We start from the raw sequence: 72,089 nt of genomic DNA on the forward strand, positions 1-72,089 counted from the left end.
CAGGTAAGAAGCAATGTTAGGTTGTGACATTACGCAATGGGAAGACTGTGGAGGGAGAAAAGAAGAAGCATAGTAGAACAAATTCCATCGCAACTGAGCCTGAGATTGCGGTAACGCAATAAGAAGAAAGAGAAAATAAAGCAGTAGAACCTGAGGTTCTTCGACCTCGAAGCTTAATGAAATGAGAATCGTGAAAGTCCAGTTACCACCCTTCCCATAGAGACTAAGGAAGGAGAAAAACGAAGAGGACAGTACCAGCGCTTCTTATTTATGTTAAAGCAATTACATGTTAACATTCCTTTAAGTGAAACGATTGAGGAAATGCCTGCCTATGCCAAGTTTCTGAAGAACATGGTAACTAAGAAAAAGGGCGCTGGGAAATTTTCCACGGTGGCATTAACGCAAAGTTCCAAATCCCTAATTCCACCGAAGATGAGCGATCCTGGGAGCTTTACTATTCCCTGCTCCTTAGGAGGACTCTATATTGAGCAAGCCTTGTGTGACTTTGGGGCCAGCATGAATTTGATGTCGTTGTCAATTTTTAGACAATTAAATGTGGGGCAACTAGTGCCCATATCAGTGACTCTCCAATTGGCTGACAGATCTCTGGTTCATCCAGAAGGTAGGGTTAAGGATGTGTTGATCACGATTGATAAATTTATTTTTCCAGCTGACTTCATCATTTTAGACTACAAGGCCGAAAAAGATGTGGCCATCATTTTGGGGTGACCCTTTCTATCAACAGGTCGTGCTCAAATTGATGTGCACAAGGGAGAAATCACTTTGAGTATAAACGAATAGAAGCTCAAATTTAATATAATTCGTGCCATGAAATTCCCAGATGAAGAAGACTTGCAAGATTCTGATGATGACCTGAATTTGATTGAAGAAGAAAAGTCTGATGAAGAGTGTGAAGAAGAGGATGCCAAAGCATCCACTGCTGCCTACAATGCGATCGTAGCAAAAACAAACAAAGAAGAAGAAATGATCGCAACATAAGAAGTAGAGCCAAAAGAAGAAGGAAAAACAACGCAACCTTCCCTGGTGGAACCACCAACACTTAAATTGAAGACCCTAACAACCCATTTGAAGTATACATTTCTGGGGTAGAATGAGAAGCTGCCAGTGATCATTTCCTCTGTGCTTAACAAAGAACAGAAGAATGCGTTGATGAACATTCTCAAGAAACATGTGCGAGCAATTGGCTGGACGCTCGCTGACATCAGAGGAATTAGCCCCATGTCCTGCATGCACTACATTCGTCTTGAAGACGACCATAAAGCAACAATTGAACATCAACGCAGACGCAACCTACGATGAAAAAGGTCGTCAATAAGAAGATTATCAAATGGCTAGATGCGGGCATTATCTATCCCATAGCAGATAACACGTGGGTCAGGCCTGTGCAATATGTGCCGAAGAAGGGCAGAATGACGGTAGTCTCAAATGAGAACAACGAATTAATACTGCAAAGGACCATCACTGGATGGCGCATATGTATGGACTACCGTAAGTTGAACGCGGCCACAAAGAAAGATCATTTCCCTCTGCCATTCATCTCTTAAATGCTATACAGACTAGTCGGGAATGATTTTTACTACTTGCTGGATGGGTATGCCGGATACAATCAAATCATGATAGCTTCTGAAGATTAAGACAAAACCACATTCGCTTTTCGCCCTATGTCGTTTGGCCTCCGCAATGCGCCAATCATGTTCCAAAGGTGCATAATGGCAATCTTTTCAGATTATCTCGAGGACTCAGTGGAAATATTTATGGATGACTTCTCCGTTTATGGGAACACTAATGAAGTCTGCCTAGCCAACTTAGAGAAAATTCTAAAGAGAGGTGAAGAGACGAATTTGGTGCTCAAGTGGGAAAAATGTCATTTCATGGTCAAGGAGAATATAGTGTTGGGACATAAAGTCTCCCGAGATGGCTTGGAGGTGGACAATGCAATGATCGACGCAATCGAAAAACTTCCACCTCCAACCAGCGTGAAGGCTGTGCGAAGCTTCTTGGGGCACTCCGGATTTTACAGACGATTCGTCAAGAAGTTTTCTAAGATAGCACAACCACTGAATGCGTTGCTAAAGGCTGACATAAAATTTGAGTTCGACAACAACTGCCTCAACGCATTCAGAGTTTTAAAAGATGCGCTGATTACCACACCGGTACTGATTGTGTCGGACTAGATATTGACATTTGAAATCATGTGCAACGCAAGCGGGTATGCGATGGGGGCAGCTTTAGCGCAAAAGAGAAAAATAATTTGGCATCCCATCGCATATACGAGTAAAACTTTAAACCCTGCTCAAACAAATTATACCACAAAAGAGAAAGTACTTCTGGTAGTGATTTTTGTGTTGGAGAAATTTCGTGCATATCTGTTGGGAACCAAGGTACTCATCCACACCAATCACTCGGCAATCAAATACTTAATGACAAAGAAGGACGCAAATCTGAGGTTGATCAGATGGGTTATCCTCCTTCAAGAATTTGATATCGAAATAATTGATCGGAAGGGGACAGAGAATCAGGATGTGAATCATTTGTCTAGACTAGAAAATCCTAAAGTTGACCGAAATGAGATTGAGGTGAGTGTCGTGTTCCTGAATGAGCAGCTGTTCCACATAGAATTGCCCTGATATGCGGACATCGTCAATTATTTGGTTTGCGAATAATTCCCTGAAGATTACACTTATCACAAACAGAAGAAGCTCAAGCATGAATGCAAATATTATTATTAGGATGAGCCAAATCTGTATAAAAGAGGTGCAGACCAGATTATTCGATTATGCATACCAAATGCTTCTTAACAACGCATATTGTCACAATGCCACGACTCATCATATGGTGGACACTTCGAAGGGTAGTGCACTGTAGCCAAAGTTTTGCAAAGTGGATTCTTTTGGCCTACATTATACAAGGATGCTGTTGACTACGCAATGAAATGTGATCGATGTCAACGCACAGACAATATTTCATGGAAAAGCGCAATACCAATGAACATTATCTTGGAGCTGGAATTATTCAATGTATAGGGGATTGATTTCATGGGGTCATTCTCTCCCTCGAATGGTAAGCACTATATTTTATTAGCCATCGATTATGTTTCCAAGTGGATAGAGGCAATAGCATGCACTGCAAGTGATGCGACGGTAGTCTCCCAATTCTTGAAGAAATATATTTTCACTTGTTTTGGCACTCCTCGTGCCATCATAAGTGATGAAGGATCCCACTTTATTAATCACAATATCAAGGAGTTGCTACGCAAGTACAATATCCTCCACAAAGTGGCCACCGCATACCATCCGCAAACGAATGGTCAAGCTGAAGTGTCTAATCGAGAAATTAAGTTGATACTTGAGAAGGTAGTAAAGCCTTCACAAAAAGAGTGGGCGACAAAGCTTGATGATGCGTTGTGGGCATATCAGACCGCATTCAAAACATCAATAGGTATGTCCCCCTATGCGTTGGTATTTGGCAAGGCATGTCATTTGCCTTTGAAGTTGGAGTATAAAGCATTGTGGGCGGTCAAGAAGCTGAATTTGGATTTCAAGAAGGCAGGGGAAGTGCAAAAAATGCAACTGGTCGAGCTGGAAGAATGGAGGAACAACGCATATGAAAATTCGAAGATTTATAAAGAGCGCACCAAGCGCTGGCATGATCAATGCATATGCGATAAGAACCTTCAAGTCGGGCAAAAGGTTTTACTCTTCAATTCAAGATTGCGGCTCTTCCCGGGAAAATTAAAATCACACTGGTTCGGTCCCTTCATCATTAAAGAAATATTTCTGCATGGTGCGGTGGAGCTGAACATCGAGGATGGTAGCCGGACATTTAAGAGTAATGGACAGCACGTTAAGGCATATTGCGGAGGTGATTTCCCAGAAACAGCCTCCACAAAGTTGAAAAACCCGGACTACTCACCTACATGATTCTTAAACTCTTATCCCTTCGTTATTTTACTTTTATTTTAGCTATCTGAATCTTACTTAATTTCTTTCTATAAAAAAAATTGTTTTAAAATAATTTGACCCTCTCTTTGTCTATTTACAATGATTAAGGCACAAGATTACATGAAGAAGCAAATGATCCAACTCCATCACTGCAATCTACAAAAGATAATTTGCCGCAAGGATGGATGCGTCAATACACAATGCGGGTGACAGTGCAAAATTTGGGGGTGTACTCTTTCTTATCTTTATCTCAAATTTTGCACTATCACATCGCATCTTAGTTTAACAAGTTTTATCACCGCATCCTCTTTAATCACTGCAATCATTTGACATAGATAAATTTAGTAGTTTATCGCATTCTGTTTCTTTGCCAAGTATGATTTCAATGATGAAAAATATGCTTCTATTTCTTTCGTATACACTAAGGTCAACTTAGTCTTAAGATAGTCACCTTATGAAATATTTCTAGAAGTTAGGGGTTTGCTAGCTTTCTTTCAAACTCTCTTTACAACGCATTCTAGAACATCGCATGACTTATTTTAATTTTTTGGCAATGAGGACATTGTCGCATTTTAAATTTGGGGGTGAGGTATTTATTTTTGACCTTGCTATTTTCTTTAAAAAAAAAATTGAGAATAACAACTCCACAGTCAACGCAATGGGAAACCCATGTTGATAAGAGTTAAATTGTGAAAGGCACTTACCCATAGTTGGATGTCCGCATGACACACGTGGGGGCATGCCAAAATGAAAGTAAGTTACTAGGATCAACGCATAAATAAATGACCGCAACTCCACTGCCAAATAGGTATGAGTTTAGTCTGAGAAAGAGTGCATTGCTCGTAGTTGGATGTCCACATGACACACATAGGAGCAAGCCAAAACGAAGGCAAGACACTTTGATCAACGCAAGGTCAGAGAATATATATATATCAATGAAGAAAATTTTTTGTGCAAGGATAAAATCATTTGACACCCCGGTAGAAAAATTTTCTTTTTTTTGAAATAAATCATGCAATGTTCTGAAATTTAGTAAAATTCTTTTGAAAGTTAAACTTGTAGTTCTTAGGTCTTAGAAATATTTTTAGAAGAGACTTGAATAAGACTTAAGAAAATTCTGGTATGTAGGATTTGAATGAGGTATCCTTGAGAAGTCTAGGAAAAGAACTTTGCGGTGGAATTTCTAATGGAATCTTTAGCTTATGCTTGAGGACAAACATTGTTTAAATTTAAAGGTGTGATAACGGGCGGAAATGCACGTTATCATAGTGCTATGTTCTTAAACAATGTTGGATTGCGTTGATGAAATATGTTAAATTGCGTCCATTAAGCATAAATTCTATAATATTGCGGTCGTATGCGTTCAGCGTATTAGAACTATTGATTTTTGTATTTTTGTGCAGAATATGCGTTAACGCAATGCAAAGATTGCGATCATAGGAATTCATTGGTCGAACGCGATTTCACCGCAAGTCTTTGCGTTGATTATGCTCACAAACATCTGCCCAAGAAGGATCGTCGCAATATGGTCAGCGTAACATGGTGGGCACATTCGGGTGAATGGATAATTAAGAGCGATGGGACAGCAAGCTGATGACAGTCGAATACAAATTAAGTTGACAGCCGATAACGGTCACAAAGTACATTCAGCTTTATCAGTGATAATTATTCGGTGCGTCAATCAGGAATTAAAGTTGTCCCATCTGTACAACCGGGAGAGAGAAGCCGCCTTAAACCATTGATGCTTTATAAATACCAAGTGCATTCTTCAGAAAAGGGGTTCACTGTTTTTACAATAAGTTGTCCAGTTCGCAGGTCTTGTTCTTAGTTTTCTTTCATTTTAAAGCGGACGTGAGGGAGCAAGTTGTGCCAGTAGATCATTCCGGTAAGCTTGGGAGAGCGTTGGAAACTCTAAAGACAGAGAGAGGGCCGATGCCTGCGAAAACGAGAATATCTTTAGATCAGAATAGAGATTTCAGTGTAAAAAGCCTCGGTCAGCAAGGAATTGCCACCAGGCTCTCTACCTTTAACTTCCATTGTCATTTTTGTACTCAACTCATTTATAAGAATGAAATTTCTTTCTCTATATCTGTTCACTCTCTGTGATTCACGCATGAGTAGCTAAATCAGTTCAATGGGTTGAGAAGCATTTAGCTAGCATAACTAGGGAATCTTCATTCATTGTGATTATCTTGTTTATGTATGCTTAATTCGTCCATTAGGGATACTCGGGAGGGTAGTCTAAGGACAAGATCTAGACTTGGGAAGGTCAGGTTAGAATCTAGGCTTGGGAGAGTCAGATTAGAATGCATAATACAAGAGATAGGCACTTAGGAATGAGCACTATTTGTTATCAACGCATCGCATACATCCTAGAGATAGGATACGATTGTATGCGGTCCCCTTGCTTTCATGCATTTTGCATCATCGCATAGGACAGGAGTAGAGACCTAGGAATAAGCTCTATGGACACTTTTCATTCAACACATGCGTCCTAGATTTAGGAGCATCACATTTACATTGGAAAATGACTTGCTGTGCATGGTAGTAACATGATCGCATAGTCTGACGCATTTTCGAGTAACGCTAGCTAAAGATCTTTTCAACCGTTCATCGCATACTCATTGCATCTATCAACGCAACTGTCTTTTCTCAAATCCACTGCATTTATTTTTTTCTTTTTCATCAATGTAAACAACAAACCAAACACTTTATTTATTTACCCGGTTACCGCAAAGTTTTCATCAAAATTACCAACGCAATCTATTTTCACAAGTCTTTGTGTTCGACCTTGGACTTACCAGGAAACTCAAAAGAATTTACACTTGAATTCCGCTGGGGAAATTTGAGTGCACAACGCAATTCCATCAACGCATATCATCCATATTTCCACTTCATAAATACGAGCATCACTTTCCGAGAATGGAAACTCTTTTAAATTTAGGAAAACATTTTTCCTTTTATATCACGGTTACCATAAAACCACCAATAACCTCCCATTCAACTGGTTATTAGAGAAAAAGAGATAATTATCAAATAATTATATTAATATAAATATATATGATAACCAACTTACCATATTATATTTATAACCTATAGTTTTAATATTTCATCTCATGAAACATATAAACCATATCTCTTTTTCTATTTTATGGTACCTAATGTAAATCTCATTTACATTAATCCTTCACTTGATGTATCTCATACATCATACCAATCATATCATATATAATCGAATTTTCTCTTGTCAATTTGAACATTTCAAATCAACACCAAGAACTGATTCTCATCTTGAATCAGCTACCAATGGGACCTTATGAACTTGTCGCTTGAAGCTCTAATGGTATGTGAATAACTAACTAAACTCTTTAGTCACGGGATCCACCATCCTTTAACTGCAAGACACTTTACTAAAGACCGATAACTACTCTCCTTACTACAGATATATTTTGTGTCCATATCAACCAATCAATAGTGCGATAACCCTTCATAGATCGCTCGTAAGTACAGTTTGGCCAATAACCATTATGCTTCTGTAGTTACATCTAACTCTTTAGGTACCACTGATCCCTCTAATAAACTTGTCATAGTCATACTATGACTGAGTTCTCTCTTCCAAAGAAAAGTTGTGGCCACTATGTTGAAGACCCGGAATCAGCCCTTAAGGGAGCAATCTATCTACTTACCCTTACTACGGAGAAGGAGTGAATTCCATCTCACGTAACTGAGTTCCCAACTCCCAAATCAGACAAATCCCCAAAAAGGTAGGCATGTTGAGTTGGCAATCTAACCACTCTCACCCATACTAATCAAAGGACCACCCTCAAAGACAGGAGTTCCAAAAACACTCAGGATTGAGGTCATGTCACCTATGGTCGTTTAAGTGAGATTTAAGTCTCAAGTATCAACGGCGTTATATAAAGAGACTATTCATCTCGTGATCCAGTCTTACACAAACTCTTTGTATAGGACTCTCCTACTCGCATGTCTCTATATGAATGGTCAGGATCTACCATCTGTAGTAGTTCACAACACTTGTAAACCTCTACAAAGTGGGTCGTATCCGTAGTGTCACCAGGATCACATATCCCTCATTAATCCTTATACTATAGACCTATTTTGGTTATCACTTAAGGCATGATCCACTTGTATATCTCATATACATGCTTAAGTTTACATACAATAACCATGAAGCTTTGTTTATTGGATATGAGTAAATGCTAAATAAAATTACTCTTATTTTATTCATAAAAATGTGTATAGTTTACAAACTATGAGACTCCGGGAGAATTAGGACACCAATCTCAATGTGTCGTTTACTCGATCGTCTTCTTCCTCCACTCTAAATCTTCTCTCTAACCAAAATAAGCTAGAGCCCACCACTTCTGGATTCTCGCACCGAGAATACCAAGATAATCTTGTGGTAGTATCCGATTTGTTCGAGGATCGAGTTGTTGCTCGTTGCTGTTCGAGGGAGATCGAGTTGTTCGCTGTGTTCGTGTTGTTTGACGCATTGGTGAAAGATCGAAGGATTATATTGGAAGAAGCATTCTTCAAAGGTATAGTCTCTTAATCTTTTATTTTTAGTTTCAAAGCATGCTGTAATTTAGTTTATAATGCATAATTTGTTCTGTATGACTGTTAACGCATGAGTTCATTCACAATAGGATTTGGATGATCCGCTTCCACTCAAAGGTCCTCTATAATTAGAGTTCCCTCAGTTTTATGTCTAATCTAGGAAAACAACATTGGGAGGTAGTCAAGTGCATCATGAGATATTTGTGATGTACTTCTAGTTTGAAGCTCACTTTTGGAATTGAAAAACTAGTACTTGTTGGTTACACTGATTCAGATATGGCAAGAGATCTAAACAACTAAAAGTCTACTTTTGATTACTTAATGACATTTGCAGGTGGCGCAATGTCTTGGCAGTCAAGGTTGCAAAAATGTGTTGCACTTTCTACAATTGAAACAGAGTATGTTGCAGTAGCAGAGGCTTGCAAAGAGATGTTGGAATGAAGTACCTTATACAGGAGCTTGGCTTCAAGCAACAAAGATATGTGATATATTGTAATAATCAGAATGCTATTCATCTTGGTAAAATGTTACATTTTATTCTAGAATAAGACATATGAATGTGAGGAATTATTGAATGAGAGATGCTTTGAATTATAAATTGTTTAAGCTTAGATACATACTGGTGATAATGGATCTGATATGTTAACGAAGAATCTACCAAGAAAAAAGCTTGATTTTTATCATTCCTCTGCGGGGACGACAAGTTCTTTCACAAGGTGAAATAGAAGGAGATTTGATGGGTTGATTTCACTCTTGTGAATGGCCTATTAAGAACCATTAGGCCTTTTAGCTTATTTTTTTTATTATTTAAAAACCTTTTGAGAAACCACCCATTTTTAAGACTACAAATAGACCGAGATACTAAAAATGATAGAGAAGAAAACTCAAGAAAGCTTCATCCGAATAGAAAAGTTTTTGAACCATTTGAGGATAGATCTATCGTCTGATCGAGCTGAAATTTTGACAGTGTGTTCTTGACACGAGGATCTTCAAAAGTGGATATTTTCTCTAAACCTATAGTCAGATATAGTGAGTAATTGTTTACTATACCAGGTGAGATCTTTATAATTTATTTCTTCCCTATTGTTGTCACTTGCCCGAGATTCTTAATCTTGAGATATTTACTATGCATGCCTCTAGTTATGACCAAGAAGAACTTGTTGTACCCATTATTGATTATAGTGGAGATCTTCATTTCGGTTCGTGGTTTTTTACTCATTGTTTAAGGAGATTTTTTCATATTAAAATTGTCTGTGTCCTCATTTGATCATTTTTATTGTTTCTAGTTGACTAAATTCCTATTAAATTCACACAAAAGGAGATAATTGATCCAAAATGTATAGTGTTTATCCCAACAATAAGGGTGAACACTAAACTAAATGGTGTCTTTTCAATATTTAGTTATATAATATGTGAATACTTTAAGTATGACTACTATTTTTGAGTATATATACCCTATATGGCCGCTAGTGTTCTATACCCCGACCCTATATGGTTGTTTTATCTATGTATGTGTGCTTTTTGGTTGTATATATTATGATAACAATATGTGGTCGGTTAGCCAGTTGTATTAATGTCTTCATATATACCTATAGTTCGTATATTTATGTCATTGTGTATACCCATAGATTGTATACTTTAGTGCATAACTAATTAAAATGGTATATACTCATGACTACTTGTCGTTTGTGTTTGTTGGCTCGAGAAACTTGCATGCTCCTTGCCCTCATTGGGAGTCTCTCTTGGGTTGCTTGTTAACTCACTTTCCTGCCTGGTCTCGTACACCGTGCCACCTCCATAAGAGTTACTTGCACTGGTGTAGGTGTTGAGTCGACCAAACTTTAATGCATAAGTTAGTATAGGGAGTTTATAATTTAGTTAAGCATAGATAGGAAAGTCAAAGTTCTCCTTTGAATATTACTTACTTCTTTCCCTTGGGAATGAATGGGATTATATTTATAATACTCTTCCTTTGATGCTAGACTGTGGTTACGTGTAACGTCGTCGATATCAAAACTGTTGCAGCTCTCGAGGTTATAGAGTGTCAAGTCCAAGCCCGGCTCGATTATTTTTCCCTTATTATATTTTTTGCAACTCCATTGGTCTATTGAAATCTAAGACTCTAACTTTTCCTTTTTGTTACATGTGTTTCCCCATGTCCCCTCCAAGTTTTCATTGGGCTTGGCCCGCCAATGAGTTTTAGGCCTTGCCTGCAACAACTCTCAACAAGCATAAATATAAAGTTAATGTGGTACATATTGAAAAAAATAAAGTTTATCTCTAACATAGATAACAAATGTCAAGCATGATGCTATAATATGATTATTGACAAACAAAATAGCTTAATATCAAACAAGAACAATAAAGATAGTGAGACCGAGAGATTGGTAACCTAGTTTAATACAAAATCACCTACGTGTGGGGGGTTGAGTACTCAATCAAAAGAACCTTTACTATATAAATAGTTTAGTAATTATTGTGAAGTACTTAACTGATAGACTCCATCTTCAGTTGCTTACATATAGCTTGATTTTTAATTTCAACTTAGTCTCTCCATAAGTTTGAGCTACCCTCATTTCAACAATAACGCTTCTCCAAACTTTGTATAAGATCCCTTCAATACAATGTATTTAGGCTCCCTCTGAATGTGAGATTCCCTCACCTTCAACGTACTTAAGCTCTCCCTAAGTGTGAGATCCTCTCACTTTCAACATACTTAGGCTATCCTAAGTATGAGATCCTCTCACCTTCATAAGTAAGCTTTTCCTAAGCTTTGATTGAGGACCTTTCAATACAACATATAAAACTCATCCTGAGTTCTTTATATGAATTTTTATACTCACAAAAATTTAACTAAACCTCATTGATGGTCAGAACAAAGCCACAATCGGAAAAGACCAAGCTTTCTAATCAAAATACATGAAGGTTTAGGCTTAGACAACATATATGATCAAAACTCATAATACACACACTTTTTCTTTTTCTTTTTTTAAATAAGGAGGCTAACCCTAAAAAAATAAAATTGCCACTTAAATATGCACGATTGAAACAGAAAGTCAGACCATTTCCAAATCCTGTCGAGCCTACAAAAGGAAAAAATCATAAGAGTAAACACAAAAAATTTTCCAAATAAGGAAAAAATTACTATATAAAGTCTGCATTTTAAGAGACATTTGGTACGCTATTACAAGGGACATGATGACAAACATCTCATGGGACTAGATGAAAAAAATGTTACCAATAGTCATGAAACACACTAAAGAATATAGATAGCACCGAACCTCTATTATATACACATGTTCGTTGGATCAGGATGTTGGGTATTTGTGTATCTTTGATTTTGTAACCAACATCCCTATATATGTTTTCCTCATTTAATTATGGAAATATTTCACTCATAGAAAAAAGTCAAACTATTTACAGAAATAGTAAAAAAATACTAATAGATACTGATAGCTATGAGCATCTATCAGGAATAGATTTCTGTTAGACTGATAGACTTTTATCGACTTTCTCAAAAAGGATTAAAATTTCACTATTTTGTGTAAATAGTTTCCCTTATTTTCCTATTTTTGAAAATCTTCCTTTAATTATTATGATTTATTGTAACTAACATCTCTAGATATGTTCTTAACCTCTATAACTACATTCTATCCAATCGGGATTTTAAAGGTAACAAATCGGTTATAGATAGAGGGATAATGTAAGCTAACCAAAATTGGTTGAGATATTTTGTTTTTTCTTTTATTATTTTTTTTATTATTAATAATAATAATAATAATAATTTGTAACGAACTTTCTAGCAAAAGGGAACTTTTGATTGTTTGGTTTAATAATTTTGTTTTTATTATGAATATTATAATAACAAATAGATGCCTATTGTTTAGTGTCCCAAAGTCATGTGTCACCCTTCATGTTGTTCATCTGCCTTGTAATTATTCATGTTTGATATCCATGTAGATTCACATCCTACTTGCCTCTTTACCTATAAATAGTAGCATTTGATGGATCTTAAAATTATATATACATTGGTGAGAATTTCACTTCAAAATTCCACTAATTTACATATTATCCAATTTTATAATTTTAGTTATTTTATTTTATATTTTATATATTTAATATTATTATATAAATATATTATTATATTATATTTTCTCCCTATTCGTGTTCTCGTTGTGCTTTTCAATTTCACAACAGTTTGTTGAAAGATTTGGTAGTTTGATTTATTTATTTTTCCTAAACATGCTAGCAAAATGCATTGGTATATTTGAAGACATACTAAGGACATATCTGTCCATAATTTTTTAGAATTCGCCTCCTAGAACACTGGGTGACATAATCCTAAATATCTAAACATTTGTTATATTTATCATTTGGATCTCTTGGTTTTAGTCACCACTCACAGTCAACGTTTTGGGATGCATATTAATGATTTGAGCTGAGTGGTTGATATGTAGCGTAAGTGCATGTGACGAGTAATAGTATAGTAAAACGGTCAAGAGACCAAGTATTGTTCTTTTGAGATCAAATGCTCGAATTATGCTTAGCTATTTTAGAATCATGTTGATATTATCTAAGGATCAGTCTTAATGATGATCTTCAATTTTGAAAGTAAATAAAACAAAAGTAAAGACAATGATTGAAATTCAAGAGACGAAGATAATCAAGGGCGTTGATTTCTTAGATTATTTTATTAAGTCATGCAAAGATTCCTATGGCTTATTGTGTTAAAAGATATGTTTAAGTCTAGAAACTATTTCCTGGATTATTATCTTCCAATAACAATCTTTTCTCATGCAAACATAATTGATTACTAATTTCTTGAAGCCAAATTAAGAACCATGACATTAAGAATAGTCATGATCAAATTTCATTAATAATCTAACTATTCACACGATAGATTAGCTGATGATCCAATATTATAGGTTTGATTAAACATGCAATCATTCCAATTGAATATATAATCTAACCTAACATATATATATGATCAATCGATGTAATAAGCACGATAATAATGAAAAAAAAATCAACAACAAAACATCCATAGAAAATGCTTAGGAAATTAACTTAAATCCATAAAGAAGTTCATCAACACCCTAGAATTACAACGTTCAGCCACTCATTGATGCTAGAAACTCATTTTCATACATTGCAACAATCATGAAAAGTAAAGAGAATAAAGAGAAGAGAAAAAATTACCCTCATGACGAATCTCCACCATTGACTACCGTCAATCTCACCTCAATTCGCACACAAGACCTCGACTGACCTTCTAATAAACTTCTCAATCTCTCCCTTTAGACTATGGACTAACAAATTATAAGCTAGTAAGAAGACCTTATGGACTAACGAATTATAAGCTTCAATCATACAAAATTAGTTAGTTCAACTTTGTATTCAATTAATTTTCATTCATTCCCTTTAGAACTCTACTATAGATCTAAAGTTGCACTCTCACACATTGTAGGGCAAGTTGTGTCTATGGATATAATCACTATATGTAAATCAATTCTTCATGAGATGTTCGTAATTTTAACTCGGTCAAAAAGTCTATTATATCCATTTAGTTACATTTTACACCTTACATATCACTGATCCTCAAAATGGACATTTTGTTTATGATTTAACCATAAAGTAAGTTCTTCTTGGGCTAGTAATAGGGTGGGACTCCATTGTCCATGTTCTGAAATCAGCACTTAAGGGAACTACTCATTTACTAACTACCCAATATGAGAAGAAGTAAACTCTATCTTGTGAGGTCATAACCTCCTTCTTCGGTTAAGTCCCCAAGATTAGATAGAGTTACTAAATTGAGGTCTCTCTCACTCATGCAAATTAAATGATCAGATCTTATAGACATGAGTTCATAAGGTTGATTCATTTAAGATTAAGATTGAGAATCATATATGATCATCTTGTGAAATGTTAATCTTTGTTAGAGGATATAATATTAGAGATGTCTATTTACCCTACAGGACTAGGGCCTCGCTGGGAGCTGCCCCCGATGGTGGGGGGTATTTATGCTGAATGATTGAATTTATTAAAGAGTTTAATAAATGAAAACACTGTTGGGTTTTATGTCCTAAAACTTATGGTATGTAAACAATGGAACTTATTATGATAATTCAATAAAGGTGTTATTGAATAGATCTATTACTTGAATAGAAATCCAATAAACCTAAAAGTTCCTTGACTATTGGATGAGTACTTGAACTTTATGTGGAGACATAAAGGTGGATCAGATTCGAGTAAATAGTCAAAATGATCTATAGTACATGGATAAGGTTGGGTACCTTATTTTGGTAACACTATTGGATACGGTCTGCTCTGTAGTTGTTACAAGGAGTTGTAAAGTGCTACAAACAAAGTGATCCTAAGTCGTTCATGTTGGACATGAGATGTGGGGGTGTCCTTGTGCAAAAGAGTTTGTACAAGATCGGACCACGAAATGAGAGTTTGTACAAGATCGGACCACGAAATGAGTCATTCTTACTTTATAACGTTGTTTACTATTTAAGACTGACTATTTCAAAGAGATGACCTAGGTAACTCGACCTTAATCCTGAGCTAACTATGGACTCCTATTTATCTGGGATTGCCCTTAGATTTTCATAGGTGAGGGTTGACTCAACAGCACCGGCCCAATATGACTTCAATTTCAGGGGTAAGACTGGATAGATAGCTGGGGACATAGGGTGCAAGAGGGAATTCACTCCTACCCGCTTTAGGGATAGTAGAGAGGTTGTTCCCTAAAGTGCTGATTTTGAGGCTTGAACAAGGGATCCTGCCTTCTCATTTGATATGAGAGGGACTCAGTTTTGTGATTTGATCACAAAACAATTGTTCATTAGAGGATCAGTTGGACATAAGGAACAAGAGGTAATTTCGGGGGTAAAAAAGAGATTTGACCCAACCGTTATTACGAACAACTTGTGAAGGGTTAACTTACTAGTCATGGTTATATCGAGTGGACATAATATATCTACAGTGAGGGGAGTTCAACTATGGGCTTTAGTGGAATGACTCATTAGTTAACAAATGGGGGTTAGATCGGTCTAATGAGTTTAGCCGATTAATCTCGGATCGTTGGAGTCCATGATCTGTAGGTCCATGAGTTCCCCCTACTAGCTCGGAAATGGTTAGCTCTAGAGTAGCGTGATAAGTTAATTTGAAACGTTCAAATTAGAATCAAACGGAATTGGAGAAAATGTATTTAAATATGATTTAAATATATGAAGATGAATTTGTGTAAAAATTAATTTAACATTAGATATTAAATTAATTAGAATTATTTAAATTGTTTAAATAATTATTTATTAATTTTATTAGAAAATTAATTTTTGAAATTAATTTGTAAAATTAATAAATATTGCTTTTAGAAATAAAATATTATTTTAAAATCAAATTTTGGATTTTTGGAAAATGGAAAATCACACAAATTTGAGAAAATGGGTTTTTCATCTTCAAAGTAGCTTACAAGGAACCCACTTTCTCCTTTGCTTTACTCCAAGCATGAGCTGCATCCCATAAAGGACTTCTCTTTGCATGTTAGTCTGCAATATATTGAAGAGATTGGAGTGAAGAAAGAGAAGAGAACTGACTGAATTTTTGCTGAAAAATTCGGATGAAGAAGGAGTTCTTCAATGGGTTCTGTCCAGAAAGGAGTTCTTCAATGGGTTCTTTCCAGTGAGTTTTCTCCATATTCCTTTTGATTCCATCTTATTTTGAGTCCCACAACTCAATCTAGAGCACCAAGAGGATAGCAGGGAAGATCTTGTCGTGGTCTACACAAGAATTCGGAGGATTTTGCAGTTGAAAATGGAGATTTCGTTGGTTCGGCCAAGGTATGTTCTTGAAACCCTTTATACTCTATTTTTAGCATGTTTCTTTTCAACCAAAATTAATGAACTAGAGTACTTATGGATCCTTATTTCTTCCGCTGCGTGATGGTGTCCATCCAACAATTGGTATCAGAGCATCTTATAAGCATTCAATTCAGATTAATTCTGTTTTGGAGTAGTTCGAGCGGTGTTGAAGCAGTTTTTGTAATAGTTAGGCTTTTGTTTGCTTGTTTTTGCCAAAACTAAAACCATATCAGTACATGTTTAATTATTTATTCATTGGATGTTAAATAAATCTTGTATGTGCATATAGTATGCCATTTAGATTTAAAATCCCACCATAGGAAGCATGCAACATGCATTGAAAGTATGTTATAATTTGTTATAATATATAGTATGCATGTTAGAGTTTCTTGTATTTAATATAAGTGTTATATTAGATAGTGAATGCCTAGATGTTGTGGATGTTTTAGCATGTCTAAAGTTTTATAAGCTGTTATAAAATTGGGTTAGACATTTAAAATCCATAACAAAGAACAGATGCATGCTCACGTAGGTTAACCACTTATTTTAATTAGTTAAAATAGGTCGTTAAACTTGTAAAACTAGGGTAACAAACTTAACCGGTATATAATCCTATCAAAGGTTGGGGGTATTTAAGTTGACGGTCTACAGAACACCTCCTACCTGGGGATTATGGCTGAATAATTGAGCGTTGGTAACCAGTTTTATGAGTATCCGTGGGTGATGTGAGGTAATAAAAGGGTTTATCACCTACACATCGTAGGTTTAAGTCCATTTGTAAGAGTTATACATAGATAAACTATATAGACTTAGGGTTATTTTTATTTAGCCGGAAAAGAACCTAAGTATGTAGTTACCCAAACATTAGAAAACTTCAGTGGTAATGAATAACTTCTATATGATAGAGTTATTAGAAAGCTTTAGCGGGAGATTAATAATATACACGGTATGTTATTCTTAGCTCTCGCGTCCCTAAGAGTTCACAGTCTGGATTTAAGCGGTACTTCATGTCACTCTAGAAGTGACCTCCCTATGGAGAGTATTTTTTTTGCTTAAATTTAGACTCGGGTGAATAAGAGGAAGTTGTTCGAACAGAAATCAAGTTATGATTTCAACTGCCACGTCTCCACATAGTTCACACCGTGAGATTCATATGACGCTTCGTGTCACCCTGGGAGTGACCTCCCTATGGAGAGCGGATGTATGCATCAATACCAAGGTAAGCGGAGGAAGTAGTTCATAGTAAATGGGTGAAGGAAATGTGTCAATATATCATACGGTCTCCTCCATTAGTCTGGACCGTGAGATTCTTATGTTGCGCTTGCTGGTTAGCTTTAAGCGGCCCTTTGCTAGTCGTTTAACGACAGCTATCCCCACGGAGGATTGTAACATAGGATTCAGAACAACCTAGGCTTCAGTAAAATGAATAGGGTTTTATAGTTCCATTTTGGATATTGTTTTCCATTTCGGAGCGATACTCATTCATTCTATAAGGTCCGAAAATGGCGGGTCTACACTTACAAAATTATTAAGTGTTAATAATGTCTGACCAAAAGCGGTACCTAAATAACTATTGGAATATGAGTTATTCTGGAGGTAGTATTTAGTCAAGAATGTCTTGATGTAGTATCGTTGCAAAAGAATAATCTTGGGTAAATTATTAAAATTGCAAAAACTTGATTGGATATTTAATTTCAGAATGACAAGTTCATTAATACAAGTGTTGGCATCAGATAAATTTATTGGGGATAATTATGTGAATTAGAAATCAAATTTAAACACGATACTTCTGATAGACAATCTGCGGTTTGTCTTAACTGAGGACTGTCCTCCCATTCCTAGCTCTAACACAAACCGAAATGTTCGGGATGTATATGACCGATGAGTCAAGGCTAATGATATAGCCTGTATTTATATCCTCGTTAGCTTATCTGATGTGTTGACAAAAGAAGCATGAGGATATAAGTACGGCCAAAGAGATTATGGAATCTCTGTGAGGGATGCCATTAAGCACGTTTACAATAGTCGCATCAAAGTGGGAACTAATGTTTGTGAACATGTCCTAGACATGATGGTCCACTTTCATATGGTAGAAGTAAATGGTGTTTTCATGAACGAGAGAAGTCAAGTTGGTTTTATTCTAGAATCTCTTCTGAAGAGTTTTCTGCAAATTTTGAATGCATTAATGAATAAAATTTGACTACTCTATTGAATGAGCTACGAGCTTACTAGATAATATTGAGAACAAAGGGTCTGATGCCAGAAGTAAATGTTACTACTGTCGAGAAGTGAGGAATGTCCTCCAAAGCCTGAAGTTACTTCCTGTTCAAAGAGTAAGAGTATTCTTTTGAAGAAAGGGAAAGGGAAGGAAAAACCCTACTGGATTGAAAGGTAAGGATAACGCTACAAAAGGAAATGTTTCCACTGCAATGATGAAGGGTACTAGAAGAGACACTGCCCTTAATATCTTTTCGAGAAGAAAGTAGAGAAAAAGTAACCAGGCTAACTTGACCCTGGGGCCATTTGCTCAGCTCATCCAGTGGGAGAAGTTGCTACTTGGTTTTAACTATTAAATCTTGTAAAAAAAAATTGTATATATTTGTGTTAAATGAAATGTTCATTTTCAAAAATTATGTTTGTTCTACCAACCTCTATTAAGAAACAAATTGTTAAGAGCCATTTAGCCATTTGTAGATATTCAGATATCTAAATGGCTAGATCAAAGTACATAAAGTTTAAAGATTTCTAGATTTGACTGTTAAAAAAGAGTTGTTGAGACAGGTCAGATGCATCTTGCTCAAAGAGTTGAGAGTACCTCAATGTAGTGGGAAGAAAATGTGTTTCCTGGCCATTATTGAGATTAAGATGCAATCCCCTTATAGTTTTATCTAAAACCTATTGTATACTAAAATGTTTACAATAATTCTCTTGGCTAAAGTATTTGAGAATTACCTAGTAGGACTAGGAATACCAGATAATCTAGGGCAAGTGGGAGAAATATCGAGTATAGAGATACCAAATGGTGAAAGATGGGTATGGGATGCTGTAGTTTATTGTATTTCTCTATAAAACTCAGAAACTCAATCTTATATATCAAATATATAAGTTACCACTAGAGTTTTAGTCCAAGTGGGAGTTTGTTGGGTTTTATGTCCTAAAACTTGTGGTATGTAAATAACTTATTCTGATAATTCAATAAAGGTGTTATTGAATAGATCTTTACTTGAATAGAAATCCAACAAACCTAAAAGTCCCTTAACTATTGGATGAGTACTTGAACTTTATGTGGAGACATAAAGGTGGATCAGGTTCGAGTAAATAGTCAAAATGATCTATAGTAACTTTACGTGGAGACATAAAAGTGGATCAGGTTGGGTACCTTATTCTGGTAACACTATTGGATATGGTCTACTCTGTAGTTGTTACAAGGAGTTGTAAAGTGCTACAAACAAGGTGATCCTAATTCGTTCATGTTGGACATGAGGAGTGGGGGTGTCCTTGTGCAAAAGAGTTTGTACAAGATCGGACCACGAAATGAGTAACTCTTACTTTATAACGCTGTTTACTATTTAAGACTGACTATTTCAAAGAGATGACCTAGGTAACTTGACCTTAATCCTGAGCTAACTATGAACTCCTATTTATCTGGGATTGCCCTTAGATTTGCATATGTGAGGGTTAACTCAACAACGTCGGCCCAATATGACTGCCATTTCAGGTGTAGGACTGGATAAATAGCTGGGGACATAGGGTACAAGAGGAAATTCACTCCTACCCGCTTTAGAGATAATAGAGAGGTTGTTCCCTTAAGTGCTGATTCTAGGGCTTGAATAAGGGATCCCGCCCTCTCATTTGGTATGAGAGGGACTCAGTTTTGTGATTTGATCACAAAACAATTGTTCATTAGGGGATCAGTGGCACTTAAGGAACAAGAGGTAGTTTCGAGGGTAAAATAGAGATTTGACCTAGCCGTTATTACGAACAACCTGTAAAGGGTTAACTTACTAATCATGGTTATATCGAGTGGACATAATATATCTACAGTGAAGGGAGTTCAACTATGAGCTTTAGTAGAGTTACCCAGTAGTTAACAAATGAGGGTTAGATCAGTCTAATGAGTTTAGCTGATTAATCTCGGATCATTGGAGCCCATGATCTGTAGGTCCATGAGGTCCCCTTACTAGCTCGAAAATGGATAGTTCTAGAGTAGCGTGATAAGTTAATTTGAAACATTCAAATTAGAATCAAACAGAATTGGAGAAAATATATTTAAATATGATTTAAATATATGAAGATGAATTTGTGTAAAAATTAATTTAACATTAGATATTAAATTAATTAGAATTATTTAAATTGTTTAAATAATTATTTATTAATTTTATTAGAAAATTAATTTTTGAAATTAATTTGTAAAATTAATAAATATTGCTTTTAGAAATAAAATATTATTTTAAAATCAAATTTTGGATTTTTGGAAAATGAAAAATCACACAAATTTGAGAAAATGGGGTTTTCATCTTTAAAGTAACTTACAAGGAACCCACTTTGTCCTTTGTTTTACTCCAAGCATGAGCTGCATCCCATTCAAGACTTTTCTTTGCATTATAGTCTGCAATATATTGAAGAGATTGGAGTGAAGAAAGAGAAGAGAACCGACTGAATTTTTGCTGAAAAATTCGGATGAAGAAGGAGTTCTTCAATGGGTTCTGTCCAGTGAGTTTTCTCTATATCCCATTTGATTCCAGCTTATTTTGAGTCCCACAACTCAATCTAAAGCACCAAGAGGATAGTAGGAAAGATCTTGTGATGGTCTACACAAGAATTCAGAGGATTTTGTAGAATCTCCATTGGCTCGGTGAAGGTATGTTCTTGAAACCCTTTATACTCTGTTTTTAGCATGTTTCTTTTCAACCAAAATTAATGAACTAGGGTGCTTATGGATCCTGATTTCTTCTGCTGTATGATGGTGTCCATCCAACAAACACATATTGTTAAAATATTTAATATAAATTTATTAAAGAGTTTAATTAATATTATATAAGGACTTAGTTAAAAATTAATTAGTTAGATTTTTCTAAGTTAATAAACCCATTTTTGCAAAACACTTAGTGGAAGAAAAAAGATATATGTGATATGTCGTTTTTTCACCCATGCTCTCCCTAAAAGTTTAGAAGGTGAGATTCATGCTCGGCCTTATAGTGCCCTGAGCGCATCCTTCCTTAGGAAGATATTTGCATGGGTCAATATCAAGGTGAATGGAGAAAGTATTTATAGTAAGTAGAGAAGGATGTGTGTCAACACATCATGTGGTCTCCTTCATCGGTTTGGAACGTCATTTCCATGCTCGAGCTTGTGGTGGCCTGGGAGCGTCCCCCTTAGGAAGGTGTTTTCATGGTAAAGGGACATAACAAACTCCATAAATGGATAAGATCACATAATCAATTGCATCAGTTACATTTTTCTCTGAGACAGTCTAATTGGGGTGGGGTTTTGAGGTTGAAAATGAAGGTTACACTTATAAGACAATATTAAGGTAGTTATAGTTTCTAGACCAAATCAATGATAATTAAATATTATAGGAATAAGAGTTATTTTGGTGTAATATTTGATTGAGAATGTCTCAATTCAGTAAAAAAGTATGTTTATCCGAAGGTGGCATTTATTCTAAATCATTGAAGTATCATTGCAAAATAAAATGACGTTGGGTTCATTATTGTTTTGCTAAACTGATATGATCAAAATGAGTTTTTGCATAAGTGTCTAAAATAAGTTATTTGTTTTGTATCGGCAAAATGACTAGCATAGTAATCTCTATGCTTGGCGCCGATAAACTAAATGACGATAATTACGCAACATGGAATAATGCGATTAATACGGTTTTAGTAATAGACGATCTAAAATTCGTCTTGATGGAAGAGTTTCCTCCAATTCCTGGGCCCAATGCTTCATGAAATATTCATGAAGCCTATGACAAGTGGACCAAGGCCAACGACAAGGCCAAAGACTACACTTTGGCAAGCTTATCTGAAGTTTTAGCCAAAAAACATGAGCCCATGGTCTCAGCCCAAAAGATCATGGAGTCATTGCATGGGATGTTTAACCAATTGGCCATGCATCTCAGGCATGAGGCTCTAAAGAACATCTTTAACGCCTACATGAATGAGGGATCATCTGTTAGAGAGCATATCCTTAATATGATGGTCCAATTTAACGTGACCGAGATGAATGAGACTGTCACAGACGAGGCCAGCCAAATTAGCTTTATTCTGAAAACTCTTCCAAAAAGTTACGTCCAATTCCGCAGCAATGCGGTGATGAAAAAGATTCAATACAATCTTACCACACATCTTACCACATTTCTAAATAAGCTGCAGACTTACAAGTCCTTGATGAAAGTCAAAGGACAAATCGGAGAAGCAAACGTTGTCAGTTCCTCAAAAAACTTCCACAGGGGTTTTACCTTTAGGGCTAGGTCTGCACCTTCTTCCTCAAACCCCAATAAGTGCAAGAAGCAGAAAGGTGGTAAAGAAAAGAATAAAACTAATCCACTTACTGCTACCTAGAAGGGTTGAAGGTTAAAGCTGCAAAGGGAACCTGTTTCCAATTGCAATAAAGATTGGCACTGGCAACGAAATTGCCTAACTTACTTGGCCAAAAAGAAGAAGAAAAAGGAAGGTAAATATGATTTACTTATTCTAGAAACGTGTTTAGTGGAGCATGATAACAATGCTAGGATACTTGATTCAAGAGTCATTAATCATGTTTGTACCTTTTCGCAAAAAAATAGTTTCTGGAAGCAACTTGAGGCTGAGGAGTTGACTCTTCGGGTAAGAACAGGTGAAGTCGTCTTAACAGTTGCAGTAGGGAGCATTAAGTTATTTTTTTATTCTAAGTTCATATTTTTAGACCATGTTTACTTTGTTCCTAATTTCAATTTCTTGTTTGTTGGAACATTGTTATACTATACCATTTATTCGTGATAAAGCGTTTGTCTCGAAAAATAGTGTTGTTATATGTTCTACAATAAATGTAAATAACTTGTATGTACTAAGGTCGTTAGTATCTAAAATGCTCCACGATATTGAAATGTTCAACACTGCAACTACACAAAACAAAATAAGAAAATTTTCTCCAAAAGAAAACACTCAAATTTGGCATCTAAAATTAGGTCACATTAATCTTAATAGGATTGAGAGATTGGTTAAGAATGGACTTTTAAATGAGTTGGAGGAAGATCACATTAGAAAACAGAAATCAATAAGCAAAATCATATTAAATGAACTCACCAAAGAAACTACTGAAACTTCAAGAAAAGTTGTTGAAGAAGGCAACATTTCAACAAGAGTTATTGATATTGCTTCATCGAGTCAAGTACATCCTATTTAAGAATTGAGGGAGTCTCGACATAGTGGGAGGGTTAAAACCCAACCCATTTGCTATTTGGGTTTAATTGAAACTCAAAGTATCATACAAGATGATAACGTTGAGGATCCATTGACCTAGAAGCAGACAATGGTTGATGTAGACAATGATGAATGGATTAAAGCCATGAATCAATAAATGGAGTCCATGTCCAACAAGGTTTGTTTTCTCCTTTCTACAACACCATTCTGTTGTGGTATTCCAAGTGTTGTGGGTTAGGATTGAATTCCATGATTTACTAGACAGTTCATAAATTGTAAATCTATATACTCGCCACTTCAATCTGATCGAAGTATTTTGATTCTTTTACCTAATAAGTTTTCAACTTCTGTCTTAAATTCTTTAAACTTTTCAAGAGTTTCAGACTTGTGACTCATTAAGTAAATATAGTCATATCTCGAATAATCATCAACAAAGTTGACAAAATATTCATATCCTCCTCGAGCTTTCACATTCATTGGACCACAAAGGTCTGAAAGGATGAGTTCTAGAGGTTTTTTGGCTCTAAGAAATTTTCCTATAAAAAATATTTTAGTCATTTTACCCTCGAGATATGATTCACATAGAGGTAATGAGCTATCTTCTAACTGATTTAGATGACTGTTTTTTTTTAAGAATCTCTCAATTCTGTTGAGATTTATGTGGCCAAGTCTTAAGTGCCAAAGATAGCCCTTGGGAGAAATATTTCGATTTTTATTTTGAGTTTCCGCCATTTTAAACATCTCTATATTTAAAATTTGTTTTGCGTCAATCGGTTTTAACACATACAAGTTATTTTCAAGTTTAGCAGAACAAATACGAACACCTCTTCAACTAATGACCCTTCATTGATATCAAAAGTTACTTTGTACATATTTTCTAGTAAACAAGAAACGGAGATTATGTTCCTTTTCATTTTTGGTACATAATAAAAATTTTCAAGAAAAATTTAAGAATCTCTAAAATATAAGTTGATGTCTCCCACTGCATCTGCTGAAATGACTTCACCCGTTCACACCTTGAATGTCATTTCATTCTCTAAAAGCTGAGTCCAAGATCTAGTTTCTTGAAGAAAAGAGCAAATATGGTTAGCGGCGTCTGAATCTAATATCCAGGTTAAGTGAGAACTTTCCACTAAACATGTTTCAATTACATGTAAATCTGATTTATCTTATTTTTCCTTTTCAACAAGATACTGTGGGAAATTACGTTTCTAATGCCCATTTTCATTACAATGGAAACATTTTCCTTTTGGTGCTTTATTTTTGCTTTTCTTAGCAGGGTTTTCTTCTTCCCTTTTCCTTTATTCTTCTTCTGGATACTCTTATCCTTTGAAGAAGAAACATTTTTTTTTCTCTGAAGGTTTTGTTCCAGAGGAAGAACCTTTCAGAGATTTCTTTTGAAGCAACATTTGCTTCAGTTTACTTGTTTTTCATCAAGGTTTGATAAGTCTGTAGTTCATTCAGAAGAGTGGTCAAATTGTAATCAATCTTATTCATTACAACATTAGTACGAAATATCTGAAAGCTCTTTGGAAGAGATTCCATTATCATAATAACTTGGCTTCTTTCATCTATGACAGTGCCATGAGCTTCCGCAATGTTGAAATGAACCATCATGTTGAGGACATGTTCTCTAACAGAGGTCCCTTCTTTCATGCTAGAATTATATATGTATTTAATAGCTTTATGTCATACCGAGGAAGACGGTTGCCCGAACATCTCTTGCAATGACGCCATGATCTCACGTTTAGTGACCATAACTTCATGCTTTTTATTGAGCACATCAGATATGCTCACTAAGATATACACTCTTGCATTCTCATTAGTTCAAACCCATTTGTCATAGATTTTCCAAACATTTCGGTTACCGTTTGAATTGGGAAGAGGATGACATTCCTCCGTTAAAACAAACCTCAAATCATCAACGAGCAGTATTGTATTTATATTTGACTTCCACTTTGAGTACATTTCTCCGTTGAATTTATCGGAAGCTAGTAGTGTATAATCGAGTTCGACATTGCTGAAATTTAAACAAATTCTATTTGACTTATTGCATTAAACCCAATTTTAGCAAAAGTAATGAAGTACCCATATTTCTTTATTCATTTGCGACGATACTTTAGTGAGTCAGAATAGATGCTACCGAAGGGCAGTCAAAAAATTCCTTCACTGAAGAAAGACAATCTTGACCAAATACTATATCCAGAATAACTCTTATTCCTATAGTCATTTAGTTTCCATTTACGGTCAAGAACTTACTAATACTTTAGTAACTCTTGTAAGTGTGACCCTCCATTTTCATATTTCATAGAATGGTATGAATATCCCCTCGAAAAGGTAGACAATGTTCAAAACGAAACTATGAAACCCTATTCATTTATGAAGTTTGGGTTGTTTCGAATCTTACGTTACAACCCTCTGATGGTATGAATATCCTCACAAGCAAGACTTTATTTTAAAATTGTGTTTTGTGAGCCCAATTGGGACTAATTTTTTGGGTTGTCCCATCTTGAAAGCCCTATATTTTCTTTTATGTGATATGAGGATGACCTAAGGGAAAAGAGAGAGAAAAAAAGAGGTAAAAAATCAGAGAGAAAGACAACAGTTCGGTTTTTTAGTGGTAACTTTCACAAAGTTATTGATTGCTTAGCTTAAACCGTTAGATTGTTTTGAAATTTGGTCTGCCTGTTCGAGACACATAAAATCTTGTTTTGAACGGTTGGATCGTTGTTTGGAGCTCTGGTTTGTCCGTAATTACTACCGAATAGAACCTGTAAAACTGAGTGATTTTCATTCTTTTTATCTCTCAAGTGTAAAAAGGTATTGGTGGGTAGTGAACCTTTATATGACTGTTTTGGGTTCTTTCTCCTTCATTTTTATCATAATAAGAGAATTTGACTAGGGTGGACTCCTCACAAGTTCCGTGATTTTTACTCTTCACATCGAAGGGGTTTTCCACGTATAATTCGTGTGTGCTATTTGCTTTTAGTCTTCCAGAATTTTGTGGTTTATTGCTGTCTATTGTTAGTTAATTGCTTGGTGATTATTTTTTTATTTATTTGTGGTGTTTTGGAGAACAATCATTTGATTGATTGTTTCAGAGAAGATCCTAATGGGTTGTTTTATTGTTTAGTTCAATCACAGCTAACTCTAAGACCTCCTATGAAGCAACTGTGAGGAGGCATTAACACAAAGTTTGGACCGAATGGAGATAAAAGCAGCAGAAGGAAGTGGTTTTGTAAAAATTTCTGCTATCTATGCTGAGGCAGGAAGATATCTAACATGAAGCTTGTTCTAGAGAACTAATCTCCAATGAAAGATATATCCACTGTAACATTTTTTGTTGCGTGAATGGTGGACAGGATTGGCACTAAGGTGTACTGCTCAGAGATTGTCAAACCATAGAATAAGGAGATTGGATAAATGTATTTGTAGTTGAGCAAGGAGTGATTGAACCCACAGAAGTTCAGTAGCAGCTTGAGCAATAAATCGAAATTCAGCCTTTGTGCTTGATCAGGATACAATATTTTGTTTCTCCAAGTTCCAGGTTATTAGATTTCCGCCAAGCATAACACACTGGCCTGAGGTTGATTTATGATCATTTGGATTCAAAGCCCAATCACCATTTGCAAACCCCTGCAACAGATCATCATTAGGTCTAGAAAAACGAAAACTAAGATGGATTTTTATCTTTTGAGTATCTAAGAATCCATTTAATAGACATCAAGTGAATTCTCGTAGGAGAGTCCATAAATTAGCCAACCTTGTTAACCGAATAAGCAATGAAGAGCACCCACAATACTTCGATAGAGATATGGATAATGGATGATGAAAATTGGAACCTCCCCTGGCTGACAAAATCCTAGAAGAAATCATAGGAGTTGCTATTGAGTTAGCTTCTAATAAGTTTACCTTGGCCAATAACTTCCTAATATATTTATGTTGATACAAAATTAATGCACCAGTTGATGTTTTATTAACATCTATTCCTAGAAAGTAATGAAGTTGTCCTAAATCTTTTATTGAAAAAGGAGACATAGATGTCACTTATAAGTTAATTAACAACAACATTAGAATTCCCAAAAACTATTATATCATCAACATAAACAAACTAATAATTGTAGAAGGATATCATTAAGTGAATACATGGCATACCATGCTCAAGGAGTTTGTTTGTGTTGGGTGAAAATTTAACTTTTAAAATTACAGGGAACCAACCTTTTGGTTGGAGAATCCCATATTGAAAAATTTGGTATTGGAAGCCTCCCTTATGTACTCCAATCTTGAGTTTTGGGTTTCGACCCCAAGGGGTACCCATGTTTTGGAGGGAATGAGGAGATAGACCAATGTAGGTTTTGCTCTTTATTTGACCACCATGTCTTGATCGTTTAATAGTGAGGGGCAACGTGACCAAATTTGCCACATAATGGGCACTGAGGTCTAAGAGGACTTGTTAATGTGATATTAGACCATGAATTTGGTTTTGTGCCTAATAGGTATGATTAAATATCTTTTTAAACTTACTAGATTTTTTTTTAAATAATGTTTTTTTAATAAATAATGACAAAAATAAGGTTGGAGGGAAAGTATTCCATAAATAGGTGTTTTGGGAAAGTATTGACAAAACTAGGTAGTGGAATCATGTACCGGGTACACGATTTCCATGTGGCATACTCGTGTATGAGTACACGAGTACCATTTAATCCAATCAGCTGACCAAGTCAACTGACTGGTTGACCGGTCAAGCGAACTTGTGTACCCAGTACATGATTCGCTTATAATTTTTTTTCTTTTTTTTTAAAGTTAATTGTTAAACTTAATTATATAACTTAATTCCTTCATTATTGCTTATAATTGTTTTTTTAATTGTTAAACGTAATTATTAAACTTAATTCTTTCATTATTAAACTTAATTATATATTTAATCTACAATGAAAACATCTTGCACTCATATTAAAAAAAAAATCATGATATTAAAGAATATTTACAATTAGTTCTTTAATTTACAATTTCAAAATGATACAATGTGGGATTTAAAAACGACCCCCCTAGCTTTTACTTCTCATGGGGTTGTCTTCGTGTCCCTCTAAATTAGGTTCATCCTGTTGTCGCTGTCGTCTACGACGAATACGTCTTCGATCGGTGTCAGCAACATTGAGTCGCCTTGTTTGTTGAATAATATTTTCTACGTTGACCAATGTTTGCTAACACATTGAACCCAATTCTGGTAAGTTGTTCTGCACTGAATATTGTTGAACATCGCCGATAAAATTATTCTATAGAATAAAAAAAATATTAAACAATATTCATATTATATATATAGAAAATGTCTGATTTTAAATCTCTTACCATGTAGTAATAGTAAGCGCCGTCATGTGAGATAAATCGCCTCGTGATCGAATTGTCCTAAGGAAAGTAATCGTCTGATACAGCTGGCCCATTTTTCAATTCTCCCTATGCACAACGATCACGTTGTCCATGCCAATAGGGTAAATATTCCGCATGGATTCGACGCCAGTCTTGGTCATGCTTACCTCTTAAATCGATCTGGTATAGTGCTGGAAGTGTATAGGACAACGAAGGTATCATTTGTCGCATACCGAACTGTCTCAGCACACGATCTACCACTCTACTATATGGAAGCATATAAGAGAACTGACAGTCAACCAGATGTCTTCACCATCACGACAATAATCAGGTAAGGATGACCAAATCTGTATGTATGGCGTCCAAATAACATGACAAAAAAAATATATTATAATATACATATAAATTTTTTTAAATATTCATTTATATACATATTTACTACCTGATTGGGCATCAGCATGTCGAATATTTTTCTATACACGAGCAACATATTTGCTGACTACCCCACTCCATCTAAAATTATAAAAAATACAATTAATGTATGCTTGTGCGTACCTACGTACGCTGATGTCGTCGGTATCGAGAAGTAATTTGGGAAACTGGGACGTAAACCAAGGGATACTCAATCTTGATCCCTTCAGATCCTCTGGTAGAACGCCTAAGAGCTCTTCACAAACGTTCTTCCAGTCATACTGTAGTGAGCCTGTCAGTGGTTGCCCATCCACTTGTAACCCAAACTGTACGGCAACATCCTGTAATCGTACATTCCCCACAGGGCAGGTGAAATGTGTGGGTCTCTGATCTCCAGCGCTCAACTAGAGCAGTAATCAGGTGCCAATCAAGCTGGATGAAACCAATCTGTGCAACCCCAAGAAAACCTGCCTCCTGAACATATGGAATAATGCGGTGATCAAATGGGATCGTATGTTGTGCAGTCGCCTCCCTCCTCCGACAACTCAACACTATAGTTGAAGAACTATCCCATACTGTCTGTGAACGATACGTGTTTTGTTGGTACAATTATTCAGGATTAGAAGGACAGACTCCATTACCTAAACAGTTCAAATTATATTTCATAATTGAATCCATGATATAAAGGATACATAAAAAGTACATAAAAAATACAATTACATGAAGTAAGTTTATTACATAAATTCATTATAAATACATAAAGAATACAAATACATGAAATATACAATTACATGAAAAATATAAATACATAAAAAATACAAATATATGAAATATACAATTACATGAAAAATATAAATACATGAAGAATACAAATACATGAAATATACAAGTAAAAAAAAAATACACCTAATAACTCGAAGACAACGAAGCACCCAGTGTACGGTGTGAACAAGTGTGTCTGTTATATCCTTCTCTTTTATAAATTGTACATCGCACTTTTTGGCTTGCTTCTCTCTAATCCATTTCATTATGAATGCGCGTACTTTTTGGCCGACCTTATTCTCTGAGTAAGTCCGCATTTGGACAAACTTCTGTAAATGATAATTCTGGCCAATAATCTGAGTGTTGAATTTGATGGAAGTGGCCTTCATAACAACGCTTGAAATTGGACAATTCGTATCATTCATCAATAAGTGGTAGGTATGTCATATGCATGTAATTACAAACTACAATTACATAAGAGCATGGAATCTTGAATGATTGCCACTTATTGCAAGAACATGTCCCTTCTTTCAAGTTTAAAACTTGGGTGTGTTGTCTTTTGTAGGGAGAAATCATACTTATGCCAGTTTGTACTTCGAAAATTTGACTTTCCCTGTCAATGGATGTCACCGTATGTGTCGATGCTCGTTTTTCCCACCTCTTCAATTTCTTTAGGGCATATTCTGTATATATGTCCCCACGATCGAGTGCTTCACTGATTTCTTGTCTCCGACATTCAAAATACAATATTGTGCGATAGAATGTTAGCCTAACCAAAGAAGTAATGGGTAACATTCTAGCACCTTTGAAAATGTCGTTCATGCATTCAGCTGCATTGCTCGTCATCCACCCATAGCGGTACCCACCGTCATGTGATAGTGTCCATTTTTCTAAGTCAATGTCTGAAAAAAATTCAAGACATTCAGAGTGCAATTGTTTTAATTCTTTCATGCATCGAATGAACTTACGCCTTTGGTATTGATTTCCGGCCTTAAACACCAAATTTTTTAGTTGCTTCGATTTTTATTTTGTATTGAAATTATTGGCAACATGGCGAAGACAATATCGGTGGTATGCTCTGGGTTCACTTCAACCAATTTCTTCATTACTAATTGCAGCAAGAATGCCCTTATGTCTGTTAGAAATCAAGCAAATACCCTCTCTTTGGGTAACATGTTCACGCAATGCCCACAAAAACCATGAGCAACTGGACAAATTCTCACCTTCCACGATAGCAAAAGCAAGGAAAAATATATGTCCGTTTGCATCAGGCTGTCAATAGATAAGAGGAAATATATGTCCGTTTGCATCAATATTACATAAACTAAATCATACATAAACTATACATAAACTAAATAATACATAAACTAAATCATACATAAACTATACAATACATAAACTAAATCATACATAAACTATACATAAACTAAATAATACATAAATTAAATCATACATAAACTATACATAAACTAAATAATACATAAACTAAATACTACATAAACTAAATCATACATAAACTATACATAAATTAAATAATACATAAACTATACATAAACTAAATCATACATAAACTATACATAAACTAAATAATATATAAACTAAATCATACATAAACTATACATAAACTAAATAATACATAACTAAATCATACATAAACTATACATAAACTAAATCATACATAAACTATACATAAACTAAGTTTAAAATAAACTCAGCCCAAAAACATACAAAAACATACATATAAATACATATCAGCTCAACTAGAGAAAGAAATATACCACAGAAACGAGCAAAAATCGGTAGCAAAAAATGTATGAAAATGAGCAACACGACCGCTACAATGGAGGATTTGGTGATGATCAAATGGAGGACTAAAAATCGAGCAAAATCAAAATTTTGGAAGACTTCGGTGAAATAGAGGTCTCGGTAAGGAAAATCAACGAGATTTTGGTAAGTAGAAAGCAAAATAGAAGAAGAAATCGAAAGCAAAAATCGGTGAGAGGAAGGAATCGGTGGTCTCGATGAGGAAATCGATTATAAGCGGCAGTGAGGAAGAAGAATGGGCGTTTCGGTGAGGAAGAAGAAGGATTCAGGCAGAGGTTTTAATGCGTGGAAGTCGTCTACCCGATACACGATTCCCTCAGTCAAACCTGCATGACTGCCACGCCAGACTGGGTGTGCCAGGTGGCCAGGTACTCGTGTACCCGATACACGATTTAGGCCTTATCGTGTATCCGGTACACGATTTAAACACCTATTTTTGGGAATACTTTCCCCCCAACCCTATTTTTGTCATTATTTATTAAAAAAAAAACATTATTTAAAAAAAATAAAATTATTGTATCAATTAACTCTCAGATTTAAAATTTAAGGTGCAAATAGATACAAAACTATTTTATAAATTGAGATTTTCAAAAACAAAAAAAGAGAAACTATTTACACAAAATAGCAAAATTTTAATCTTCTATGATGGAGGCTAATAAAAGGTGATAGAAGTATATCAGTGTCTATTAGTGATAGAAACTGATAGAAGTCCATCATTAATAGTCGCTGATAGATATTTATCAGTGTCTATCAGTATTTTTTTTGTTGTTATTTCTGTAAATAGTTTAACATTTTTTTCCTTTTTAAAACTTTAAAAATGGTTACTTTTTAAATATTTTTTTGTATTAATAACATCTATCAGTTATAAAATTGAAGTAGTTTATATATAAATTTAGTAGACATTTTCTATGGACAAGTGTTTATGCATATCACATCAGCTAATATTGAGAAGGGAAGGAAAAAAAGGGGGAAAGCTAATTATAAAAAAGGAGATTTTCAATAGAAAAATAAGAAAAATAATTTTTTTTTTAAAAAAAGCAAAATTTTAATCTTCTTTATAGAGGTTGATAGAGGCCGATAGAAGTCTATTAGTGTCTATCAGTAATAGAAACTGATAGTAAATCTATCAGTGTCGGGAGGAATCGGTCTATCAAAATGTTGCTGATCAATTAGAGTAATAGAAAGAAAATGATAAAAATGTGCCCAGCTAAATATCATCTTTGCATTACTAAAAAAAAGTATATGCTCTTCATAAACTGAAGAAGAAAATTATAAAAGAATAATATCAACTTTATTTTATTCACTCAATAGTAGACCAACAACCGCTAATCAAAAATTGAAAAGCTTATTGTGAAATTATGTTATAAATGTACAAGATTAAATAATAACACAACTCTAATCTCTAAAAATATTACAATAATTTAGGTATGCCCACTTATTAAGAAACAAATTCTCAATCTTATAATGGTCCCTAAATTTGAGCATTTTCTTCCTCTCCCCTTCTTTCTCCCCTTCTTTCTAAAGAGTTCCTCTTTGGTAATCTTTATTGTCTACCATAATCTGAAAAAAAAAAAATGGCCATTGCATAAAATATGAAGCATAAATTGAGAAAAAAAAAAAACAAAAATCACTTTTAATCTCTAGACATTCATAAAAGTAACAACTTAGTCTCTAAACTTTAGTTTGTAACGATTTAATCCATGGACTTTTAATTTTATAACAATTTAGTCCATGAACATTACTATGTAACAATTTAGTTCTTATACTTAAAAATCGGTAACAATTTAGTTCCTAGTGTAGAAATTCGTGTTAAGATTTAATGAGATTTTTTGCATAAATAAACCGATAAACTAATTAGAGATTCGATATTTTTATGAAATACAAGGTCTACATCATAAAATAATATAAAATGACATCTAATTTTGATAAATTTGTTTGTGTTAGAGACTAAATTGTTATGAAATTTAGAATTACAAGGATTAAATTGTTACATATAAATTTTAGAGAATAAATTGTTACAAGATTGAAAGTAAAAGGACTACAATCGTTACAAATCGAAGTTCAGGGACTAAATTGTTACTTATATGAAAGTTTAGGGATCAAAAGTGTTCTTTAACATAAAAAAATGCACTTGAGAATTTGTGAAAACTAAACCATAGAACTATTATGTTTAGTTTAGGTTAAAAAGCAATTTGGGGCCCTAAATTTTCATGGAAGTAACAAATTTAGTCCCTCAATTTTAGTTTGTAATAATTTAGACATTGTACTTTCAGGTTCGTATCAATTAGTTCATAAACATTATTATGTAACAACTTAGTAGTATTTAAGTAACAATTTAACCCTGTATTAATTATTTATAATGATTTTTTTCCTAACGTGAAAAATTTTGTAGGTTTTCATAAAATTTTTTGTTTATTTTGGTCCTTGTATTTTTAGTATTTGTTCATTTTTGGTCCCTATGCTTTCAAAATGTTCATTTTAATTCATATACTTTCGAATTTAGTTCATTTTGGTCTTCTATACTTTCAAAATGTTTATTTTGATCTTAACTTTAAAAAAGTGACCATTTTGGTCCTTACATTTCTATTTTTACTTCATTTTTAAGGGATCAAAATACTTTTTTAAAGTTCAAGGGTTGTAATGAACACAAGTTAGTATAAGGATCAAAGTAAATATTTTGAAAGTACAAGAACCAAAATAAACAAAATTGAAAATATAGGAACCAAAATGAAAATTTTAAAAGTACGAGGACCAAAATAAATAAAAATCAAAAGTATAGAGACCAAAGTAATATTTAAACCAAATTTTTTTTATACGTATAGATTGATGAACTAATAAGTGATCAAATGTTTATTTAAAACAAAAGTTATTACGTAATAAAGGGTGATGTAATTTTGATGAGATTTTTCACGATAATAATTTAATTGTTACTACATTATTACTTATAATAGCTATTATAAACTAAATTCTTGCAAATCTAAATGAACATGGACTAAACCATTATGAAAGATAGTTCAAGAATTAAATTGTAAAAGCATTTTGTAGAGGGAAAAGAAAAGGCAAAGGAAATAGGAATTAAAACCAATAGATAATTACCATTCTCCAACCATCTGGGTCACTAAATCCAGTCATTTTGACATTAATGGTAGGCACCAAAACTGGCTCCATGATTATGTTCCCACCAAGCTCTTTGATTACCAATTTAGCAGCTTCAGCACTCTTCTTTACATTGTCAGTACTAATATATAGCTGAAAAATACATTATAATATTTTCATCTTATTATCATATTTTTCAAAATAAATAAATAAATAGGAGATTTTTTAAAAATATAAAAATAAAGAAACTATTTATACGAATTAACAAAATTTTAATCTTCTTTGATAGAGGTTGATAGAATCTATCAGTATCTATTGGTGATAAAAACGGATAGAAGTCTACTACTGATCGATGTGGAAAGAAATCTATCAATGTCTATTAGAATTTTTCTTTTTTTTTTTATTATTTTTATGACATTTTTTCTTTCTGCGAAAGTTACCATTGCATAGCCATCTCGTCCATCATCACGAGAGAGGTTATTTCTTGTTTCCAATTTCAGCAGTGTTGTTTCACTTTCATTTGTTCCATAACCCATAGTTCCCATTATAAACTGCCAAAAAAAAAAACAATAACAAAAACCATTTCAAGAAGTCTTAATTTAACAAAATATAAATTATATATATATTCTAACAATTTAGCATTGATAATAATGCATTATACTCGAGCAATATAAGAAGATCAAAGTCGACTGATTAGTTAAAAAATACTTTTCATCGATAAACTCTCGTGAAATGATTTAGTTCTTAAACTTTAATCGATAATAATTTAATTTTTATAGAGTCATTAGACATTTTCCAATAAAAGTTGACAGTTCATTTTGAATGTAATCTTTTCATGGAATGGACTAAATTATTACATTTTCGAAGTATAAAGATCAAATTGTTACTTATTAAAGTTTATGGACTAAATTTTTATAAATTTGAAAGTATAGAGACTAAATCCTTATTTATTAAAATTCAATAAGTAAGGTCCCACGTGGTAATTATTTGGTCATTAGCTTTTTGTTTTTGATAATTAAACTTATTTCCTCATCTCAATTTTTACCATGGTTTTGTATCTTTCTCAAGTAAAATATATAATTGAATTCTTAGCCAAATTCCAAAAACAATAACAAGTTATTAAAAACTATTTAATTTTAATTTTCAAAATTTGACTTGATTTCCGAAACATTGCATAAATAACAAGTAAGAAGTTTAATTTATAGGTAGAAGGAGTTTTGTAGGCTTAATTTTTAAAAAGTAAAAACTAAAAAAATAAAATGATTATCGAACATGATGTAAATTATTACTTCTATAAAAATTTAGGGACTAAAAATATTTTTAAACTAAGATATTTTATATCATCGACTAAAAAGTTAAAGATTTGAGTTTTCATCTCGACACGTTAAATACTAGAAGTTAATAAATAAATAATAAACTTAATTTACCTGTCCTTGTGAATTGTTTTGGCTCTCGAACAGTTTCATCCCCAATGCCTGCAAATCAAGTTTAGCCGATTAAACTTTTATATTATGTTTGGACTCAGATGAATATTAATTAAACTCCAAAATTTTCGAAATAAAATATATTAAAACTCTTTAATAAAAATGCCTTAAAAAATCCCATCCATCCACCAATTCTTACACGTCTATTGAGTACTTCTTCAAATGCATGAACGTTTTTCAAAGAAATTTTTAACTGAAAGTCTAAATTACTTCGCTTATAAAAGTTTAGAAATTTAATTGATAAAGTAAATCAAATCTGCTACGATATTTATTCAAACAGAATGTAATAGAAATTAATACATATATGAAAATTTAAAGTTTAAATTGATACATAATTATTAGTTCAAATTTTAATTGATATAATCCAAAAATTTGAGTATAAATTCATATTTTCTTCAAGTTTTATCATTATCTTTTTTTAAAAAAATCACCATTTTAGGGGAATGAAAATTTTAATTTTACCAATTTCTATGTCGAGATGCCGAAATTTAAGTCCCTTAAATCTATTTTATAATTTTCTTTTTAGAGTAATTATTTTAAATGAAAAAATTGTTTAAAATATTTTTAAATATAATAAAATGTTAATGTCTAAATATCTATCAGTGTCAGTGATAGTCATCGATATACACTGATAGATGTCTATAATAGATCAGTAACATATTGCTATATTTATAAATAAGTTGACTCATTTTACTATATCTAAAAACGATCCTATAAATAGTGTACCTTTGAATAGAAAGTGGTAGAGAGATTCAAATCTTGTACACGAAGCATTATTTGGGAGAGAGGATCAACGGCAGCTGAAAGGCATTGGATGAACTTAAATTGATAACCATCTTGATCTTGAACCATTGCAATTATAGTTTCGTTAACTTTTACAGGTTCTTGAATTACAACTACTCCATTTGATCGAGCTTGCTCCACAGATTTGTAGACCTTCAAGTTACAGCCAATATGTTGATTATTAATTACACTAATTAGTTTGAGATATTTTTTTAATGCTAACATATTAATCTATTTTTAAACTATACCCACATCTTGTGTAGAAATTCCAAAGTAACCGAACTCTGTGCCAATAAATACATTGTTCGATTCATCCCCTGCAAGAAATGAAAATTAATTCAATATTGTTTTTGGAGAATAGGTATATAATAACGTTGATCAGTGTTGACATATTTTGGAGTGATTTTGAGATGATTTTAAAAAATTCATTAATCATTCCAAATTTGTTTAATTTTGATTTTATACTTTTTAGTGCCACGACTTTCATAAATCAAAAATTGATTTTGAAAAGTTTTAAAATGGTTAAGGATATGTTTGAGGGTGATTTTGGAACTGTGATCATGTCATTTTAAAAATCTTGTATTTTCTTTCAAATATAGATGTTTGAAGAATATTAAAATTGATTTTAAAAAATCGAAAATCATTTTAAATTGATTTTTCAATCATTAGTTGGGAGGTAATTTTGGTGGAGTGTTTTGACTGAAAATTATATATCTCATTTTATTTATTTATCAAAATACTTAATTTCCCCTTGTATTTAAGGTTAATTTTCATATAGAAAATGTTACTTTTGAATAAAAGGTTAATTTTCAAACATAAATATGATTAACTAAAATCACTCTAAAATCTCTAACATGCATTAAAAATATATTTTTTAGAAATTCATTAACTATTTCAAATCACTCTCTAACATGTATTAACGGTTTACTTACGTTGTCTCAGTTCTAACAAAAAGTGAGTATTTTCAGGCCCAAATCCAACTAGAGCATCTTCATACCCTCGATCCGTAAACATTCTTCTCTTTAAAAGCTTCAATCCAAAGCCTTCAGTGTAAGTTCTACATATTTGCAAAATTTTCACCCATGAAAATCAACAAGAAACATCATTTTGAGTGACATCAAAATCAAAAGCATGCTTACTTGATAGAGTTGTCGAGATTGGAGACATGAATAACAGCTCGAAGAAAACGACGATGGTCCTTCTTCACCCATTTTAATACATTTTCATTTAAGTTACGAGCAGCGAAACTCGTTTCGATGATCTGTAATTTAGTTTAAATAATTTTCCACATGTTAAATATCCCTCGAGAAAAGTTAGGCACGTTTGATAACATTGACGGTTCTTGTTTGTAGTTTTTGAGAAAGATAAGTATAAGATACTATTGCTATTTCTTGTTTCACATTCTTTAAAAATGTTTTAGAAATTCTAAAAACACTGAAATCATTTTTTTTTTTTTGTTTCTGATTCATTTTTCATTTTTTTAAATATATAAATGCATAGTTTTATTCATCTTCTAACTCCCAAAATGTACAAAGAAAAAAAGGTTAAATTGCAAATTTAATCCCTATAGTTCGAAGAAAATTATAATATAGACCCATGGTTTATAATTTAAATTTAACCCTTATGATTTGATAAGTGAGATTTTCTCAAACCATAGGGACTATTTTTGAAGTTTTATCAAATTAAACTATAGTGACTAAAGTTTAATTTTTAAAACCATATGGACTAAATTCTAACTTTTACCAAATAATATACGTGAACCAAATTTATAATATTACAAAAAAACTTAAAATAAAAATAACATAAGTTTTTCTAATAAATTTATTTTCATATAAAAGTTTAAGAGGCCCAAAAACATTGTTTCTTTTTCTTAAAAAATAAACAACTATGTATTTAAAAAAAAATATTTTCAAACAATAAATAGTTAGAAACATAGCTTTGTAATTCTTAAAAAAAAAAAAAAAAAAAGAAAGAAAGAGATAAATACTGAAAAACAAAACGAGCTTTAAGCTCAAAAGAAACTTACCATAGAGAAGATGAGAAGAGAGAAAAGGATTGAGGATAGTCCCAAATTGTTAGCCATCTTGAAAGTTGAAAGCAAAGAATTAATGTTGAATGTAATGAAAGGGCAATGGTAGCACCATCTATTTATATTGTGTTGTGTTATAAGTTTTGCCTTTTACACATTCTTGTTTGGTATTCTCAATTTGTGGAATTGTCAATGTTCAACTTTTTTTGCCTTTTGACTTGAAGAATTCAAACCCAAGAATCTTATTATCACTTGCTTCTTATCCTTTTCTTTTTTAGCTTATTGTTCTTTTTAATCTTTATAATGAAAGTTAAATAATATTAATTTAATAGAATTTGGGTCCAAAATGAAATTGTGAACAACTTTAATAATATTGTTTGTTTTTTGACCTTGTCAAAATTAGTACAAATAAAATTCAAAATGTTGGTTATATAAATTTTATTTTAAAAGGGCAATACAAATTATCTAATCTATATTAAGTAAAGTTTTAAATAATATGACAAAACTTAAGCCATTGCAAGACTCATTCAAAATTGTTTTCAACGAAATCATTGATGTATTATTAACACCTATCATCACTCATTAAATTTTGGATGATTATTGATTTATACATAAAATGTAAAAATATATGTGATATACTATTGAAATACGAAATATAAAGTACCCATGTATTGTAGAAACAACAATGAAGATAGATTAGTATAAATAAATTAAAATAATAATCAAATTTAATTTTTTTTCTATATTTGCAAATCTTAAAAAAAAAAATGATTTAACTTTCTCAAACTGACGTGAGAAAAAAAAAACGATGAGATGGAAAAAAAGAGAGATTTTAATCCATCTCAACTTCTGTTAGCTATAGTAACGGAAAAAAAAAAAACTAATGGCCAACAAAGCAATGATTTTCTTTTGCAAAGTTCAAGGGTTAGAATGCCGAGTATTAAAACTTAGGAAATAAAAATGCTACCAAATCCAAATTTTAGGGGACTAGAAGTGTAATTATTGACTTTCTTAGTTCATCGATATGTAGAATGAGAATTTGACTTTCTAACTTTTTGGTCAATAGCATATATTTTATGCAATTTAGTTATGCCCCAAGCCTAGGATTTGGAATCTGATGGCTCCGACATTCTCCTAGATCCCCTGCAACCTGGTAACATCATCTTTGATTGTCTTGAATGCTTCTAAGAGTGAAAGTTGTCCTCACAAACTAACACGGGTCTTTTCAGCATGTTTTGTCCTTACTTGCATGCATCCTAGGAAAATTCCTTAGAGATAACCTAACATAGGATTGCTCCAAGCTAATCATGCTTAACTTTGGAAACTTTGAAGTTTCTATGATTGAGTCATCGAAAAGGAAGGTACACTTTGTTAATATTGGTAGTGACTTTCAATTCTTTTAAACATTTCTTAACTATACTTTTTGTTATCAAGATCCCTCCTATTTAGATGTAATTTCGATTCATTCATTTTCCCCTTCTAAACTTTGGTCATTATATTAGTTATGTTTAGGTCGATTTTTATCGAATCTTGCTATGAATGAAAACTTGTTGAGTCAGAATTAGCTAAAAAAAAAAAAAAAGAAAGAAAGAAAGAAAAAGTTATTAGACCAGCTTTCTTATGAATTTACAGTAAAATAATTTCTTTTATTTCTTATGTATGCGTCAAAGAAATATGTAATTTTATATAAAAGGATAATGAATTTATTTTTGAAAGATTAAAAAAAAAAAAAAAAAAAAAACTTTGTGAGAATAATATTTATTTCAGCTAAGCTGGTCTACAACAGATTTTTTTAAACTTTTCTTTCAGGAAAATGATTTAAACGCGAATTTGATAAATAAAGAAATATGGCGGTAGGTTTATGAAATTATATTATTTAAAAGAAATAATCATAAGTATTAAATAAAAAGAAAAAGAAAAAGAAAGCAGCCCAACTCAATGCCCACAAAAAGCAGCCAAACTCTTTTTCCTGTGGGCATTTTATTTTTTATTTTAAAAATTTTTATAATAATGTCATCGGTATCTTATGAACTTCTTTCAATTGGTCAAAAGACGATGTTGTCATGTGTGAAAAACATTAATGATGTTGAAAATCAATATGCAATATGCATTCTAGATTTCAATATACTCACATGTCAATTTCAAATGGATGGTGATATAAAATATATATATATATATATATAGTCTTTGAGATTTGAATATTGTATGTTTGTAACTATTTTTTCTTAGATTTCAAAGAAAACATTTTGATCTCTAAGAGCCCCTTGGTTTAAGGTTTGATAAATGTCTAAGAATAAATGATGTCTGGAAGTAGGATATTGAAAAATCAAAAATTGTATTTGGTTATATGTATGAGAATGAGAATAAGATAATTGAGAATGTATCATATTTTTTTTTTATACAATTATAAAGTATAAAATTAATCAAAATTAACTTCAATAATTAATTTTTGTTTGTTAATTTATTTTTATTATATTAAGTTATTAAATCAATTATAAGTCATTAAAAATTAATTATATTTATCCATTCATCAATTAATTTTTTTATAATGCACATATATATCATCAATTTTTATTAAAAAAATATTGGTAATTAATTTAAATATTTATTTTCTTTCTTTCTTTTTTTTTTTTTTAATAATTTTGTCAATTGAAGAGTTAATTTGTTAATTGTTTAATGTCAATTATAAGTCTTATATATACCCAAAAGAAGTTGATATAAACTAATTGATTTTAAATCATCAAATAATATTTTTAATTTAAAAAAATAACTATAATTATAGATTAAAAGTAGAATTACAAGTGTACAAGATTGTTTAATTGAAAAAACTTAACTTATTTTATTATTAGTTAATTAATTAATATTTTTTAAAGACTGGTTAATGATTTTAATAAATAATTTATGATATTAATATATATTACCAATAAAAAGAGATTTAAGCAAATATAATTATGATTATTCATTTTTTTCTAAAAGATTATGCTTTTACATATTAATTCATAATAATAGAATAAATTATTATATTAGTAATATTATTAATAAAATTAATTATATATGTCAATTATAAATTTAGTTTAAACATATTTATGAAAATTAAATAAATTAACCAATAAATCTAAATGGTTCTTTTCATTTTTAGTTGACTAACGATAAAATGAAGTGTCATGTGAAAGGTAAAGTAATTTGGCATATCTTAATAATTTAATGTTGAGAAGAATAATTTTTTGATCTTATCTTTTGAGTCTAGTTTCCCATTTGTGTCCCTATTCTTCAAAATATTACTCTGAGTCTTTTAAGGACTCGTTTGGTAGAGAATTCAAATTCTTTTTTTATGTTTTTATATTCACAAAGTTCAGGAAATCTATGGTTGAAAGATAACTCAGGTTCTATTTCTAAAAACTATTTTTGATTTTATGATCCAAACAGTTCAAATTTTGAAAACAACATTTTTATGTTTTCAATGTATCCAGATTTTGAGTTTTAAATTTTAAAATGCAAAATTATATTAAATAAAGATAAAGACATTTATTGGCCCAATAAATATAATATGACATGTTATAAACTCAATTCATTTTTTTAAAAAAAATAGTATATGTATTATATAATATATTATGAATTATATAATATTACAAAATAATAATTATATATATATAGTTTTAACATAAATCATATTCATAAATAACAAAACAATAATTTATTGTCAACTACATATTATTAGGTAACTACAACTAGTTTTATGATTTATAAATATATAATATCAAACACAGTTTAAACAACTATTTAAATTAGAATTCAATTTCTAAATCTACTACCGAATACATATATGATAATAATTTTGTTTATTGAATCTATTGTTGTCCCAAGTTTAAAAATGTTTCAGTTTTAAATATTTGAATTTTGTTTCAATTTGGTCTATAGAATTGAAGATTTACACTTTTACGCTTAATTTGTTTTTAATAAATACTTACTTCAGTCTTTGGTGTGAATGCCTATTAATTACTTAAAATAATTGTGGAATGAAGTTTTATAATTAATTTTAATAATCATGAAAAAAAATAGTGAAACTTAATTGATTATAATTTTAAATTAATTAATAAATACCAAAACTTAAAATTAAAAGTGTTTAGTGAAAAACCGAGTTGAAAAGTGTAAATCTTGGAATGTAAGGTCCAATAAAAAAAAAAAAAAATCAAATCTCAAGGATAAATTTGTATATTTTGAAAACTAGGAACTAAATTCAAATCAAACTCAAAGCTTACACGCCATTTGGATTGCAGATATTTTTTCATGGAATGATATCAAATATCGTGGATTTAAATGTATGAGTGATTAGACTAAAAGGGTGTCAAATCCTTTCAATCAAATCAATTAAAATTTTGTTCCGCAGTAGTGAAAGCATGGGTCGAATCTACAAGGAACTTTTTTGTTTCTCAATTAGAATGGCTATGATCCCAAGGTAACCAAGGGGGCTTTGTGAAGAAATTGAATTATTTGAAGAAGCGTGTGAATGTTGTGTCATTGACAGTCAATTTTGAAAACTCGAAAACATAGAGAACACATACATAGAAATATATAGGATAAACATCTACAATTTAAATCATGCTTTTGGGAAGGAGAAATGGGGAAGAAGACTTACCCTTGTAGTTCTTTTTCTTCATGTAATTCCTCTCCACAGATCATGAACAGTGGAACTTCTTTGCACAAACTTCTTCCTCTCTCCCAATGAACAACAACAACAGAAATAGGACACAACCACTAGATTACCTTACTATTCTCTAAAATAAGAACCAAAGAAGTGTGGTCTCCTTGATTTTGGAAGGGAGAGTTTCTTTTTAGAAAATTGTAGAGAGAATTCTAAAACTCAGATAACCCCTTGGTCTGTGAAATATTTTCTCTTGCCTAATCTTAACGAAAGGATGAGTCGCCGGGAGGAGGGAGTTAACTCCCTCCACTACTACGCAAAATAACTCCTCATGCGTAGTAGAGGGAGTTATTTTGATTTTAATATTAATTTAAACTATATATTAATGTCAAATTAAGATATAATCAAACTAACAAAGTTAATTGATTGACAATTAAATATTACATATTTTATATCCTTTTAATCATATTTAAACATCATCTTCTCATATAACCTAATTTATAGTTTTAATATGAATCTCATACATATTAATTTTAATCTAAAGTTTTACATGAATCTCATGCACATAATCTTAATCAAATATTTATCTCTCTCATATTCTAAAGTATACTTTTGATTCTTATTCAAAATTAACTTTATATTATAATATATCTATTATAAATTATATTAATTGTATCTTATACCATTAATTACTTTATTCAATCTGAACAATTCAAATTAATCAAAAAAACTAATTGATTCTTATTTTTATCCTTAGTGAGCTAGTAAGGGAACTTTATGGACCTACGGATTAGAAGCTCCAATGGTACGAGATTAATTAATTAAATTCTTTAATTAAGTTAAGAGCAAAATGCATTTTTGATCCTCGAAGTTTGAGTTTAACATATGTTTGGTCCCCGAAGTTTTAAAATGAAGACTTTAATCCTTGAGGTTTGGAAAATACTTCTAAATAGGGGAAAATTAAAAGGATATTGTTCTTTTAGAAACTATTTAGGAAAATATTGTTGTTTTCAAACTATTTGTAAAAATATTGTTTTTTTTTTGTTGAACCCTCGACCTTGTCACTCCCCTTTTTCAGAAAGGTTAAACATTATTATTTTGAGAGAGAGCGAGATTTTGAGAGATACCAAGGTAGGTCGAATTTTGAACCCTCGACCTTGCCCCTTCGCTTTTTTCAGAAAGGTGAAACATTATTATTTTGAGAGAGAGCAAGATTTTGAGAGAGAGTAAGATTTTGAGAGCAAGAGCGAGAGCGAGATAGCGAGATTTTGATAGAGAGCTCAGTACACTTCAATTTTTGGGTCATCCGTACAAATTTCCTTTTTTTTTCCTTTTTAATTATTACACATTCCACCTTTTCTTTCTTTCTTCCTTTCTTTTTTCTTTTTTTTAATTTTTTATTTTATAAAAACAATTTCTAAAAATATTTTAGAGCAAGATTTTGAGCGAGAGCGAGAGTACAATTCAATTTTTGGGTCATCCGTACAAAATCCCCCCCCCCCCCCTTTTTTTCTTTTTTAATTATTACACATTCATCCTTCTTTCTTTCTTCCTTTCTTTTTTTTTTTTTTTTTTACCCCGACCATGTCCATGCACGTATGAAGACGAATGACCAGCCTCTGAGTCATAATGTCTTGAACCAAATGCTGGCATCATCATCATCGGACTAACATAATCAGTTTGACTTTGCGTCTGCATCATAGTGGGCAACTCTTCCACATTATGTGTAACCTCATCAAACTCATCCTCTTCCCGAACAGGTCCTCTACGTCTAGGAGCTGATGGAGGAACAATAGGTATATCGTACATATAATGAATTTTCTCCATATAACTTTGGTTGTCACTACATATAGCAAGAACCTGGTTCGGATCATTCGCAACCTTACGGAGTCTACTGTTGTTCGATCTCTGTGAATTATAAAACAATTAGACAATATTTAAAATAAATTTAAATTAAAAATAATTAGATAATATTCATTCATTTACCAGATGACCCACAGCTGCTATCGGACGAGTGACGTAGCGCCTTGTGATATTATTATACCAATGAATATATTCTAGAATGACATCTGTGTCAAACTGTTCAAGAGAAACCCCCACTACAATAAATCTTGCACGATAGTGCCATCGCACTACCAAATGTGCAACTTTTTCGGACTAATCTCCAGTCCCTTGGTCAATATCATGCAGTAGGGTTCAGTATTACAAGGCGATGGGACATCCTGCTGAAAACCAAATTGTCTCATCACCCTGTCAGGAAGATGCCACTCACCAATGTGAAAACATATGAGAGGACTCATCGTCCGCCATATGTTTTGACCATTTGTACAAAAATTAGGCAAAGTATGCATAATAATTTTGTATGGTTCCCAAATAACCTGAAACACAAAATATTATATTAAAGAATATTAAAGACAAATACAATAAAAACGTGTATAAAATAATCAATTAGGATCAGTGTAATATACCTGTTCAGGTTGAAGCAGATCAAACATGTATCTATACTGGCTAACTACATGTGTGGCTATCCTAGTCACACAAAATTTGTCTCTCCACCTAAATTTTTAAATTGATAATTTAGAATTTAAATTAACTAGATCAGTGATATAAAAATTAAATTGAATTAAAACAACATACTGAGAACCGTAGGCTCGTCCAACTAACTGAGCGTCATTAACATGTTGTAGCTGTGGAGCCATTGTTGGAAATCGCTCCCAAGCCCATAGTTGCAAAAGTATGAGAGGCCCAGCTATCTCTCGAACCTCAGGTCTTGTTGCTTTGCATAGTTGTCTATACAACCATGCCAAGCATGCTCCACCCCACGAATACTGCCCCGCATCATGGAGGTTAGCTAACAGTGGCAGGAACATCAAGTGAACAAAATGACTTGATTTATCTGAAAACAGACTTCCACCCATCATTTGTAGTATATATGCTCGTGCATATCTTATGACGGTTTCCTCGTCTGCATCATCTGTGAGCTCACGAAATTGTGTTCCTAACCATATTAAACTTAACCTCGATCCTTTAATCTTGTCGGTAGGTGGGGTCGCACCGAGGTACAGTTGACAAACTTCTAACCAGTTATCGTACATCACTCCGGTGACCGGCTCACCGTCAACAGGTAACCCCAACAACACTTCTATGTCTTGTAGAGTGATAGTGCACTCTCCAACAGACATATGAAATGTATGCGTCTCGGGCCTCCATCTCTCGACCAAGGCTGTGATCAGATGCCAGTCCAACTGAATAAATCCTAATCTGGCAACCCCATAAAATCCAGATGTGCGCAGTAGCGGTAGTATTCGAGGGTGGAGCGGGATAGTGCGCTGGAGAACTGCCTCTCGACACCTGCAAGATATTTCTCCAGTAGTACGATCTCGCCATACAACAGATGATCGATGAATGGACTGGTCGTACAAAACATCGGGATCAACAGGTCCTGGGTTTAAAGCCATGATCTGAAAAAAAAAAAATATTTATTTCTCAATTAAAAAAATATTTGTTTCTCAATTAGAAGAATAATGTACAACAACTTAATTAAAAGAATAATGTACAGCTTAAAAGAATAATGTACAAAGAATAATGTACAACTTAATTAAAAAAATAATGTACAACTTTATAATAAAAAAAATTGAATATACAATAAAAGATAAGTAGGTAATTGTCTTCGACTTGTCTTCACTTTATTTACTTTCCATAGAAATATATATATATGACCAATGAGATTGTTTTATTATCAAGTAAATTAAAAAAAAAAATAAGTAAATAGAATAGTAGAGAAAAGTGAAGGTAAAAGAATAATGTAAAACTTTATTGATTACAATAAAAAAATTGAATATACAATAAATTATTATAAAAAATTGAATATACAATAAATTATGAATATACAATAAAATGAATATATAAAATTATTTATTTTTCAATCCCTAACTATCTGGAGCCCATCTTAGTAACGAAGGACACTTCCTTCGATTATGTCCTAACTGATTACAAAATCCACATCGTTGTCGAGTGGCTGGTTCTGTCCAATCCATCTCGTTGTGATAACGTGAACTTTTTGGTCTACCAGGTTTTCTCAACAACGATGGATCAGGATGTAAGACGGGCATATTAGGGTGCGTGATCCAGTAATCTTCATGCGGTACAGGTTGAAATTGAGGAGAGTAACATTCAGCATACGTTGACAATTTGTAGTAGTCCTCAATAAAATCTTCGTAGTTCATGTTAAAATGTGAGCAAACGGCCATAAAATGCGAGCATGGAATGCCGAATGCTTGCCACTTGTTACATGAACAGTACCGCTCGGACCTGTTTAGCCTCAATATTTGAACGTTTCCTCCTTTGGCATTGAGACTATGACGTCCGGTCTTCACATGAAACACACCTTCATACCGATCGTATGATTGTACTTCATGTTTACTAGATCGTGCAGCCCATTTATTTATTTTGTCGTGTGCATACCTGGATTTTTACTCCACTTAGTATTATAAAATATGTTTGAAATAAATTATTAATAAAATATATATATAAAAATAATATTACCGGGTGTATTTATCTTGACGCTCCAATGCATCCCTTATTTCTTCTCTTCTTTTCTCGAAATAGTTCACGCATTTGAAGAATGTTATCTGAGCAAGAGCATTTATAGGCAACATTCGAGCTCCTTTGAGGACTCCATTTATGCACTCTGATAGATTTGTCGTCATCCACCCATATCTGAATCCTCCATCATGTGCTTGAGTCCATTGCTCTAAACTAATGTTGTAAAAAAAACTCAGACAGTCCGATTTATTCCTTTGATATCTTCAATTGCTTTGTTGAACTTTCGAATTTGAAACTGACACCCGGCACGATAAACATAATTTTTCAATGAATTAAATTTATACTTTTTATTGAAGTTGCTGACGATATGTCGTAAGCAGAAACGATGGTGACATTTCGGTCCCGTCCAACCATTTGCTGGGTTGTTCACTGCTGCAATTATACCAGCATGTCGATCTGAAATTAAACACACCTCTTCGTGTGTTACAATTTCTCTCAGGTGTTTCAGGAACCATCCCCATGAGTCTGCGGACTCTTCATCAGCAACGGCAAACGCAAGTGGAAGTAGATGGCCGTTCGAGTCAACTGATGTAGCAATCAACAGTTTTCCTCTATATTTGCCGTACAAGTGTGTACCATCTATCTGAATGATCGGCCGACATTTATTAAAAGCTTCTATACAAGGACCAAATGCCCAAAATACAGAAGTTAGGATAACATGGCCTTCAGTAAGCGTTTCTTTAACTCTCCACTCTACTCGTGTTCCGGGATTGGTCTGCTTAACCATATATAACCACCTAGGCAACAATTTGTAAGACTCATCCCAATCACCGAACACTTTAGCCAACGCTTTTCTTTTTCCCTCCCATACCCTATGGTAAGGAACATGATATCCAAACTTTGATTTGATGTCGGACTGCAGTTGTGCCACACTGATAGATGGTTTTTCTCTTACGGCGTCACAGAACTCCAGTGCAATCATTGATGAATCCAATTGCACGTGACTTTGACTTAGTTTTGAATAAAAACATGTATGCTGCTCATCATACTTAGTGATCTCGAACAAGCCATGCGATTTTTTCTTTATTGCACGAAGTCTCCACTTGCAACCTTCCTCCCACTTCTTACACCGAATTGTCCAAATCATCGGTGTAGATTCAACAACCTCGTATGGTGCGTGACACTTTATAGCAAAACATTTGACCGCGTGTTGTAGCATTTCCTTGTCTTGACAAATCATTCCTTTATACAATTGATATTGTCAACGTCCACAGGAGCTACAATTGGGTCATGTTCCCGAATGCTATCCAATACATTCATATCCAAATCATTGAATGTATCTGAAAGCATCTCATGTTCACGACCATCGAAATCCAACTCTTCAAATTCGTCATCCGTTTCTGTTCTGAAGTCTCTGTACAGGTTGTTAGCCGCCATATCTTCATTATCACATGGCGATGCAACTGACTCCGGATCAGGATCGATACATTGAGTTGGATCTTCAAACTGGTTAAATGATGTATCAGGATCCACCCCTATCATATTTACATTTACATACAAATGCACTACATTTGGCACTGACATTGCCATTGAGAACATCAAGTTCATAACTTGTGCATTCGAAATAGGGAATGACATATATCTTATTGATCCTGATGGTTCTAGATTGGATGTCTATATATTATTTCTATCTGATTTGCTCCCATATCTACACTAAGTAACATCCCAATCATTTGAATGAATTGTTTAAATACAATTCCATTGTTCACATTTATGGTAAAACTCCCACTTGGTGGTTGGTCATACTCAACTCCATCAATACCATCAATCATATTACCATTTGTAAACAACAAAAATCCCAAGCATTTGCCTGCTATTTTCTAAAAAAAAAAAAAAAAGACAAACATCAATTTTTTGTATTATACTTTTTATAAGAAGTATATTAAAAAATATTAAATTTTTTAGTTTATAAACATAAACTTTTTAAGTTTTATGAACATAAACTTTTTAAACATAACAATAAATTAAACTTTTTATAACTATTTTTAAACAAAACAATAAATTAAATTTTTTATAACTATTTTTAAAAATAATGACAAATTAAACTTTTCAAATTAAAATTAAACTATATTTTCAAAGTTAATACTAGAAAATATCAAATTATCACAATAAATATAACAACTATAATTTTCATGAATAAACTAAAATTTTCAAACTATATTACATATTAAACTTTTGAAACTATACTAAACTTGTTAACTATCACAATTTTGTATTAAACTATAAATATCAACTTCTTAAACATTACAATAAACTAAACATTTTAACACTATAAATATCAAAGTTAATACTAAATAAATCAAATATCATAAGAATAAACTAAACTTTTCAAATATCATAAGTTCAACTCACAGATTCGACGGTAGTTCTCTTTTTTCCTTCAAAGTGACAACGTTCACTTTTTTTTCCTGTTATTTGTTATCTGACAACAACTACAAAAAATAAAAACAAATTAGAACCTATAAAAAACAATAATATAAGAAAAAAAATAAAATTTATAATTAATCTTAAAAAATAAAAATTTAGTAGAGTAACGAACCAATGTAGTTGTGTGAGAATGATTTTTATTAAATGAAATACAAGAAGATAAATGGAAATGGGAGGAGAGGAAGATGATTTCGAAGGCTTATTTTCAAAGGCAGTGAGGGGGCAGTGAGTTATGAAGGGGCAGTGAGCAAATCAAGGGGACAGGAGTGAAGAAAATCAAGGGCAATGAGCTATCGAGGGAGTGAGTGAGCAAAAATGAAGAGGATGAGGCTTAAAAGGATGTAGGTCGAGTGTTGAACACTCGACCCACGGGTTTGGGGTGGTTGAAAAGGCATTAAGGCTATGGTTGAAGAGGCATTAAGGCTATGACAAAGGGGAATCGGATCAGTGGCGGGCAGAGGGAGCATGCATACAGTCGGTCAATGCATGTAGGGAATCGCATAGGGGAATCGGAGCAGGGGCAGCATGGTGATAGGACCTCACACATTTTTTTAATTTACTTGATAATAAAATAAGTGAAGAAAATTTGGCCATGTATAAATAAATAAATATATATATATATATATATATATATATATTTCTATGGAAAATAAATAAAGTGAAGACAATTATGAGTGAGATCCTTCGCTCATAAGCGAGATCCTTCATGAGCCTTCACCCACTTATATTCATTGTCGAGGGTTGAAGTTTTGACATATGTATGTCGAAACTTCAACCTTCGATAACCTATACCAAGATTTCCTCCTAGAGCAAAATCCTCATCACAAAATTATGTATGTCGAAACTTCAACCTTCGACAACCCTAATATACATATTGTTTCCAAGTTTTTCTTTATTTGTCGAGTTCTCAATGTTCGACCTCTGCATTAATCGAATCCTCAACCCTCGACTTCTAGCCTTGAACTCCCAAAACAACAATATTTCTCTAATAAGTTTCAAAATAACAATATTTCTCTAATAAGTTTTGAAAACAACAATATTAATATTAAAGGTCCTCTAAATAGCCACTTAGTTAATTTGACTGTTATTTGACTAACAAAAAATAACGTGGCATGTTAATGTTAGAATATATTAACGTGCAGCGGAGGAAAAATAGAATCAATAAACACTCTAATCATGCTTAATTTGAGTTTAAAACATGCTTCAAAGTAACTTTTACAGAAAATGGTTTGCTGAACACAATACCTTATTGAAGTATCCTCTTCAAGTCTAGCTGAGTTCCACGTGAAAGAGCTTCAATCTTCAAGTAGACAACCACCAAGATCTTCTCTACTATTCTTTTGCAAGGATTGTGTGGTGGAAACACTAAATTGAGCTGGATGTATATAAGATATGAAGAGGGTTTGGAGGTTTCTGCAGAGTTCTATTTAAAGTTCTTGTAAGCCTGAATCATTATTCAGCTCAGAACTTCAAATTATAGAGCTTTCACCATGCAAATTCATGGCTTGCAGGAAGGCAAGTCCTATTTCATGGAGAAAATGGAGTTGAATGAATAAGGTGGTTAAAAACATAGTGGAGATTTCCAACTTTGGAAATCTCCATTTTGATTTTTTTTATTTTCAAAATGTTTGTTAATTTCAAAAAATGATTTCCGAAATGATTTTTAAATTAAACTTATTTCATTTCAATTATTAATTTTATAAAATTAATTCAATTAATTATTTTTTAAATAAAATTAATTAATTAAACCTTTTAATTAATCTTGTTAATTTAAATCTAATATTAAATTAATAAATAAACAATTTCATCATAATGAAATTAATATTATACAAGTAATATTTAAATCATATTTTAAACATTAATCGTTTTTCCAATTTCGTTTAATTTCGATAAAATTAAACATTTTAATTGTATCGAATACAATAGATAGAAACCCTAATTGAATTTGAACATTTCAAATTCTAAACCCTAATTTCAAATCTTATCATGATTACTCAATTTGCTAATCCAAATTATGAGTTAGTAGAGTGATCTTATGGGCCTACCGATCATGAGTTCCAACAACTTGTAATTAATTGGTTAAACTCTTTAAACCAAATTAATTACTATTCGTTAACTACCAAGACATTTCACTATAGCTCGATAGTTGCACTCTCCTCACTATAGATATATTTCTGTCCATTTTAACCATAATCGATAAGTCAATCCTTCACAGGTTGTTCGTATTTACAGTTGGGTCAAAGATTACAGTTTTACCTTTGTATATACATCGTACTCCTTAAACTCCCACTGGTCCTCTATTGAACAATTGATTTATAGTCCACTTTATAAATCATAACCTTTCATGCCTCATTGTTCAAACCAAGGCATCATCGCTCAAGAGAACAACCCATCTGTTAACCCTAAATCGGGTAGGAGAGAATTCCATATTGCAAAGCTATGTCCCTAGCTATCTATCCGGTCTTATCCTAAAATGGGAGGCTGATTGAGCAGTGTTGTTGGACTACTCTCACCTATGCAGATCAAAGAATAGTCCCGAATAAACAGGAGTTCATAGTTAACTCAGGATTAAGATCGAGTTACCCTAGGTCATTGAGTTTTGAGATAGTCAATTTTAACAATAAACAGTTATAAAGAAAAGTGTCTCTTACGAGGTTCGGTCTTATACAAACTTATTGCATAGGATGCCCCCACTCACATGTCTCTACATGAATGAATTTTGGATCACATGTCTCTTCACGCCTGCTTTGGAGATGGCGGCAACACAATGGGTTGCGTCAAACTGGGAAGAAGATTCACCAAGATGAAAATTGTTTCAAATAATGACTGCGGGTTTGGCCAATTCGCGGTTGTGACTTTCAATGTATGTACAGCAGACCTTAAAGCTATGAAGGACAGAATATTGGTGGGCTGAATCATCTAAGAGGCCATGAAATTAATGTGATTTTGGAGTTGGGTGGGATTAAGGCACTTGCAGAAGATGGAGAAAATGACATCAACGTCGACGGAGAGATTGATTGGGATTAAAGTGGGATTGGCGACGTCAACGGATTGGAAAGTTTTGAGATTCTGAAATTTGGAGCGGAGATGAGGCAGAAGTTAATTGCTGACATTGATTTTGTAGGAGAGATTAGCGTAAGAGATGCTGACAAAGGGTTGATGGAGTTGTAGAGGCGTTAACGGAGTTGTAGAAGTAGTGATGGGAATGGGGAGGGGCTGGCCGGAAGAGAAACGGAAGGGATTACATGGAAGGAGAGGAAAAAGGGAAGAGAGGAGAGAAACAAGAAAAGAGAAAAATCCCCCTTTCACATAAAATAATAATAATAAAAACTCGTATAGATAGCCGCCTGATTTAAATTTTGCCCACTCAACATGTCATGTCACTATTCTATTGGTCAATTAATGATCAAATTAACTAAGGGACCATCTAGAAGTATTTTACAAACCTTAGGGACTTAAATGTTCATTTTGAAATTTCGAGAACCAAACAAACATTAAGCTCAAACCTTAGGGACCAAAACTGCATGTTGCCTTTAAACTAATTAGCACTCTTTACACTGTACATATATTTATGTGTCAATGGATATAACCAAATCAACAGTAAATCAACCCTTCATGAATTGCTCATAACTACAGTTGGGTCAAATTACTGTTTTACTCCTGTAGTTACATCTAACTCCTTAAGTATTATTGATCTCTCTAATGAAAAAATTATTTATAGTCTAACTATAAACTAATCCCATCCGGGCCAGTGAGAGGGCGAGGCCTTATTGTTCAAGACGTGGAATAAGCTATTAAGGGAGCAATTCATCTACTTCCCCTAAAGACAGGAAGGAGTGAATTCCATCTTGTATTATGGTTTTCCTAGCTCTTGTAAACCCTGAACTCTAAGTTTCCTATATAAGCATGTTTAGCCAAAGGAATGTTATATTAATTATTTGATAAGTGGAGATCCATGGTTACTTACAGGGGTTATGAAGGAAGGGAAGGAAAAACAAATTAATTGAAGGAGCTCACTAATTGGAAGTGGCCGGAAACACTAAGTCCGGGATGAGGTGGCGGCTTGACTATTGAACATGGGAGGCGGCAGGAAGAATAAAAGAAAGCGAAATTTCAGAAGCTCGGTTTTGGCAAATGATATGAGAAAATTAATTGAGATCGATGACATTTGAAAGATGAGAGAATCTAGTTTTCGAGGTTGTTTTGTCGGAGAAAGATCTTAGAAGAAGAAGAACAAAAAGTGAAGAATTTATAGAAGAGGTAGATTCTCGGATTAATCAGGGCCTAAAGTAAAGATTGGAAGCTCCAGGCCAAACTACAAGGAATTGCAGTTGATATTTTAAGTTAAGAAAGTTAACTCAATTCTAAACAAGTTTGTAGGATGAAGTTTCTTAAAAAGAGTCCTGGATTTTGAGTTATGAATTTTTAAAATTAAAATAGGAAATTTGTGCATAAACAAGCAACTGCTTAGGAAGATTAAGCAGGCAGCTCACTATAGTGAGCGAGAGTGAGAGTGAGATAGGAAAATGAGCGAGAGGCGAATCTCGCTGAAAGTGCCAAATCTCGTTGGTTTTGCACTGAATCTTGCTGGAAGTGCCAAACTCGCCGGTTTTACACTGAATCTCGCTGGAAAATGTCAAATCTCGCTGAGAATGGTAAATCTCGCTCATGAGGGTGATCTCGCTCATGATGATCATCTCACTAGTAATGCTGATTTTGTTGATAAAAGTTTCATTAGTAAACGAACTATCTGAGGTATTTTGCTGAGAATTCTAAGGAATATAATTGGGAATTATGTCCTTTCAGGTCAAGAAGAGCTATGAGAGTCATATAAACCCTTAAGAGCCTCGACAAGCTGTGAGTGGCTAAAATGAACTTAATTCTTTTAATACTTATGCATAAAAGACCATGTAAGTTACAATGATGTTGATGATGAATTTTTACTTCCTCAAGCAACAAATGTTTAATGAATAGCAGCGTATCTTCTCCAGGTTGTATATGTTTTAACGCATGACAAGGTATGTTGTAAATTCATTACAAAAGTTAAGTTCCTATGTTGAAGCATGTGTTCTGGAGGAAGGCTATGATGGAATGAGTCTTTGTGTAAATGGCATGCAATGAAACTTAATTTGATGCTAGGAAATAACCCGGTACTGAAGGACACGGAGAAGGTATCTGGGTAATAGTACCTAAGGTGTTGACGGTACTTAGAAAACTCTACGTGCATGTAGGTAGTTCTGAATGAGAGGCCGAAGTATGGATCTCCTAGGCTATATACCAGCAAAGGGAGGTTGAAGTATGAGTCTTTTGGCCAGTAATAGACGTTGGGAGCTAGAGCGATGTATGCTCATTCTCAACTAAGGAATAATGATGTTTAATGATGTTTAAGAGTAGTTATCAATGTTTATGTTTAGAGGAAGTTTCTTGAGATGCTCATCGGTATATTTACATGTTTATAGTGATGTAATGCATGGTGTAATATGATTCTATAGTCACCACTAGGCTACTAGCTCACAGATTTTCTATGTTTTCCTTTTCTAGGTAGCGGTCAGATTCCTCAAGGTTGATCTTGCTGCTGCTTGCCACTGAAAGGCCCGGCTTGTCAAGAAAAACTTAGATTGATGATCTGTCTATGTACACATGTTTTGAGAAGGACTAGGACTTTGTTAGTGATGTTTGGGTACAATTGTAAATATTTTACCTGTAGATGTTGTATCATGACTATTTGCATGTGATTATATAAACTTATGTAGAACCTTATGGAGGCATGCTGAATGCGTACATTAATAATGTTTTAACAGGTTGGTGTTTAGGTTAGAAGGCTTAGGTGGTAAGTGCTGGCAGTAGGGCTAGTAATTGCTACCGTCACATCTCTTTCCAGATTAGGAGGGTAATCTGAGAAGGGGTGTGACAGCTCCCTACTCAGACAAATTCCCAAAATGGTATACTTATTGAGTCGACGAATCTGGCGACTCTCACCCATATAGATCAAATATTGATCGCCCTCATAGATAGAAGTTCACAACTCATTCAGGATTGGTCGAGTTACCTATGATCATCCTATTTAAATGTTAATCTCTTAAAGTAACGACGTTATAAAGAAAGACTAATCATTTTAGTCTAGTCTTATACGAACTTTTTGTATCGGATACTCCCACTCACATGTCTCAATATGAACGATTAGGGTCACATCGTTTGTAATACTTTACAACTATTATAATCATTTAAAAGTGGGTTGTATCCGTAGTTTCACCAGGAGAAGGTACCAAACTTATCCATATACTACAGACTATTTAGGTTATTACTTAAACATGATCCACTTGTATGTCAACCACATACATATTTAAGTTACATAAAAAAACATGGATATTTGTTTATTGGATTGGGTTAATGCAAACTAAATGTTGAATAAAATAAATTCTTATTTTATTAAATTATGAAACTCACAAGATTTAGGCACCGGCCTCAATAGTTTGTTGATTGATGTTGCTCACAATGAAAAATAAATTTGCATGAAAATAATAAGAGCAAGAGAAATTTGTAAAATTATGATTAAAAAGGTCTAATTTAGGTTTAATTTGAAGTCTCTCCCATTACTTTAGTTGATCATTAAACTCTATATAAAACTTCTTGCCTAAGCCTAGCCAAGTTGATTAGAACCCTAATTAACCATTCTAATTACCTAATTAGCGAATATGAGTAGACGAATCCGTTTTAAACACTTGAACTAATTGCATTAAGCTAAAAGGATTATGTGAGGATGAACGAATTTATTTACAAACGCCTAATTAACTCATTAAATGCGATTTTACATCAACGTTGATTAAAACAATACCTAATGGTGGTCGACTTCACAACAAACAAGTTAATCTAACCTTTTGTTTGTCTATGATTTATTATCTTAATCAAGGATAAATCTCAAACATGAAATTCCACAATCAATTATTGGTTGTCAACCAGTAATAAGAAAACTAAATGTCATTCATAATCAGTAATTTCAGAGTGAACCTCATAAGCAAGAGTGTATGAACAATTTACAATGAAGATCAAGTCTCACAATTAATCTAAAAGGAGAAAACTACCAAACCCAAGCTAGAATTACTTACCTTAGCCCACGATCACATTTAATCAAATGGTTAATGATCCCAAACATTAATACAAACTCAAGATGATAATAGAAGAGGAAAAGTGCAAAAAAAATCATGTTGCGGCCAAATTCTCTACCCTAAAATGGAATTCGGGTATTTATAAAAACCTCGTAACACCATAGTGCTAGGGGACAATGTTGTTGTGCTGATGATTTTGGTCCCTACTGTTGGGTTTTATGCACTAAAACTCATAGATAGAAAATGAAAATAATTGTCTGTCATCAATAAAGAGTTATCGATGTTATTTCAATATGTGTTACTGATTGTGCTGAATTCATTTTTTCTTAATAACCTTCAATCCAAAAAAGAAACATCCTAGACTCCTTTTTAAGTCTTGAATTGTATGTGGAGACATATAAGGATCAATGTTAAAGAACCTAAACGGTATATAGTATAGGGATAAGGCTGGGTACCTTATCTTGGTGACATTATGGATACGACCCACTTTGTATTTGATACAAATGCAATGACCCAACATGTTCATGTAGGTGACATGCGAGTGGGGGTATCCTATGCAATGAGTTTGCAAAAGACCGGACCGTGAAATTGTAACCACTAGATGTAACTTCGTTGACTAGTTAGATTCCTATTTCAATAGAATGGCCTAAGCAACTCAGTCTTAATCGTAAGTCTATTAAGAACTCCTGTTCACGAGTGATTGTCCTTTGATCTGTATAAGTGAGAGTAGCCAGTTCGCTGATTCAATATGCCTACCATTTTGGGGACAATACCGAGTGGGAGTTGGGAACATATTAATATAAGATGGATTTCACTCCTTCCCGACAATAGAGTAAGTAGATGAGTGTTCCCTTAAGTGTTGTCTTTGGGACTTTAACAAAGGGCCTTATCCTCTTGTTGGCCCGAGATAGGTTTTTGTTTAATGGTTAGACCATAAACAGGTTGTTCATTAGAGGAAGAAGTAACCCAGGGGTAAAATAGTTGGTGTTACGAACACTCATGAAGGACTAACTTGTTGTTATTGGTCTATATCTGTAAACAAAAAAATATATTTGCAGTGAGAAAAGTACAGCTGTGGGTTTTTAGTGAAGTGTATCTACAGTTAACGAATATCGATTAATGGGGTTACTGAATTTAGCCAATTAATCTCATATCGTTAGAAATTCTGATTTGTAGGTCCATGAGGTCCTTCTCCTAGCTCGTAAAGAGGATTGAGGTAATTATGTCTTGAACAGAGTTTGAAATGTTCAAATTCACTTAGGGAAATAGTATAATGTATACTGATACTTTATAATATAAAGTTTATATTTTAATTAAACTTTATAATATAAATTTAATTTTGGATATGATTCAAAATTAATTCATGAGAGAATTAAATATTTGAAGGAGTTCAAATATTAAGTTAATATGAATTGGATTTATATTAAAACTATAGGTTAAAATTAATGCAGATTAGATGCATAATAAAACTAAGGTTATGAGAGAAATACAATTGAATAGAATTCACATGTAGGTTAAATTAAATCTCTTTCTCTCCATTGGTTGATATACCTGCAAAATGTAAGTTTTGAAAAAGGATGATTCTTTTTACAGAAGGGTTCTGTGAACAAAAATTCTCTTTTTCTTTTCCCCAATTTTGAGATTGGTTCCCACAAACCAATACCAAAATTCTTAGATAATAGAGAGGTTTCTTAATTGGTGGTGTTCGTACTTTCAGTCCCAAGGAGAATTGGCATTTTGCCATTTTGAGTCATCAACGAAAATAAGTGTTCTTTCATTTCTTTGTAGGATTGAATTCCTAATTGTAATGCATGCTTAACCTAAAATTTCAGTATGTTGAGGTTTTTAGATCTCCCCTTTCTATTCTGTAATTTTTTTTAGTATATTGGTATTTCAATTTCTCAATTAATTTTGAGTTAAGTTTTGATTATTCCCTTGCGTTAGGGCTTTTAGCCCTTCACCTGCGTCGTGCTATAGTGCCTAGGTAGTACTATGACGCCTTTATGTGCGCCATCAAACTTCGTAGCACCACGATGGCATAGGATAGTGTCATAACACTCCTTCAATTTCAAAAACTAAGAGCTTGGATCTAGAGCACCAAGCAACATTGTTGTGCTGAGCCTCCAGGGGCATTTTTGTCATTTTGACTTATTCTTTCTTAGTTGATGCATTTGAGCTCTGTTTTGGTTTGTTTTAGCACCATTTTAACTCTAATACTCCATTTTATCTCTTAAATACTCGATATCGATAAAATTATTAAATAAACATATAACATCTAGGAACAACCCCAAATGAAGCAGAGCAAGATAACACATTTTCAGAGCTACCAAAGGGTTTTAAATTTATGAGATTTTATGTGTTTGGATATACATGATAATTCATGTTTAGAAGTTAAATATATGCATTTGTTTTAAAATTTTCTATATAAAAATCAAAATTAAATAATTACTTAATTAAATGTATGAAAACAATAAATATAGTGATAAATTAAAATTGGTCATAATATATTGTTGTATTAATTAATTATTTAATCACTTAAAATAAATATAAATAAATAATTTTTAGGTCAAACATTAATTAAATTATTTGATTTAATTACTAACAATAATTAAATAAATATAAATTAGTTAGAATATTAATAATTGATAATAAAATTCCAATTTAAATAGTTCAAATAACATAAAATATTAATGGTGAATGTATAAGTTGATTTTTTCTTTTTGAAACAGTATTAGTTGAAATTTAGTTAATCTAAATAATATTGTTATATTTAATAATTAGTTAAAATTATTAGTAATAATTAATTGATATGTTAAATGTTAACTTTAAAAATCTCATCTAACATGTTAGATGGGATTAAATGTATATCTAAAAATCTATTGAAAAACCTATAAAAAAAATCTGTCCTTAAAAGCTTAAAATATAACCTTTTAAAACTTAGGCAACAAATGAAACTTACCCAAAATCTAGACACAAAAAAAAGTAATTTTTCCTTTGATTTTCTTTTTGTATGAAGTGGACTTTCTCTATCTTCCTTCTACTCCTTCTCTTTCATCCTACCTTTTCTAGTTGCAATTTTTTCCTCAACATCTCTCTTAAACCAAATAATGTCGCTGTTGAAAAGAATGAACACTTCATCCCACAATGGAAACATTGGATATACTTGATTTTGTTTAGAATTAAACATAAATTAAAATGGTTAGAACACTTATACACCTTGAAAGAGAACCTGTTGACGGGTCTATTTCCTTCCGCTCCACTTATATGAGAAGAATCTCCTTACCACGAGGTCTTCCTTGTTATGACTCTGATAAAAACAGCTTTAAGAAATTCTTTCTATATAGTTCTTAGATTCTTAACCACATCAAATTTGACGGAAAAAAACTCTACGGTCCTTTTTATAACAGGACAAAATTTGCCTAAATAGAATTATTTCATTTAATTAAATTTTCCTAATATATATATATATATATACTTCTTATTTGAATCTCATTTAAATTAAATACATATATAATTTTATTTAATGTATTTTAATACATTAATAGTTCATGGTATAAAATACAATAAGTATGTTTTCCCTCATTTAGTAAATCAAATATATTCCATTGTTAATTTGAACATTTTAAATTTTCTTTCAATAAAATTGATCACTAGTTGTTCGTATGAACTAGCAACGGAACCATGGACCTACAGATTATAAACTCCAATTGATCCAAAATTAATTAATTAAACTTTTTAATTAGTTAATGTCCATCACTAACTATAGGTCACTTCAGTTAGAGTTGTACTCTTATGCATTGTTGGACAATCTGTGTTCATGGATATAGTCATTAGACCCAAAGCTCGCTTGGGGTGATCATCGGTCAGGTGAGGTCAGTTTTGGGCCAAAATCGATGTTGACCACTGACCTATCGATTTCGATCGGTTAGCTTCAGATGATCTTTTCGAGCTTGTTCACGACTGAATAGACGACCAATCAATTTTAATTGGGTTCATATATGTCATATCCTGCCTCAGATTACCTTTCTAAACTTAGGACGCGGTGTAATGACAGTAGATCCTGAGTGTGCAATGGAACCTACTATCAAAACTTTACTTTTTTTAATACTCTCCTGAACATAGAATTCATATTATGAAGCATAAAACATCCTTAACATACATCTTAACGGCTAACTAAATACACATACAAAAGATGTAATGCGACACATGATGTGGCTGTTAATAGATACTGATCAACTACCTTTTTCTGAAAATCAAGTGCAAGCTAGTGGAAAAAATAATAAAGAAAGAATGAGCTAAAAAGTCTACTGAATAATGAGTTTAATATTAAAATGAATTTAGTAAAACTTGCCTCAAACCATATAAGAATTTCAATCTTAAAAAAAATCCATTAAAAATGCGAAATTAATAAAACATTAGAAAATTCATAAACATTCTCTAGAAATCATTGATCTAGCTTTTTGCCATCACCTGCAAGAGCCTAAAAATCAAATGAAATTTATAATATCGAACTCTACAACTATTACTACGAACCAATAAAGCTTCCTAAATATTAATAAAAGTTGGAAAGCCATCACCTAATTAAACTACATGTCCCTAAATCTACTAGGTTCGATAGTGTCCATATAGAAATAAAAAGATGCGCACTTAAGGATTTTACTGTGTTGTACCAATTGGATAGCCAAATCAATTAACCAAAATTTATCTTTGAACCTAGCAATACATGCATTCTAGGAATAGCCATCAAATACACAATTAACTATTTGCTACTAGATTGACTGAGCTAGACATATGAGTGCGAACATGATGGAGCTACAAATTAGTTAACGAGGTAATTCATGCTTGCGAGTGAACAATCAACAACACAAACATACATATCGAAAATGAAATGGATTCAAAGAAATAAAAACATATACATTCAATCTAGAATTCTCAAGAAATTACATGAGTTCATGCTCCCAAAAATAAATTGAAAATTACCTCATTGATTCATAGACAAAACAAGGAAGAGAGCTCTAATCCATTGTTTAGAACCCAAAAGAAAATTAAAATCTAACCTAAGGATGCTAAAACGATAAAGGAAGAGGAAGAAAACTAGGCTTCAATTCGACTTCCATCAAAATCAACATGAAAAAGCCCTAAAAATCAAAGAGAATATTTATAAGACACGCAGTAGCATTGCAACGCTCTTATCTAAGCATAGCCCTCAAGCATTGTGACGCTAAGCCTTACGCTCAGTGCACACGTGGCGTACTTGTCCGTCATCATCTGGAGCATTGCAACGCTCTAGGGCAGTGGTGCGACGCTCCCTGATATGTACACTACTACCTTTCAGCGTAAAGGGCAACGTGAAGGGGAGGATTGCGATAGGGGTATTTTAGTCATTTCACATCTTTGAAGCTCTGGGTACTCAATTTCACTTTTGATAACTCCAAATCAACCCTGGACGGCTTGTAACACTCCGAAAAGCATGATTTTTTGAATTCCTACAAGAATAGATATTTAATCATTTTAAATACATCAAACAAAGGAAATTAAGGATACAAAAACTACTCTTTATAAGAGCTATAAAAAACCCCAACCAAAACTTTGCTTGTCCTCAAGCAAGGCAAACAAAATATCGACATGATTCTTATGCTGCAAATGAGTGACTTGAAACTCAAAGCTAAGGATAACTTATAATTCACAAAGATAGGGTCATTCAAGTGCATGGAATCGATTAAGAAATTTAAAATTAATTCTCTAACCCTTTCATGTGTGTGTTTAACCAATCCTATCTAGGTCTTTACTAGCTTGAGAAGGTTCTATTTAACCTCAACTCATTTTTCCCACTCTGGTTTAAACACCAATCATCAAGCAACCAAGACAATCAAGAAGGTAATACTTTGACTAAGGTGCCTGAAAACACACAAGGGATCCTTAAACTTGCATTCCTTTTACCTAGGGGCACTAGCTTTCACCCCCTCACTGCAGGGAGTTACACTCTCTCTTTTCTCGCGGGTGTCCTAACTGATCACAACAAAGATAGTTCTTTTTACCCCTAGTCACACATACACATTACAAGTTTATAATTTTTCTCTTCATGTTTTTTATATTTTCTTTTTTTGCTTTCTTTTTCTTTTGAACTCATTTTTTTAAGCAGGGAAATAATTCTTTTCTTTTTCCTAAGTCTCATATTAAAGCCATCATGCAAAGACGACTCTCTAATTGACGGGGTATTTCGGAGTGATAACAAGCATATAGACCAAATAACTCAATTCTAAGCATTTAAGATCCTAAATAAAACTGTACGTGCTAAAAAATGCAAGGGAATCAAGAAAAGAATTTTAAATTTGGCCTAAAATCATGCATACATTTTTGTGTATCCTAAACAATGTGATAGAGAGTTACCTAGAGCCTATCAAAGAAAGTCATCGTCACATTACATGTAGCACAAACATACATAAATAACCACCACCCCGAACCTAAATCAATACATTGTCCCCAATGTATCTCTAATCTAAGCTTAATGAAATAAAAGGACAAGGTAACAGAAAACCTCCCCTGTAGGTATTTTCGTACACAGTCTCTGAGGTGTGGTAGAAGGCTCGCCTCTTAACATAATGCTCTTCTTCTTTCCAAGGGGTCCCTACAAGAGGAAAAGAAAAAGCTAAACTAGAAAGCAAACAAAGAAAACGGTAAATTTATCACATGGTTGCTTCCAGGAAGCAAAATTTTTTAATGTCAGTTGCTGGACATGACCCGTCCTCCTTTCAAGGTATGAAGAAATTCTCCTATTTCCTCGGCTCCTTCTTACTTGAGTTGATGTAGCATTCAACGCTCTGAAGAAACAATATCTTCTGAAGGGTGCTGGATAGGTCGAATTTAGGTTTTTTGGTATATCTAAAAAAAGAGAAAAAGAAAGAATCAAAAGGCTCAAGAGACTGAAATGAGTCCAAAGTAGAAAAAGAAACAACTGGCTCTTAAGAACATAAAGAAGAAAACTGGAGAATATAAGAAATACCAGATGATAGAATAGGGTGAGATTTTTCAACCTCTAACTCTATCAACTATTAGGGTTGACCATGGCATGGGATCTTCGTCATCCTCGTCGTTGTAAATGTATATTACCTTATGATGGTGTGCCTTGGTAGTTTCAAGGTGATAAAGCTCCAATGAGGATTCCTCTAGCCTTCTAACTGAGTCAGCAATTTGAGTGAGCTGATCGCTCAAACACTACATTTCACCTCTAGTCTCTATCGTGAATTGAAAATTGTCCTATTGAATTATAAAGTTCTCCTACTGTATATTGTTATATAATTATCTAACTTAATATCTAAATACATACATTTGTTGGCCTCTTGAGAAAACTCCAATGCCTCAGGAATAACGGAATGGTAGCAATATTTTGGCAGTGCATAAGAATTACCATAGTCATAAGAGTGAGTAGTCCATCCAGGATGGGTGCGAGGCTCAGGCTCCCAATGTCAAGAGTGACTCCCAAAGACGTGAATCATTAGCATCAGGCAACTTTACAGTTGCCTTTCAGCCAAAGCCAAAGAGACAAGACAATATAACCAAGTATTCTTCTGAGCTCAGAAATATTCTTGGCTTTTTCTTCTCTTTTTGGCAGCTTACCTTGTGCACTATGTATAGTACATAATGTGCGCTTCATTAGCCGTAGCAAACTTGACACAAGAAAGAAAACAAATCAAAAGAAAAAGAAATCTCTAACTAGAAACTTAACTAAATGAAAAACAAACTAGCTTCCCTGGCAATGACACCAATTTGATCTAGCCTTTCACCGTCACCTTCAAGAGACTAAAATTCAAAGGAAATTTATAATACCGAACTCTCTACTGTGATGGTGTAGCAACAATAGTAAGTTTAGGTTGATCTGTAGGGAAGTACTAGCATAAGTTTTTCATTAAGTTAATTTCCTAACTAGATTAGTTAATTTCCTAACTAGGTTGATCCTATGCAATTTCAATCATCAAATGTCGTTAATTAGATATTCATTCGATTTATGCATGCACAAAACCTTGCTTGACACAACTGAACAAGCCATTACAGTGGCAGACAACTAGCTAAGACCAAACCAAGAAAATGTCCTAAATATTAATTAAAGCTCGAAAGCCATGCACTAATTAAACTACATGCCCCTAAATCTATTGAGTTCAATAGCATCCATATACAAATAAAAACGTGTGCATAGCTTAAGGATTCTATTGTGTTGATCAGCCATTGGATAGCTTAAACAATTAACCAAATTTTATATTTGAACCTAGTAATATATGCATTCTAAGAATAGCTATCAAATACACAATAAACTATTTGCTATTAGGTTGATTGAGCTAGACATTCGAATGGGAACATGACGCAGGTACAAATCGGTTAGCGAGGTAATATATGTTTATGAGTGAACAGTCAGCAACACAAACATGCATATTAAAATTGAAACTGATTCAAAGAAAGCATAAAAACATATACATTTAATTCAAGAATAGAATTCTCAAGAAATTACATTTATGGTTCTTGCTCCCAAAACTAAATTAAACATTACCTCATTGATTCATAGATAAAGCAAGGAGGAGAGCTCCAATCTATTGTTTAAAATCCAAAAGAAGATTAAAATCTAATCCAAGGATGCTAAAAAGATAAACGAAGAAGAAGAAAGCTAGGTGTCATTTCGGCCTCCACCAAAATCAGCATGAAAAAGTCCTAAAAATAAAAAAGAATATTTATAGGCAGCATGATAGCGTTGCAATGCTTTTATCGAAGCATAGCCCTCAAGCACTGAGGCATTGAGCCTTGCGCTCAGTGTGCGCACAACGTGCTCATCCATCAACATCTGAAGCATTGTAATGCTCGAGGGCAACATTGTGATGCTCCCTGATATGCATGCTACTGCCTTTCAGCGTGAAGGGCAACGTAAAGAGGAAGGTTGCAATGCTCCTATTAGGGATTTTTTAGTCATTTCACGTCCTTGAAGCTTCGAGTGACAGTTCTACTTTCGATATCTGCGATTTACAAATTAATCATACATTTTTTTAATCTGTATGGAACTCGTGATTGAACAGTCCGTAACACTCCGAAATGCATGATTTGTTCGAATTCCTAAAAGAATAGATATTTAGTCATTTTAAATACATCAAACAAAGGAAATTGAGGATATATAAATAGCTCTTTACGAGAGATATTAATCATAAACATAAATTTGTAAAAATGTTCACTAAACATAACTTGTACCATAACTAAACATATTGGCATAACTCATAACCAAACATGATTTCTCATCATTTTGAGACCATTTAGAATAAAACATACTTAATGCAACTTCAACTAAAAACATCGCATTACTGAAAATTCGTAAACATTTTCTTAAAATGACCAAGCACTTATTTTAAAACCATACATAATCATAATATTTCATAATATTTTTGTCATCTTGCCCCTTAGATCGTCCTTCAAGATGTCCCAATGAATACCGTTCCAGACAGAGTATATTTTTCGTTTGGGTTTGGTTCTCCTTTTTCACTATGCATATGTAAGTAGATGTCGTGCTCTTTTTTGGGTTGTTGCTTTGAAGAAATATTGTGCCATCGTTGTGCCAAAAAAACATAAGTGTATCAAATCCATAGAGTTGTAAATTTTTTTGCTAGTATTGATATTGAGTGGTTCTCTAGATCATATTTAATCATTCTACTGCATCTTCATAAGGGATTTTTCTAAATGAAGTAGTCTTCATTTGAAGGTAGAAAGATAAAAGTTCTTGGTGGAAGAGAGTCTCACGCTTAGTGGGAGCCTAAATATGTTAAAGATGAGAGGATCTCACACCTAAGGGGAGCCTAAATTTCATTAAGAGGGAGTCTCACACTTAGGAGGAGTCGAAGTGATCATTCACTAAATTAAGCTATTTGTGTGTCGTTGTAATTATTGTTTATTTACAAATATAATTATAACTTCATTGTAATCGTTTCTCTATATTAGTGAAGTTATCTTTCCTAGGCACATTGCTCTCAAACGTAGGTGGTATTATACCGAGCTTTGTTACCAAATCTTGTGTCTGTCATTTAGCATTTTTATTTGTCTTTTACTATATGTCATTGGAATAGGTGTAAAATTGTGTGTCATAAGTTGTATCGTGTGTTAGATAACCCTTGTTTTAGGGGTCATTATTAAATGTGTGAAAAAACCAAAGTGTATAATATATATAGAAGGGAAGCAAAAAAAAAACTTTTTGGCCCTTTGGTTTTGGATCTAGTCCTAAGTTTTTAGTTTGGTTTCAATTCAGTCCATACAGGTTTCAAAATTTTATAATCTTACTCTTGAGATTTGAGTTTTATTTCAATTTGGTATATAAGTTTCAAGATTTATACTTTTAACCCCGATTTTTTTTTTACTAAACACTCACTTTTGGTTGATAGCACTTAAAAAGTACTATTTTTCTTAACTTAATTCGGGATTGTTTTGCTATTTAATGTGTTAAATATGTTATTTTGTAGATATTGAGCATCCCAGAGGTAGAACCGAGCATTGAGGAACTAACAGAGCTAAAGCATACCATTTTAGAGTTGTAGCTGGTCGGACAAATTTCGTCGCCTAAATTTAGACCAAATAATTTAAATCGTTTTCACTAAATATTTAGTGGTAACAACGGATCGAACACAGGGAACCTTCAAATTTCATTATCAAGCAATTGAAAGCTTAAGGTAATTGAAGGAGGGTGGCTGAAAGTTTGTCTGTTCAATTGTGCAAGAAATTAAATTTAGTTGTAAATTCAATAATTAAATTCTCTAATTTAGGCTTACGAGTTGTTCCCCAAATTATAACTTGATTATAGATTATCAGATTAATTTCTATGTTGTCTAAGCTTCACCAACTCGCTTAGAAAAGCTAGGAGAGAGTCTAATTAATCAAACTAGTCGATTTAATTAGATTTAGCATCATAATCAATTAAGACTAACTGCATTACGAATATGGATTATGCCAAGGTAAATATCAACTAGGAACAACCTAAATTAATATTCATCATGGTTCTTCGTAGGGTGATTAAAACAATATAACAAGCTAATCCACCCTTTTGCCATTTTGGTCGAATCACAATTATATGTCACCTATTACGTTTTGATACCTAGCTAATGATTATACAACTACTAGTAGCTATATAATCGTAAACATGCATGATAGAAAAAGAATCCAAAGACAAAATAATGGAATTATGCAATTAATCTAAATCTCCCAAGGTACAATATAGAGGAAAACCAACTCTACATCTAAACTAGACTGAGTACCTTAGCTTCTCATCAACGTGCCGATCAAGGAGGTTGGGTGGAGGATGAACAAGTACATGGAGAGAAATTAGACTAAAATCGATTAGAATTGCAGCTCCCTTACCTTAGACAACAGATTTCTTATTTATAAAATCATGGTAGCGCCATGGTGTCGACGAAAATTCACACATGCCTAGACTTTGGAGCGCTCTAGCGTCACAGGGCAGCACCGTGGTGTTGCACCAAATTTGATGCTTCTGGAAAAAGCGCTGGGCACTAGTGCCGCTGTGCTGTGCACTAGCGCTTTTAGGGGCATTTTCGTAGTTTTGGTCTTCTTTTTTTCTGTTGATGTAATTAAGCTCCGTTTTGGCCTATTTTAGCTCCATTTCGTCATTGACGTCTCTTTCTACCTCTTAGGTGCTCAAAATCTATAAATTCATCAAATAAACACATAAAATGCAAGAACAATCTCGAGTTAAGTAGAATATGATAGCATATTTTAAGTGCTATTGTCACCCCAACTTAATTCTCGATGGTCCTTGAGCAAGGTAGAATAAAACACACAATCACACAATAATATGCTCACTCACATGTATGGTTTGTTGCTCAAGTCAACAGTCTTCTAGAATTTAACTTGCACTCAATAATGAAATCAATTCATAATCAATCATTGAAGCACAATTTAAAATTGATCATAAAACTTATTCATGCAAGAGTGAGTTCAAAACCCTTCTAATTAAGTCCTAGCACCTCGAAATGGCTTTAAATAGCTTTCAGTTTGTTTTCCCTCACATTGGCTCATGCATTAACTGTCAAGTCCAAAAAAAAAAAATCTAAGTAGTAATATGTCGATTGAGGTGCCTGAAATCAATCTCTAGGGCGCTAGACATGCATTTATTTTACCTAGGGGTATTAGCTTTCATATATCACCATAGGAAACTATACTCACTTTTTTATCGTGAGTGTCTTAACTACCCACAGTAAAGGTAACTCTTTCTACTCTTAGTCATGCCATACATCACAAACTTAAATTTTCTTTTTCATGGTATTATCTTTTCAAAGCAACATTTCATCTACAAATTTTAAAGCAGACATATAAATTATTTTTCTCCTTCAACATTACAACCTATCATACAAGACATTATTTCATTAGTGGGGTCTTTCGGAGTGACAACTAAAATACAAGTCAAATAATACAATGCTAAGCATGCAAGATCTAATGTAGGTAGATAAAGAACTTAAATGTGGACGAAAAGTAAGAATTTTTTTAAAAAAAGAGCTGAAATTCATGATTAATCATCTCAAACATCATCTTACATAAGAAAAATCACAAGAGAGTGCGTCATCTACTTATCATCATAACAAACCACACAACATGAGCAAACATGCATATAAAGCACACAAACAAAATAACCTAAGCTCAGATGCTCAAGGGCTCCAGCCAGAACACAGACATCCCCACCCCCTACTTAAAATCTAACATTGTCCCCAATGTGATAAATAAATAAAGAATAGGGACAAATGCAAGGGAAATAGAAAACTTCCTTGAATTTGGCATAGAGGATGACTGTGATATTTGGCTCATGAAATAAAATTCTCTCCATCTCCTCGTTGAACTACAAAAACCTAAAGATAAAAAAATATAGAAAGAATTAAGCTCAAATAAAAACAAAAATAACAAAAGGAAAACTATTCTAAGAAAGCAATAAAAAGGGTAAATTCTTGCCGCTTTCAGGTAGCACAATTTTTTAAGGTCACTATGTTTGACCCAGCTTGATTTTATGATCCATATTCGCTATTAACGGTCGTGTCAGCATTTTAATTCCCCAATTTAGGAGGTTGACCACTATCCTTAAAAAGAATAGAACTTGAAAATGCAGGATGAGTGATAATGGGAATATAATAAACAAAAAAAATTTCATACTTTTCTTTATGCCTAAGAGTTAAGGATTATTATCTACATCAATTATAGCCCTAGCAGTCTTTAAGAATGGTCAACCTAACATAACAAATATTTAAAAGAAGGTGAGTCAACATTCATATTAATTACATAAAAGTCAAAAGAAAAAGTTAGGTTTTTTACTTTAACAAACATATCTTTAACTAAATCTACTGGCCTAACCAAAGAACGGTTAGTTAACTACACTAAAATATTAGCATGGCGTATGATGTGAGGCTGAAACTTGAGAGCATGGCGTATGATGTGAGGCGAATAAACAAGAGCAAGTATAATGTTTATAGTAGACCCTAGATCTTGAAAGAATGTGCAAACACTCGCAGTAGAATAAATCGTAGTCCCAATTTAAGTTTACGGAACACAAGGATTTATAGAGGATGGAAACATGGACCTACATTATAATTAAGCATGCAATTTTTCACAAAATTAAGAGGAAATAAGAGGTGGAAGAACACTCACACTTAAAGACCAAATTATCTTCCTGAATCCTCTCCCGGTGATCAACACAAACAATTCGAACTCTTCGAACAAACTCA

The 72,089-nt window shown here is 33.1% G+C and overlaps 1 protein-coding gene and 1 pseudogene across 1 annotated transcript; both read right to left on the reverse strand.

The window, feature by feature from the left end:
• Positions 1-27,321: 27,321 nt before the first annotated feature.
• On the reverse strand, positions 27,322-49,733 carry LOC150032446 (uncharacterized; annotated as a pseudogene).
• LOC120091611 (lactoylglutathione lyase-like) lies at positions 33,442-39,678 on the reverse strand. Its single transcript, XM_039049714.2, has 9 exons — positions 39,562-39,678; positions 38,675-38,796; positions 38,468-38,592; positions 37,788-37,852; positions 37,479-37,688; positions 36,696-36,743; positions 35,709-35,819; positions 35,269-35,421; positions 33,442-33,732 (listed from the first exon to the last, which is right to left on the reverse strand). Exons 1-9 carry the CDS (start codon positions 39,616-39,618, stop codon positions 33,691-33,693), a joined length of 933 nt encoding a protein of 310 aa, XP_038905642.1. The 5' UTR covers positions 39,619-39,678; the 3' UTR covers positions 33,442-33,690.
• Positions 49,734-72,089: the final 22,356 nt, after the last annotated feature.

Source organism: Benincasa hispida, chromosome 11 (assembly GCF_027475165.1).
Source record: "Benincasa hispida cultivar pf3 chromosome 11, pf3_genome.v1.1, whole genome shotgun sequence".
NCBI classification, from domain to species: Eukaryota; Viridiplantae; Streptophyta; class Magnoliopsida; order Cucurbitales; family Cucurbitaceae; genus Benincasa; species Benincasa hispida.

What these genes read in the sequence shown, in the direction of transcription:
- LOC120091611 (XM_039049714.2), bottom strand. Translation starts at nt 39,618, where the DNA reads ATGGCTAACAATTTGGGACTATCCTCAATCCTTTTCTCTCTTCTCATC. An exon ending in TTTGTTAGAACTGAGACAAC is followed by an intron (nt 37,853 to 38,467) that starts GTAAGTAAACCG and finishes CATTTCTTGCAG; the next exon opens with GGGATGAATCGAACAATGTA. An exon ending in CTACCACTTTCTATTCAAAG is followed by an intron (nt 36,744 to 37,478) that starts GTACACTATTTA and finishes CTTGATTTGCAG; the next exon opens with GCATTGGGGATGAAACTGTT.